This window comes from Coregonus lavaretus (genome assembly GCF_964263955.1).
Source record: "Coregonus lavaretus genome assembly, chromosome: 31".
In the NCBI taxonomy this organism is placed as follows: Eukaryota; Metazoa; Chordata; class Actinopteri; order Salmoniformes; family Salmonidae; genus Coregonus; species Coregonus lavaretus.
In genome coordinates this window covers 35,713,109-35,785,197 of record NC_140018.1, presented here as the reverse complement: position 1 = coordinate 35,785,197, position 72,089 = coordinate 35,713,109, and the positions used below count along the sequence as shown (strand labels likewise).

At 44.9% G+C, this 72,089-nt stretch overlaps 2 protein-coding genes across 2 annotated transcripts; one reads left to right on the top strand and one right to left on the bottom strand.

The window, feature by feature from the left end:
* The first annotated feature begins 26,426 nt into the window (after positions 1-26,426).
* On the top strand, positions 26,427-33,719 carry LOC311107067 (protein disulfide-isomerase A6-like). Its single transcript, XM_084149527.1, has 12 exons — positions 26,427-26,539; positions 27,191-27,332; positions 27,889-27,946; positions 28,342-28,468; positions 28,791-28,897; positions 29,112-29,363; positions 29,586-29,726; positions 30,995-31,079; positions 31,307-31,379; positions 31,626-31,784; positions 31,985-32,081; positions 32,503-33,719. Exons 1-12 carry the CDS (start codon positions 26,524-26,526, stop codon positions 32,572-32,574), a joined length of 1,329 nt encoding a protein of 442 aa, XP_084005653.1. The 5' UTR covers positions 26,427-26,523; the 3' UTR covers positions 32,575-33,719.
* On the bottom strand, positions 33,537-65,667 carry LOC311107069 (hippocalcin-like protein 1). The gene is made up of 4 exons (XM_084149528.1): positions 65,516-65,667; positions 50,864-51,465; positions 49,957-50,062; positions 33,537-35,010 (listed from the first exon to the last, which is right to left on the bottom strand). The coding sequence occupies exons 2-4, from the start codon at positions 51,239-51,241 to the stop codon at positions 34,913-34,915; spliced, it is 582 nt and encodes a 193-aa protein (XP_084005654.1). The 5' UTR covers positions 51,242-51,465; positions 65,516-65,667; the 3' UTR covers positions 33,537-34,912.
* Positions 65,668-72,089: the final 6,422 nt, after the last annotated feature.

The following is a 72,089-nucleotide window of genomic DNA, read 5'->3' as shown; positions in this document are numbered from 1 at the left end:
GTAGCTACCCGCTAGCTAGTACAGGTAGTGGGTTAGCTAGCCTCGTGCTTCACCGGGCTCAGTCGAATACAATACTTACCTACAATAACCTACGATAACTACCTAGATAAACTACCTACAATACCTAACTACAATCTAAATACCTGGTTTAAGCTTTACTAGACACCATATAAGCCAAGCTTACCTCCCACCAGAGAGAGACACAACACAACTGCACCCGACATTCCTTAGTCTTAAAACACCAACATACCAACATAGCAACTTTAGTAGGTCAAAGCTGTGTGCTGGAAAACCTTGGTAGAGCATGGGTGGAGTAGGCATTGTGGTGCTCCTGAATTTCCTATATTTTTAGGCTTCAGACCAATGCCTAGCCACAGGAGGCTGCTGAGGGGAGCCCAGCTCGTAATAATAGCTGGAACAGAGCGAATGGAATGGCATCAAACAGATGGAAGCCATGTGTTTTGATGTATTTGATACCATTCCACTCATTCCACTCCAACCATTACCAGGAGCCAGTGCTCCCCAATTAAGGTGCCACCAACCTCCTGTGCAGTAGGAACATACAGATAAGGAACTGTCAGATGCGTCATAATACTGCTTAACTTGCCACACTGGGAGCCAATTTTGAAATGGAATACATTGAATACAAGGAGCAGGGTAGAAAAAATCGCATTAAAACACGATTTAAATGTATTTTCGGAAGGGCTGTGGTTACCATTGGTGTAATATATCAAATATATACATCAGATGGTATTGGGGATCTATTACATTATTTTCCCATTTCAATGTTATAGCAACGCAATGCTTGGTGTGACTGTTATGGGCAGAGCAGACCCTCCAATATGCACTTAAATATTGTGATATACGACCTGGAATTTAAATAGCAAGAGGACCAGCTAAATAAATCTCACATTTGTTAGGCTACATTGTATCGTTGTTTCCTATTCAGAACCACTGGTGAGCAACAACATCATTTTACTTCACTGAGACAACCACGAGTTCTTCAAGTTTAGTACTAGGCCTATATCCTCACATGTTTGAATGATCAGAATGATGATGATGATGATGAGGGTGATTGAATTTACATTATAAACTAGGTGGTTTCAGCCCTGAATGCTGATTGTTTGAAAGCCATGGGTATGACAAAACATTTTGACTGCTCTGATTACGTTGGTAACCAGTTTATAATAGCAATATGGCAACTCGGGGGTTTGTGGTATATGGCCAGTATACCACGGCTAAGGGCTGTATATGCATCGTGACTAAGAACAGCCCTTAGCCATGGTATATTGGCCACCACATCCCATCGGCCCTTATTGCTTTAATATACAAGGGGGGTTGGCAACTAGGTTTGACCTCCAGCCAATTAGTTCTTGAGCTTGTAGCTAGTCGGCTGACTGAACATAATTAGCCTATTATCAAATAGCCTACTAGCTGCCCAATTCATAGCCCTAGTCCCCTGTAGCTCAGTTGGTAGAGCATGGCGCTTGCAACGCCAGGGTTGTGGGTTCGTTTCCCATGGGGGGCCAGTATGAAAATGTATGCACTCACTAACTGTAAGTCGCTCTGGATAAGAGCGTCTGCTAAATGACTAAAATGTACACAGTGTAGGCTACACTACATTTTTACATTTTTAGTCATTTAGCAGACGCTCTTATCCAGAGCGACTTACATGAGCAATTAGGGTTAAGTGCCTTGCTTAAGGGCACATCGACAGATTTTTCACCTAGTCGGCTCGGGGATTAGAACCAGCGACCTTTCGGTTACTGGCACAACGCTCTTACCCACTAAGCTACCTGCCGCCCTAGCACACTACACATTTAACACGTGGTTAGTGGGCTAATCAATTCAATGCCAATATAATAATTTAGCTCTGATTACAGTGGTAAAATCACCAATATCTATGTTAACAGGCCTCTACCTACTCGATTATATTCATCGTACTGTATTTTTCCAATGCCAAACCAGTGTGTCTTGATTGCAACAAAACTGTCGCTGTTTGCAAATAATTCAATATGAGATGTCATTATGAATCTAAGCATGGTACTTTCAGAAGTAGATTTTCCACCCCAGACATGAGGCCCGAGCCCGCCGCAGAAATGAGGTAGACCTATTTAAGGAGTACATGGTGACAGTATTGGAGGAAATAGCTATAGGCTTACCGGCAAATATATGGATAACATAATTGCTTCTGTCAACCTGGTAAACCTACCTCTTAATTCTTAAATAGTGCTCCAACAAAGCCCTCTTTAGTAAATTTTCCTATTCAACTTTCAGCACCGGGCGCTGTCCATATTGATTTTAGAAATTGCGATCCACACGCGAGTGGTGGCTGCATCATTCTCTAGTTATATTCCATTCTCTTGTTTTTATCATGGACATATTCCCACTAATATTGGAATTAAGCTTTCACGTGTGTTTTACACTTTTATGAAGATGTTGGTGCTTGCTTCTATTTATGCCAAATCATTTTACCGCTGTAAGTTGAGATTCGTGTTTTCTGTATTCCTTTACAATTTTCTGTAGCGAATAGAGAAGACCATACGGTATACCCATCCAACCACCCATCACATTCCACATTATGATAATGAGGTCCCCATTTAGGGTCTGGATTGGGAAGGTGTGAAGCGTATCAACGTGTCACGTTCGTTGAAGGACGGGTCAGACCAAGGCGCAGCGTGATATGCATACATGTTTATTTTAACTTAATAAACACTCGACAAAACAATAAACGAAACGAAACGTGAAGTCCAAGGTAGCACACACAACACGCCTTACACGGAACAAGATCCCACAACTAGACTGTGCCAATAGGCTGCTTAAGTATGGTCCCCAATCAGAGACAACGAGCGACAGCTACCTCTGATTGGGAACCACACCGGCCAACATAGATCCACACATACTAGAATATACAACATAGAAAACGCACAACAAAGAATATACACACCCTGACTCAACATTTAAACGTCCCCTGAGTCAGGGCGTGACAGTACCCCCCCCCAAAGGTGCGGACTCCGACCACACAACATAAACATAACAGGGTAGGGGCCGGGTGGGCGTGACGACCACTCACTCTCCGCCTCCCTGTTGCGCCCCTGGTCTGGTCTGGACCTCGGCGCGCTACTTCCCCTCTCCTTCCTCCCACGATACACCAGGCCCTGTCTGGACCCTGGTGTGGGACACCCCAAACCTGGAGAGGGGCTGACGTCATGGTCTGGACTGGAGCCGCTGACCGGACCTGGACTGGGCACCGGTGGAGCGGACTGCTCTGGCTCCGGAGTGGAGCCGCTGACCGGAGCTGGATCAGGCACCGGTGGAGCAGACCGCTCCGGCTCCGGAGTGGAGCAGCTGAACGGAGCTGGACTGGACCCCGGTGGAGCGGACTGCTCTGGCTCCGGAGTGGCGCAGCTGACCGGAGCTGGATCAGGCACCGGTGGAGCGGACTGCTATGGCTCCGGAGTGGAGCAGCTGACCGGAGTTGGATCAGGCACCGGTGGAGCGGACTGCTCTGGCTCCGGAGTGGAATAGCTGACCGGCACCGGACCAGGCACCGGTGGAACGGGCACGGGCCGTGCCAGACTGGACAAATGCACCATTGGCTTGGTGGGAGGAGCAGGAGAGGACGGGCCGGGCTGGCGACGCGCACCACTGGCTTGTTGCAAGGAGCAGGAACAGGCCGGGCCGGGCTGGCGACGCGCACCACTGGCTTAGTGCGAGGAGCAGGAACAGGCCGGGCCGGACTGGCGACGCGCACCACTGGCTTGGTGCGAGGAGCAGGAACAGGCCGGGCCGGGCTGGCGACGCGCACCACTGGCTTGGTGCGAGGAGCAGGAACAGGCCGGACCGGGCTGGCGACGCGCACCACTGGCTTGGTGCGAGGAGCAGGAACAGGCCGGGCCGGGCTGGCGACGCGCACCACTGGCTTGGTGCGAGGAGCAGGAACAGGCCGGGCCGGGCTGGCGACGCGCACCACAGGCTTGGTGCGGGGAGCAGGAACGGGCCGGGCCGTACTGGGAACACGCACCACTGGCTTGGTGCGGGGAGCAGGAATGGGCCGGACAGGACCAGACTGGCGACACGCACCACTTGGTTGGTGCGAGGAGCAGGACTGGGTTCCTTTACTAACCCCCGCTCCTTCTGCTGCCTAATCAGCTCCTCTCGCCGTGCCTCTACTCCTTCCTTCTCCCTTCTAGCCTCCTGTAGCGCCTCCCTCTGACCGAATACCTCCTGCTCCCTCTGAACCAATAGCCCCCGTAATCTGGTGGCCTCCTCTCCTAACCTGCAGATCCGCCCTGTCGCGGCCTCCTGCTGCCTCGTCGTCCACACCGTGTGCCCCCCCAATTTTTTTTATTGGGGTTGCCTCTCGGGTCTCCGTCGTCGGCACTGTTGGCGCCGTTTCTCCTCTCTATACCGGGCCTCCACTCTCCTCCCAAGGACGGCGATCCATCCCAGCCTGAATCTCCTCCCAAGTCCAGGATCCCTTACCGTCCAGGATCTCCTCCCAAGTCCAGGCTGTCTGCTCCTGAACACGCTGCTTGGTCCTCGTTTGGTGGGATCTTCTGTCACGTTCGTTTAATGACGGGTCAGACCAAGGCGCAGCGTGATATGCATACATGTTTATTTTAAGTTAATAATCACTTGACAAAACAATAAATGAAACGTGAAGTCCAAGGTAGCACACACAACAAACCTTACACGGAACAAGATCCCACAAATAGACTGTGCCAATAGGCTGCTTAAGTATGGTCCCCAATCAGAGACAACGAGCGACAGCTGCCTCTGATTGGGAACCACACCGGCCAACATAGATCCACACATACTAGAATATACAACATAGAAAACGCACAACAAAGAATATACACACCCTGACCCAACATTTAAGCATCCCCTGAGTCAGGGCGTGACACAACGAGAGAAAGAAGCCAATCAATCTTATCGTAGAAGTTCTCTCTAGTTTATGAGCTATTTCAATCCTCATGCCATGAAGGAGAAAAAAACACAGCAAGAAACAAACAATAGGAACAGTAAGACAAATACCTTTCATACCCTTGCCTCCCACCCCACCCAACTCAACACCTGCCCAAATGAGGAGTTGTTCATAATAGTAATAGCCCCTGGGGTGAAACTCCTCCCGAAGCGCATGTCATTTATACTGAACAAAAATATAAAGGTAACATGCAACAATATCAACGATTTAACAGAGTTCCAGTTCATATAAGGAAATCAGTCAATTTAAATAAATTCATTAGGCCCTAATCTATGGATTTCACATGACTGGGCAGAGGCGCAGCCATGGGTGGGCCGGAAGGGCATAAGCCCACCCACTGGGGAGCCAGGCCCAGCCAGTCAGAATTAGTTTTTCCCCACAAAAGGCTTTATTACAGACATAAATACTCCTGTTTCATCAGCTGTCTGGGTGGCTGGTCTCAGACAATCCTGCATGTGAAGAAGCCGGATGTGGAGGTCCTGGGCTGCCATGGTAGAGAAATCAACATTAAATTCTCTGGCAACAGCTCTGGTGGACAGTCCTGCAGTCAGCATGCCAACTGCACGCTCCCTCAAAACTTGAGACATCTGTGGCATTGTGTTGTGTGACAAAACTGCACATTATAGAGTGGCCTTTTATTGTCCCCAGCACAAGGTGCACCTGTGTAATGATCATGCTGTTTAATAAACTTCTTGATATGCCACACCTGTCAGGTGGATGGATTATCTTGGCAAAGGAGAAATGCTCACTAACAGTGCACAAAATTTGAGAGAAATAAGCTTTTTGTGCGTATGAAACATTTCTGTGATCTTTTATTTCAGCTCATGAAACATGGGACCAACACTTTACGTTGTGTTTATATTTTTGTTCAGTATAATTGTCTGATTTCTCCGACCTGATGGGAGATCAAAGCAGTGGGGGAGTGGGTGGTCTGGGCTGGAGATTATGTTGCGGGCTTTGCGCTGTAGCACATTCGTTCTGTAGGTGAGGGGGATCCAATCAGTTTAGATTCCATGAAAAAAAATGTTTTGGCCTATAGCCTAGCCTAGCCTACTCCACTGACATGTAATAGCCTATACACTTTATATTTATACAAACCTTCAGAACATGCAGCGCAAAACTCAAAAACACTTGTGGTTCTCACAGTCAAGCTAAAATTGACAATTTATCACTTGTGCAGCAGTGCGACCTGAAAAAGACAACAATACAATGTAGCCTAACAACATCGCTCGCAAACAGCACAGATGTAAGATATTTATATTAGTATTCAGACCCTTTACTCAGTACAGTTTGTTGCCAAAAGATAGCTAGCTAGCTGTATGATTTAGCTTATGTATTTTAGAGTTAAATACAGGACTGTAATGTTAGTTAGTTAGCTAGCTAACTTACCTAGTCGAGCTAGGCTAGCAAGCAAGCTAGCTAACGTTACGTTACCTCTAATCGAGAATCTTCCGTTTTGTTGTGAAAGAAAAAAACGATGGTATAGCATCACTTCTCAGCTGTCGTCGAAATGGATTCCCCATCCATGTCACGCCCTGACTCTGGGGACTCTTATTTGTTGAGTCAGGGTGTGTATTTTCTATGTGGTCTAGATCTATGTTGGCCGGTGTGGTTCCCAATCAGAGGCAGCTGTCGCTCATTGTCTCTGATTGGGGAGAATACTTAGGCAGCCTTTTGGCACTAGTGGGTGGTGGGATCTTGTTCCGTGTGAGGTTTGTTGTGTGTACCTTAGGACGTCACGTATCGTTGGTTTATTGTTTTGTCGTTGTGTTTATTCGTTAAATAAACATGTTTGCATATCACGCTGCGCCTTGGTCCATCCCGTTTATGAACGATAGTGACAGAAGATCCCACCAGACCTGGACCAAGCAGTGTGCCGAGGAGGAGCAGAGAGGATGGACTTGGCAGGAGAAGAGAGAGGATCTGGCAAGAAAGATGGAGGCCCTGATCAGGGTGGAGAGGCAACCCCAATAAAAAAATTTTGGGGGGCACACGGTGTGGACGACGAGGCAGCAGGAGGCCGCGACAGGGCGGATCTGCTGGTTAGGAGAGGAGGCCACCAGATTACGGGGGCTATTGGTTCAGAGGGAGCAGAAGGAAGGTGTAGAGGCACGGCGAGAGGAGCTGGTTAGGCAGCAGAAGGAGCGGGGGTTAATAAAGGAACCCAGTCCCGCTCCTCGCACCAAGTAAGTGGTGCGTGTCGCCAGTCCGGTCCGGCCCGTTCCTGCTCCTCGCACCAAGCCAGTGGTGCGCGTCGCCAGCCCGGCCCGGCTTGTTCCTGCTCCTCGCACCAAGCCAGTGGTGCGCGTCGCCAGCCCGGCCCGGCCCGTGCCTGCTCCTCGCACCAGACCAGTGGTGCGTTTGTCCAGTCCGGCACGGCCCGTGACCGGTCCACCGGTGCCTGGTCCGGCACCGGACAGCTGCTCCACTCCGGAGCCAGAGCAGTCCGCTCCACCGTTGCCTGATCTAGTTCCGGTCAGCTGTTCTACTCCGGAGCCAGAGCAGGCCGCTCCACCGGTGCCTGATCCAGTTCCGGTCAGCTGTTCCACTCCGGAGCCAGAGCAGTCCACTCCGCCGGTGCCTGATCCAGCTCCGGTCAGCTGCGCAACTCCGGAGCCAGAGCAGTCCGCTCCACCGGGGTCTAGTCCTGCTCCGGTCAGCGGCTCCACTCCGGAGCCAGAGGAGTCCGCTCCACTGGTGCCCAGTCCAGCTCCGGTCAGCGGCTCCAGTCCAGACCATGACGTCAGCCCCTCTCCAGGTTCGGGGTCTCCCACACCAAGGTCCAGACAGGGCCGTGTGTATCGTGGGAGGAAGGAGAGGGGAAGTAGCGCGCCGAGGTCCAGACCAGACCCTGTTATGTTTATGTTGTGCGGTCGGAGTCCGCACCTTTGGGGGGGGGGGGGGTACTGTCACGCCCTGACTCTGGGGACTCTTATTTGTTGAGTCAGGGTGTGAATTTTCTATGTGGTCTAGATCTATGTTGGCCGGTGTGGTTCCCAATCAGAGGCAGCTGTCGCTCGTTGTCTCTGATTGGGGAGAATACTTAGGCAGCCTTTTGGCACTAGTGAGTTGTGGGATCTTGTTCCGTGTGAGGTTTGTTGTGTGTACCTTAGGACGTCACGTATCGTTGGTTTATTGTTTTGTCGTTGTGTTTATTCGTTAAATAAACATGTTTGCATATCACACTGCGCCTTGGTCCGTCCCGTTTATGAACGATCGTGACAATCCATTCAGACTGAAAATCTCTCTGATCGTTGGTCACAGTAAGCTTCATTCTTAATAGCCGCAAGTCACTAGCAGCATCGGGGTAAATCTCTGGTAGGTAGAATGGTGAAAGAGAACACATTTTTGCGATTGTTTGTAATTAGCACAGCCATACACAGAACACCACACAGGCATGATGACAAACGTTAATGAAAAACAAATGTTTCAACAACAAAAAAGTGTGCCGAGAAAAGTTCTAATATTACTGTGTGTTGATTGTTCGAAGTTATACAACAGGTGGGTCTAACCCCGAATGCTGGTTAAAAGTGCATTCCAGCTGGTGTCTATTCCACAAATTACCACCGGCTAAATCTATGACGTTCCTATTTATTCTGTTCCAACTGACTGCGTAATCCACTGTCTCATCACCCCAGCCAGGCAAGTTATAAACTTGATCTCCACAATAAAAAGCATCTAGACATTATCTCACATTTAGTTTTCAACAGCAGAGATTTGTAAAAATCTTGCTGTCTGTCTCTCCAACATTTGCAACATTGTTTCAATATTCAAATTCAATCTCCAGCTGTTCCAAAATGAAAGAGTTGGGATGAGACAGACAGGCAGACAGCGTTTCTCAACCAGTCGAAATCATGAATCAGCTGGCATCATTTTTATGGATATATACAAAGAAATGTCAATTGAAAAAAAGGTAAAACGAAACAAAGTGCAGCTACTGTAGTTTGCAGTCTTTCCAGCTTCAATTTGAAGTGATTGTGTTAGCTATGGTGTTGGCTAGCTCCTCTGAACAAGTGTCCTGACGAGTGAGCACATTTTCTATGCCAGGCGAAATCGCGCCTCATTAGCTCATTGTTATGGATGTATCAAAATAAATGTCACTAGAAAACAGCTTAAACAAATGCAAACTAAGCTACTTTGCTGTTATTCTGGCTGAACTTTTTGACGTGACTAAGTTGCCGTAGTTGGCTAGCTAGCAAGCAAGGGATAAGAACGTTGCCAGCCAGTATGGCAATGGAACGTTTTTGAACGAACGGCTGGGTTGCATCCATAGATACAGAACAAAAAGACTGAACGACTGGGTCGCGTCACTGGCAACCGAACCAATAGAACGAACGACCAGACGGCTTGGGTAGCAACCCTAGATATGTGTCGGGACTATATCTTGTGGAAGGATGAAATAGTATTAAAATAACGTTTTTAATGAATATATATATGTCAATCATTATTTGAATAAATTGGTAACCCCTTGTATATCAGACCGTATACCACAGGTATGACAAAACATTTATTTTTACTGCTCTGGTAACCTGTTTATAATAGCAATAAGGCACCTCGGGGGTTTGTGGTATATGGCCAATATTCCACGGCTAAGGGCATGTATCCAGGCACTACGCTTTGCATCGTGCAGAAGAACAGCCCTTAGCCATATTGGCCATATACCACACCCCCTCCGGCCTTTTTGCTTAAATAAACAACGCCATCAACCAATTCTTCTTCTTCTGTGGATTTTATATGGCGGTTGGCAACCAACTTTAAGGTGCATTTCCGCCACCAACTGGATTGGAGTGTGGACCAGAGACAGTGAAGGTCTAAATCCTACCCAATAATCTCGTCTCCTAAGGAAACTAAATACATAATGAAATACTACATCCCCTGAAGATTTCCCCAGCAGTTCACTTAATCCTGGCTCTTTAACCCCATTACTCATCAAATCTAATAACAATCGCTCCCTTTCTCTCACATATTTCTGGCACTGAAATAGGACATGTTCCACTGTCTACATCTCCTCCTGACAATGATCACACCTCCCAGTCGGATGTTTCCCCACCAATTTCAATGTACTATTTAGCCTTGTGACTACACTTTCCTCCCTTCTCTGTCAGCCTGAGGACCTCCCTGCCCCCACCCTTTCCCGGATCTCAGGTGTCTTCCCTTTCTCTCCCTGTTCCACAACTCTTGCCACTTATTTTTAACCACTGTTCTTATTAACCCCTTGGCTTCTGCTTTACTGATTGACAATTCCATCACAACATTAGGATGTTTAACAGTCTGCTTGGCAATAATATCCACTTCCTCATTCCCTTCTACTCCCACATGAGCTGGTACCCAGAGGAACATCACAAATACCCCCATCTGTTTCACCCTATACAAGCACTGCAAAACCTCATACAATACATCCTGTCTGCCCTGAGACACACACAAATGTAAACTCATCAGTGCTGCATAGGAGTCAGAGCAGATGACTACCCTGTCTGGCCTCACCTCCTCCACCCACTCTGCAGCCAATAGTATGGCCAACAACTCCATTGTGTAAACAGATAAATGATCCACAACTCTTTTCGTCACTGCCACCTTAAACTCAGGAACACTAAAAGCCACTTCTGTCCTTCCTGTTTTAGGGTCCTTAGATCCATCTGTAAATATATTCAAAATGCATAGTATTGTGTTCTTAAATGTTCACTTACAACTGAATCTACTCCTTCTTCAATATCTCTTACCCTCTCAAGCAACCCTAGATCTATCACTGGCTGAGGGGGAAACCAAGGTGGGATAGCAGGAAAAACCACAGAGGGGCTAAACTCCCTCCCAAACAACCCCATCTCGCTCGCCATGCAATTGCCTATCCACCCAAAGCTTGTATTCAGATTTTGTTCATGTTCCCAGCACTCTAGGAGCACCTTTTTTTAGGATGTGTATCCTTATGTCGTTGCAGATTTACCCAATATGTCATCGCTAGCTGTTGTCTTCTTAACTTTAATGGCATCTCTCCCAACTCTACCTGCATCGCTCCCACTGGGGAGGTCCTGAGTGCTCCACAACATATTCTTAGGGCTTGGGCCTGGATTACATCTAGCTTTTTAAAAGATGTCTGAGCTGCTGATCCATATGCTATACTTCCATAATCCATTGATGACCTTAACAGCGCTATATATATGCCATTCTATCTGCCCCCCACTCCATTCCTGACAAGCAACGCATCACATTCAATATTTTCTTTCCTTTGACAACTACTCTGTTAATATGCTCCGCCCATGTCATTCGAGTGTCAAACCAAACCCTCCCACCCTCTCCAGATTCCTTCCATACAACTTTAAGTATATTTCCTCCCCAACCTTCCTTCTAGAAAAAAACACTGTCTGTGTTTTCTCAACTGAAAACTTGAAGCCCCACCTAAGGGACCACTGCTCTACTTCACTAATCGCTTCTTGAACTCCCTCTCTTCCACATCGCTCCATCATCCGCAAACAATGACCTCCCAATAGCAGGTCTCACCTGAGAGAATACAACATCAATCATAATGGAGAACAACAAAGGACTAATGACACTTCCCTGGGGGGGTACCATTATCTACCTCATAGCTTTCTGACATAGCGCTCTGCACCCTCACTTGTATTGATCGCCCAAAAAGAAAATCCTTTATCCAGTTAAAAACCCTTCCTCCAACCCCCATGTTATCCAGCTTGATAAGTAGGCCTTCCTTCCACATCATAAGCCTTCTCTACATCAAGGAAAACAGCTACCACCACCTCCTTATTTGCCTGTGCCTTCCATATGACTGACTCAAGGCACAGTACAGGATCCATCGTTCCCCTGCCTTTCCTGAACCCACTTTGATCTGGTGACATTTGTCCTCTACTCTCCAGAAAGTACGTCAGTCTTTCCGTTATCATCCTTTCCATAAGTTTACATACGTGAGATGTCAACGCTATCGGGCTATTGCTTGAAGGACTAGTAGGGTCTTTCCCTGGTTTCCGTATTGGCACCACTACCGTCTGCTTCCAACTTCCAGGCAATTTCCCTTCCTGCCACACCTTATTGTAAAGGCCCAATACTTTCCCTGTCACGTTCGCTTATAGACGGGTCAGACCAAGGCGCAGCGTGATATGCGGACATGTTTATTAACAGAATAACCAACGACAAACAAAACGAAACGAAACGTGAAGTCCAAGGCAGCACAACACAACATACCTTAACTGGAACAAGATCCCACAACCCACTAGTGCCAATAGGCTGCCTAAGTATGGTCCCCAATCAGAGACAATGAGCGACAGCTGCCTCTGATTGGGAACCACACCGGCCAACATAGATCTAGACATACTAGAACTACAACATAGAAATACACAACATAGAACATACCACACAGAAAATACACACCCTGACTCAACAAATACGAGTCCCCAGAGTCAGGGCGTGACATTCTGTTACGAGAATTTCTATCTCTAATTCAACCTAAGCTTGAATCATTACCAGAGGTTGTAAGGCTCTGGTTTTAATCATCAATGATTCAAGGTCCACAACCCACAAGGATTATCTGTATGTTTATTCATGGAGAGCTCTGCCGCCCAAAACCCATACCCTCCTGTTCTATACCTTGACACCCCAAGGCACCCTGCTCCGCCCACCTCTAGGAGGCCCCCTGTAACCCGTTTTCTCAGTCCCCTTCACCCTGGAATGTTTAGTCCCGCCCCCCTCTGTTAGTAGGTTGACAATACATTATAATTCTAACACAGTTCACACATTTATACTGTATTTGGGGTGAAATCCTTTAGTCATTCTTCTTAAAATACAAATTAATCTAACACATTCCCCATTGCAGTGTCTCTGAGATAACAAAGACAAGCAAGCAAAAAAAGTTTGAGCGTGATACTGCGGACTACAAGGAACAGAAGGTATATTTCTGGAGGGATGGCTGGAGATGAGCAAGCTGGAAGGGTAAATGCCAGCCCAGCGGTAATCCTAGAGGGCCTCTAATGTGGCGATCAACCAACTCCCTCACATCTGACTCCAGTGACTAATCCAGAGCCGGAGCATCTTCTTTTTTGGGGAATCCCGATGGATGACGTCATCGAATAGGCCGTCATCACGACCACCGCCCACCCTGCTTCCCCACAAAAAGAATGCAGGAGAGGACTACGTAGGAAGAGGGCAACACCTGAAGTCCCCACCACATACATGGAGCAAGACATGGTAATTAACTTGTCCAACAGGTCTATATCTGATACATGTTCATCTGCCCTAGGTAAGGGACTATCATTTGTCCCAACATCACAGGCCAATGACTTTGATACAGTTATAGACTTTCAAAGGTTTTTCTGCAGTTTGAGATTGACTGAGTTTTTTGGTAATGGGGTTGTTCCCTATGCACCTGCCAATGTTAATCCATTGAAGAATATTAGTAACCAGACAGGAAATAGTCCTAGTGTTTTTCCCCATTGATAACCTGAATGACAATGAACCTGACTCTCTCCCTGAGGACATGACAAGGGAAAATACATATTTTAAGAGGAAAAGCACATTTTTACCATCCAAAAGAAATCCCTCTCTTGAAATATATTGCCGCCTAGTTGAGAAAGATGTACATAATCTCCTGGCTAAGAAAAAAGAATACAAGGTATTCCACAATATGTCCAAAGCAGAGAAAGAATCTCTTATGGAACTCAAAAATGACTCAAGTATCATCATAAAACCTGCCGATAGAGGTGCAATAGTGATACTAAATGCAGCAGACTATGAAAAGGAAATTCTGAGACAACTTAGTGATGATGAATTTTACAAAAGACTCCCTAAGGACCGTACTAATCAATTCAAGTCTCTGATCCATGATAAATTGTCAAAAATGTTGAATGAAGGGGAAATTACAAAGACAGAATATGAGTATATGAAAGTTGACTGTCCAACCACACCTGTCATATACGCTCTCCCCAAAATACAGTGAGGGAAAAAAGTATTTGATCCCCTGCTGATTTTGTACGTTTGCCCACTGACAAAGAAATGATCATTCTATAGTTTTAATGGTAGGTTTATTTGAACAGTGAGAGACAGAATAACAACAAAAAAATCCAGAAAAACGCATGTCAAAAATGTTATAAATTGGATTGCATTTTAATGAGGGAAATAAGTATTTGACCCCTCTCAATCAGAAAGATTTCTGGCTCCCAGGTGTCTTTTATACAGGTAACGAGCTGAGATTAGGAGCACACTCTTAAAGGGAGTGCTCCTAATCTCAGCTTGTTACCTGTATAAAAGACACCTGTCCACAGAAGCAATCAATCAATCAGATTCCAAACTCTCCACCATGGCCAAGACCAAAGAGCTCTCCAAGGATGTCAGGGACAAGATTGTAGACCTACACAAGGCTGGAATGGGCTACAAGACCATCGCCAAGCAGCTTGGGGAGAAGGTGACAACAGTTGGTGCGATTATTTGCAAATGGAAGAAACACAAAATAACTGTCAATCTCCCTCGGCCTGGGGCTCCATGCATGATCTCACCTCGTGGAGTTGCAATGATCATGAGAACGGTAAGGAATCAGCCCAGAACTACACGGGAGGATCTTGTCAATGATCTCAAGGCAGCTGGGACTATAGTCACCAAGAAAACAATTGGTAACACACTACGCCATAAAGGACTGAAATCCTGCAGCTCCCGCAAGGTCCCCCTGCTCAAGAAAGCACATATACAGGCCCGTCTGAAGTTTGCCAATGAACATCTGAATGATTCAGAGGAGAACTGGGTGAAAGTGTTGTGATCAGATGAGACCAAAATGGAGCTCTTTGGCATCAACTCAACTCGCCGTGTTTGGAGGAGGAGGAATGCTGCCTATGACCCCAAGAGCACCATCCCCACCGTCAAACATGGAGGTGGAAACATTATGCTTTGGGGGTGTTTTTCTGCTAAGGGGACAGAACAACTTCACCGCATTAAAGGGACGATGGACGGGGCCATGTACCATCAAATCTTGCGTGAGAACCTCCTTCCCTCAGCCAGGGCATTGAAAATGGGTCGTGGATGGGTATTCCAGCATGACAATGACCCAAAACACATGGCCAAGGCAACAAAGGAGTGGCTCAAGAAGAAGCACATTAAGGTCCTGGAGTGGCCTAGCCAGTCTCCAGACCTTAATCCCATAGAAAATCTGTGGAGGGAGCTGAAGGTTCGAGTTGCCAAACGGCAGCCTCGAAACCTTAATGACTTGGAGAAGATCTGCAAAGAGGAGTGGGACAAAATCCCTCCTGAGGTGTGTGCAAACCTGGTGGCCAACTACAAGAAACGTCTGACCTCTGTGATTGCCAACAAGGGTTTTGCCACCAAGTACTAAGTCATGTTTTGCAGAGGGGTCAAATACTTATTTCCCTTATTAAAATGCAAATCAATTTATAACATTTTTGACATGCGTTTTTCTGGATTTTTTTGTTGTTATTCTGTCTCTCACTGTTCAAATAAACCTACCATTAAAATTATAGACTGATCATTTCTTTGTCAGTGGGCAAACGTACAAAATCAGCAGGGGATCAGATACTTTTTTCCCTCACTGTATAAATAAATATCACCTGGGAGCATGAGCAGCAGTGTGCGCCGTTTTCCATCATGATGTAACACATCTCATCCTTCCCAGGAGATGTTACCCCAGCTTTAGCTAAAGCTCTCTTCATCTCAGCCAATGTAAAAGGGCCAGTCAATGTATCCCCCTCCATCTCTCTCTGATCCAGGACCCCAGGATGTTCTCCTCTGACCCTCTGTCTCCCACGCTGCCCCTCTTCTGTCAGATTATTTGAGCTGTGCACCTTCACAAATGCCTGGGCTAACATCTCTGCCTTCTCCATATCTCTCACTGCAACAATCTCCCCACTTTTCACCACAGGGAGAGCTCAATCTCTTCTGACCGCACTCATCCTCTTAATCATCCCCCATACCTCTCCCACAGGAGTGGTCCTGCCTATGTTTCCACAGAACCGGCGCCAATACTCCCTTGTAGCTGTCCTAATGATCGTCCTTACTCCTGCTTGTGCTTGTTTATACTGAATCAGGCGCTGGTAATTATGGGACCTTTTCAACATTCTGAAAGCCCTGTTCCTACTCTTCACTGCTTCTCTACACTTCACTCCACTAGGGGACTGCGTTACTCTTTCCCTCCCCTGTACCCATAGGAATCACCTGCCTTGCGGCCTCTACTATTGCTCCTCTCATTCCATCATTGAATGTTTCTATATCTGAATTAAGATCTACGTGAGACTGCTCCTGTTCACTCAACTCCTGAAACTGACCCCACTCCGCTTTCCCAAATATCCATCTCCTCAAACCATTTCCTACTGATTCTTCCTCCCTCAATCCTACAGTACACATGATAGGATAGTGATCACTACCCATTGTAGATTCCTCCAAAACCTCCCAACTACATCTACCTGCCATTGAACTTGAGATCAAAGTAAGATCCAGAGCAGATTCATTTCCAGTTACTGGGTCAATCCTGGTTCCCCGGCCATCATTAAGACTCACAAGCCCTTTCTCTTCCAGTAGTTCCTCCAACACTTGTCAATTTACATCAGTCCATTACCCTCCCCAGAGTGTACTATGAGCATTAAATTCCGCACACCACATTACCTGTCTCCTATCTTAAACCTTCTACATTCCCAAGGGCCAGCAACTCACTATTACCATATTCCCCCCTACCAACCACACCTCTACCACTACATACTGCTGTTCCACTCCCTCTCCCACACACCTATATGGGATCCCCCGCTTTTAAAGGTAGCACACCCTCCTCCTCCCCCTGCCGCCCTATCTCTACAGACTGCAACATAACCTTGTAATACTAAATCTAGAGTAGGTTTTAGCCATTGGCGGGTAACTCCTCAAGAAACTGTTTGAACTCTTGCCCATTAGCCATCAAACTTCTGGCATTCCATTGAAGGATTAACACTGTCATGCAAATTAACCAATACATGATTCCTGGCTGGACTGATTCTCAATCTTATTGAGGTGATCCTGTAAATGTTTCCATGTCAGTCCTGTGATCCCAAGATACCTCACTGCCTGCTCCACTATGATCTTTATCTTCTTAGTCCTCCATTGTAATTTTTCTGTGTAATTGATTGCTGCTGTCACAAATGTATCAACCTTCCTCATGTCTCCTACCAGTCTTGTGTTCTCCCCATTTTCCTCCCTCCATCACGCCCAACCTGCATCTCAATCTGCCCTGGAATACCTGCTCTTCTAGGTGCCCTGATTGTTTCTGGGTGAACTACCTTCACTGCTTCTGCATACAAGATGTTATGCTCACTCCTCACCTGCTGTACTTCCACCTGTCGTTTCATCACTGAACAACCCCCATATGCTACACTATAATAATAATAATAAGCCATTTAGCAGAAGCTTTTATCCAAAGCGACTTACAGTCATACTATGGGCGCCCCCACAGTTACAGCACTTTAACTGGACCCCATCTCTACATTCCCCATATGCATGTTCTCCCCCACATCTCCTTTTGCCTTTACACACCGCCGCCACATACCCAAACCTTTGACAGTTATAACAACGCAATGGTTTCGGAACATATGCTCGCACATAGTAACTCATATACCCAATCCTAACTTTTCCTGGCAATACCAGATCCTCAACGTTTAGTAGCACTGACAAGCTATCCACCTTCTTCCCATCTCGTGTCATCTGGAGGCGCTTTGCTTCAATAAGAGAGCCTCCCTTCAAGTGGTCCTTAATTTCTTTCATGTTAACAATTTCTGGAACTCCTGTAATACCTCCCTTCACCCACTTCCGTCCAGTTTGATCCAGCATGCTACTATTTTATTTTAATTTTTTTATTTCACCTTTATTTAACCAGGTAAACCAGTTGAGAACAAGTTCTCATTTACAACTGCGACCTGGCCAAGATAAAGCAAAGCACTATCAACCACACGTTTACATACCTGTTTGAGTTTGAGCGCCTTCTCATACCAGGATTGAAACACACCACCACCAAACTTCTATCACGAAGAACTTTAGCAGACTCACCTTCTCCTACTTTACTCTCCAAATCCCTAGTCAACATGATCGGACTCACCACCGTGACTCCACCTTGATCCTTAAGTTTCACCAACACCTTGAACACTGCGAACCGAACCTCCCTCATCACTACTCTCCTCTGACAAGACCTGCAAAGGCTCCTCAGGCTTCCTCTTCTTCTTAACTTTTACTTTTACTATACCTCCACCTTTTCCCACTCCACCACTGCACTCCATCCTGTCCTCCTCAACTCCAAACGTCCCTACCTTTCCATCCATCTCTGTTCCAGTCACAGCCCAGTGTTGCTCAACCACCTCCACCAAATTTCTGTGTCAACCGAGGAAAAACTCCTCATCAATCGCCACCTCCCGTAATAGAGGCTGACCGCCATCAATCAAGTTTGTGGGCACGCCCCATCTACGTGGCGGGGTGGTGTCTGCATTCGCTATGAAAGCCTTCTTCTTCTTCGATGAGGTTTAACGGCAGTTGGCATCCAATAAATGTTGCAATACCATGAATGCCAGACTTTGTGGTTCACTATAAGCAGACAAATACACAGGAAGTCGAAACGTCCCAATTCTACCAGTGAAATGAAAATGCGCTCCTTCTAGCTTGTGGTTTGGATAATGTTGATGTTTATGTCAAAAACGTAATGTTGTTAATATAGTAATGACTATATGCCCTGACAGGCCAGGGTGAAATTTCCATTTAATGTTTTGGCTGTAGCCAATGGCTACAATAAGGAACTGGCAGTTCTATATCGTGGAGCTCCGCCCCATAGGGGAACAGCCTGAGACAAAATTATGCACACACCTGCAGCCAATAGGAGTACAGGTGTCCCTATAAGAGGGGACGCTTCCCCTCAATCAGCCTCCCGAGAAGTTATCTTCAGCGACTGGACTAGACTGAAGAGCCTACGAAGAGACGAAGACTCAGGACGAAGATAACGCTGTCGATTTCCAGCTCTCGACGCCGTCCTAGAATAAGCACACCGGGAAGTTTTCCACCCCCAAAAGCTATTTTCAGAGCTCAATGCCGCTGCTCCTCCATGGCGGTTGCGGACCCCCACGACCTATGCTTTGTGTGTTTGGGTTCACAGCACGCCAAGGACGGCATCAGCAATCCCCCTATTTGCGCCAGCTGCGCCCTCCTTCCATTGAAGGAGAGGAAGCAGCGCTGGGTGTTTTTTAGGGAGGATATCCCTTTAGAGGACGTGCTATCGGTGTTAGCCTCAGCTTCTGAGGCGTCATCCGAAGGCGCCGACTCTGGAGAAGACAGGGATGACGGGGATGAGATGGACATTCCTATGGAACAGTCCGTCCCTCTGACCCAAACCTTCAAGACCCCCTTTCCTTTGGAGAGTGAGAGGTCCTGTACTTCCCTTAACGATGACGACACGAGCTCTGAGAGATCAGTAGCCCTGTCCTTCGCTGCAGCCTCTCTGCGCTCAGACTTTCCTGGGCTCATTGAGAGGGCTGCTAGACGTTTGGAGATAGCGCTGCCCCCCATTCCCTCCGGACCGGATGTGGACATGATGGAGGGCGGCCCCTATTCTCGGCCAAGGAGGGAAGCGGAGCCTCTGGCTCCAGCAATGCCCTCGCTTGCAAAATACGTCGAGGGCTCATCGGAGGCGCCTCTGGCGGCGCGTTTGCCGGCCAAGGCGTACCTCCCATTCAGTGGAGAGAAGGCAACAGGGCTTCACAAATGGAATCTCCAGGCTAGAGAGCACCCTGGCTGCGTATCTCGTGCCGGGTTCGAGTCCCTGGCACGCTTCCAAAAAGGCCACTTTGCCGACGCAGAAGGACCGTTTCACAGCACAGCTGGTAGAAAAGTATTTTACGTTGGGGGCCCAAGCTGTAGCAGCAGCAAATAACTTTGCCCTCCTAGCGGCCTCTCTGTCCCGTCTAACCACTGGTAAGACTGAGCTCGGCAGGGAGGAGGTGGAAGAGGCGTCCAGGATTTCTGCCGCTATTCTCCACCTGACACAGGCATCGGCTGTCTGCGCGGGGAGGTCCATGGCCACTTCGGTGGTTGCGGAGCGACACCTGTGGCTGTCATTGACAACCATGAAGGAAGCCGATAGAGCGTTGCTCTTGAACGCCCCCTTCTCTGACGATAGACTCTTCGGAGTCGCCGTCAAAGAGGCGACGGAGCGCTTCACGAAGCTCAACGAGGAGAGGAAGCAGCTGGCCAGACAGGGAGAGCAGGCCACGTGACTCCAAAACCGTCCACCTCCACCGCCTCTAGTAGAGCAGGCTCTACTGCAAGGCGTCGTGCCCGGCGCCAGACGGCGGCTTCGAGCAGCAGGAGAGAGGGCTCCGCCCCCCCTCCAGCAGCACCTGAGGCCCCGATGATGCCGCCGGCGAGGGAAGTCATTAAAGCGTTGACCTGGCAGCCTAAGGGCAACCAGAAGAGACGACGCACGTGACGGGACGTGGGGGAGAGAATGGAGGACGGCACAGCGACGAGATCGACTGTGCCCGCTATTCCCCCCCACCCTTCTGTTGAGGGTACGGAGGAGAATGTTTTTGTGGATGTGTGTAATAAAGAGTTGCTTCCACCTGACTTTGTCACAAAAGAGCCCCTTTTCCATAATACATCCGAGAGCGTTGGACTTTTCTCACCCTCTCTCTCTCTCTCTCACCACTGTGAGTGCAGCTCAGCCCACCTAGAGTGCGTAGCTGAGCGCACACATGAGGCAGGTGTAAAAAAGGTATCAAGGCGCCGCCTTGTGTTACCTCATAAAGACCTCACTTTACAGACTCCTAGGAGTGCTGTAGTGAGTGTCTCACATAGCAGGCTGCAGTCTCAGCCAGATAATGGCATGATGACGCGACCACTATTCGGGAACGGCGCTCTGTTTCAGGCTAATGCCTCAGTCAGTGCAGTTCAGACCCGTGCTCCGTTCACGGAGGGCCGGAATACTACGGTTATGAGTTTAACCAATGTATCGGTGCCCCCGTTTCTCTCAGAACGCGCTGACAGTTCCTCTCCCTTTCTGGGGAGGCCTGCCTTGGGCCGTTCCACCACTTCAGCGTTGGAGAACAGCGGCGGTGAGGGCCATAGAGGAATACAGGTCCTTCCTACTGAAAGTACCACAGCTTCGCGCTCTTCCGCTTTCTCTGCATTGCTGGGAGTGGTGGTGAAGCTGCACTCTCTCCCAATGGCTAGACCAGGTGCTGGAGAAGGGTTATGCCATCCAATTCCATCGGACCATTCAGGGGGGTGGTGGAGACGGTGATGAAAACGCCTGAAAAAGTGGCCGCTCTGGTTTCAGAGATTACGGAACTTTTGGTGAAGGAGGCGGTCACAGTAGTTCCCCGGGAGCAAAGGAACAAAGGGCTATATTCGCCCTATTTCCTGGTGCCCAGAAATAAGGAGAATGAGGCCGATATTGGAGTTACGCATTCTCAACGAGAGTGTAGCCAAACGGCCCTTCCGAATGCTAACGACAAAACGTCTACTGGAATGTGTCCAGAAGGGAGACTTTTGTACGAGCATAGACCTAAAGGACGCGTACTTTCATGTGCCGGTGCAGCCGCGTCACAGAAAGTTTCTGCGATTCGCCTTTCAAGGGGTGGCGTACGAGATCACGAGGATGCCATTCGGGTACGCCCTGGCACCTCGCACATTTTCCAAGTGTGTGGAGGTGGCATTGGAACCATTGTGTCGTCAGGGAATAAGGCTACTAGCCTACCTAGACGACCTACTGGTTCTCACACCGTCACCAGAGCTGGCGTTCACTCACACAACACAGACAGTGATTCATCTCACGCGTCTGGGGTTCGCTGTGAATTGGAAAAAGAGCGCGCCCTGGCCCAGTCATCAGATTGTCTACCTGGAGATACAGCTAGACACTGTAATGATGAGGGCTCGAATTTTAGACCCTCAAAGGGTAGCCCTGTTGCTAGCCCTGAGAAGGTTTTGTCCGAATCACACGGTAACGGCGCTGTCAGTCATGTCACTCTTGGGTCTCATGTCGTCAGCCCATTTCGTGGTCCCGCTGGGACTCCTGCGCATGTGCAGGATGTAGCGATGGTTCGCCCAACTAAGACTAGACCCAGTGCGTCAACGTCGTCGGTTGGTGGTGGTTTCTCTCTCGCTCAGTGCAGATCTGAACTATTGGAGAGACCCGAGCGTTCTCACGCATGGAGTCCCAATAGGCAAAGTGTCCTCCTACATTCCAGTGTTTACAGATGCCTCTCTGACTGGATGGGGAGGGACATGTCAGACCCAAGCGATAGGAGGTGTGTGGCCTCTTTCGAGTCGCCACATCAACCTCTTAGAGTTGGAAACGGTTCTACTGGTTCTGACCCACTTCGCGTCTACCCTTCAGGGTCGCGACGTGTTGGTCTGGTCAGACAACCAAACCACATTAGCACACATCAATCACCAGGGAGGAGTCAGGTCTCCTGCACTCCACGGGGCGGCGGAGGAATTGTGGCTGTGGGCTCACGAGCACCTTCGCTCATTGAGAGCAGCACACATTCCAGGCTACTTGAACGTAGGGGAAGACATCATGTCTTGAGGGGGTCCTTGGGACGACGAGTGGCGTCTGCACCCGAACATCGTTCCCCAGATTTGGGAACGGTTCGGGAGAGCCGAGGTGGATCTATTCACGCGTGAACATGCATTGCCCTCTGTGGTTCTCTTTTCGAGCCCAGGACGAACTGCCACTGGGGAGGGCCGCATTTGCGCACCGACCGTGGCCGAGAGTTCTCCTGTATGCTTTCCCACCGCTGTCCTGCATTCTCCCACTGTTAGCCAGGGTGAGATCAGGCGAGCTGTCAATCATATTGGTGGCGCCCGATCGCCCAGGGGCTCCATGGTTCGCGGAGATGATTCAGATGTTGATTGCGCCACTTTGGCCGCGTTGACTCAGGCGGGAGGTGCTATAGGGCAATTGCCCATAATCGGCCAACCACTGAAGACTTGGCTCCTGAGAGGGACAGGCTAGAGCGCCGTGGGTTATCTGATTCTGTAATCAGGACCATACAGGGTTCACGTGCCAGTTCCACTTCCAGGGTGTATGCCAGCAAATAGAACGTGTTTTCACAGTGGTGTGCCACAGAAAATGTGGACCCCGTGTGCTGTCAGGTTGAGAGTGTTCTCTCGTTCCTACAGTTTCTATTTGATAAGCAACGTTCGCCCGCCACCATTAAGGTGTTTGCAGCTGCAATTTCGGCTTGTCATGAGGGGTTTGACAGAGACACTGTCTTCAGCCACCCTCTGGTGAAACATTTCCTTTTGGGAACATGGCGGCTTAGGCCAATGCCTAGAGCCACGGTTCCTCAGTGGGATTTGGCTCTGTACTCAAAGCGCTTTGTGAGTCGCCGTTCGAACCATTGAATAAAATTCCCCTCAAGATGCTGTCTGTGAAGACGGCACTGTTGCTCGCTTTGACTACTGCTATGCGTGTCAGTGATTTGTGTGCTCTTTCGACAAGACCCGACTGCCTTGCCATTAATGCCGATTTGAGCAGAGCGTTGTTACGTCCTAACCCGTCATTTATGCCGAAGGTTATTAAGAGCTCATATAGATCACAGACCGTGGAGCTGTGGGCTTTTTCTCCCCCTCCCCATGGGGAGAGGAGAGAGGAAATGCTCCATCGCCTGTGCCCAGTGCGCGCTTTGATGTGTTACGTTGAGCGCAGAGCAGCGATTAGGTCATCGCCTCAGCTGTTTGTGTGTCACGGTGCGGCTGCACTAGGTAGACCACTTTCGAAACAGCGTCTGTCTCATTGGCTTTGCGAAGGCATTGAGACAGCTTATGAGGCAGCGGGGCGACAATTGCCTCAGGGTATAAGAGCCCACTTCACTCGTGGAGTAGCGGCTTCTACTGCCCTTTTCAGAGGAACAGGGGTAAAGGATATCTGTGCAGCGGCGTCGTGGTCATCACCGTCTCCATTTATCAATTTCTATCTCTTGGATATGTCTTCTAATTCTTTGGCTCGGTCTGTACTCAGCGTAGCTGATGGGAGGCCTTGAGCTAGGGGAAAGGAATGCAGGACAAAAGAGGTAGGTCTCTTTCAGGTCCGCTCCTGTTAGAGGGAGACATATACGACATGACTCCTGACTGACATGTTCAGTACAGTAGAGGGAATGTTATTTATCTGCCCACCAGTATTACTGGGTTGGGGCAGAATGATGAGGGAAATAGTTTTTGTAACTTTGGAATTGTGACATCATCTATCTGCTGGTTCAGATTAGTATGACTCATATTCTGGTTATCTGCCCACTAGACATTGGCAGTGCCATTGGACTAGGTGGGGTGGATTTGTACCGAGGACACAGTATATTGTGACACAGTGTGTTACAGTACTGTGGGACTTGGTCGCAGCCATTGCTAGGCCCGACCTTTTCATTTAGGTGGGAAGTGTTGGGCTTGGCAGGGAGTACATTTTGGAGCGTTGCGCTCCACCTTAAATCCATAGGAGCAGAGCTCCCCTATGGGGCGTAGCTCCACGATATAGAACGATAGTTACCGGAGTTGTAACTCCAGTTCTATGAGTGGAGCGGAGTCCCATAGGACTTAAGGCCCTGCCAACCCTCCAGTCTCGCTGAAGATAACTTCTCGGGAGGCTGATTGAGGGGAAGCGTCCCCTCTTATAGGGACACCTGTACTCCTATTGGCTGCAGGTGTGTGCATAATTTTGTCTCAGGCTGTTCGCTGCCTAGGCAGCGGGGTAAACCAATAGGAACAGAGCTCCCCTAAGGGGCTCCGCTCCACTCATAGAACTGGAGTTACAACTCCGGTAACTATCATCTCTCCCCCTCTCTCTCTGTTTTCTTGTATTGAATTCAGCCCAGCAAGTCAGTTTATGAGCTGTAGTAACAAGTGACTCTGGTGTCGGATTACATTACATAGCCACCACATTGAAGGCGGGCAAGTCCCGCTTATCTTCAGTTTATTTAATTCACTGAAAGGCCTGTCACTTCTTGGTAAAAAGATGAGCATACGCGCACGGCACTGTCAAATGAAGCATAACGTTGGAAATCTATCCACATAAACTAGTCCCGGCATCGTTCTTTGACAACACAGAAGGTTGTATATTGAATTACATATTACCTCAATTACCTCAACTAACCTGTGCCCCCATACATTGATTCTGTACCGGTACCCCCTGTATATAGCCTCGCTACTGTTATTTTATTTTACTGCTGCTCTTTAATTATTTGTTATTTGTTATTTTTTAATTATCTATTTTTTACTTAACACTTATTTTTCTTAAAACTGCATTGTTGGTTAAGGGCTTTTAAGCAAGCATTTCACTGTTCGGCGCATGTGGCAAATATTTTTTGTTGTTGTTGATAATATTGAGTTGCTCTTTGCCCTCAGAAGAGCCTAAATTTGTTGGGGCATGGACTCTACAAGGTGTCGAAAGCGCTCCACAGGGATGCTGGCCCATGTTGACTCCAATGCTTCCCACAGTTGTGTCAAGTTGGCTGGATGTCCTTTGGGTGGTGGACCATTCTTGATACACACGGGAAACTGTTGAGCGTGATAAACCCAGCAGTTGACACAAACCGGTGCGCCTGGCACCTACTACCATACCCCTTTCAAAGGCACTTAAATATTTTGTCTTGCCCATTCACCCTCTGAATGGCACACATATACAATCCATGTCTCAATTGTCTCAAGGCTTACAAAATCATTTTTTAACCTGTCTCCTCCCCTTCATCTTTGCTGACTGAAGTGGATTTAACAAGTGACATCAATAAGGGATCATAGCTTTCACCTGGATTCACCTGGTCAGTCTGTCATGGAAAGAGCAGGTGTTCTTAATGTTTTGTACACTCAGTGTATATTTCATACAATATACAGCCCAAATAACTAGTAGTAGTAGGCTACATGATCTGTGTCATTGTGCATGAGTGTGTCTTTCTCTGTTGTTTTCTTCCTACCGCGACTGCACCACAACAGATGACCTGTCATTTCTCACTGACACAGAAACAGCACTCGGACCAGCAGAACCAGAAGTTTTAGCAAATAAGTCAGTTAATTTCACACATTTAGCAGCATCAGCATCAAGAGCCCTTTTTTAGTCGACATTGCCTTTCCATTTGTCGGTTTTGACTGAGTGACTGGCAGAGTCAGAGCGGGCTCATTCTCTTTGATGATGGGCGTTTGACTTTTAATGTGAATTAGTTTTTTATATTTTGTGTTTTTTTTTGACCAGCCTACCCTAATAAATGATGGTCCGGCCCTCCTTGCCCCTCACAGCAAATTCGAACTCTCTGCACGGTATTGTGACGTTTTATTGATAACGGCCTATGCAACAAACTTGATTTTAATCTACGGTTTGGTCACTAGACATAGAAAAAACCTTGCACTGATAGCATCTTGGCTCTTCAAGCGTCTTCCTTTCGTCCCCATGCTGGTATAACTACACGGCGAGTTCTGATTGGACGTGGAGCGGCACAGCCGGTAGGGAACCAATCAGCGTGGGCCACGGTAAGATTTTGTCGCCCTCTCTTCTAGTACTGTAGCAGTGGTGCTCAGGACAAGAAATTGAAGTGGTGCACAGAGAAAACATGAGACTTTTACTTGGTAAGAAAGTCTAAACCGCTTGTGTTGAGATGTTTTTGTATTATAGCTAGCTGTTTAAGTTAATATCATGGTGGCCATAATAAGATGTGTGCAAGATTGCTAACGTTAGCTAGCTACTGAATCAGATTGCATTTTGCTTCACTGTAGCTAGCCATATGAATGTTCGTGTCCTGGCTAACTAACAGTAATGACAGCGACAGGATGGCTTAAAAGACGACCAGCTAAATTAATACCTGATGACGGCTCAAACAGGTCCTGCATTGTAAGCTAACTAACTAGCTAAATGGTTATCTACTTCAATTGGTAGAGCATGGCGCTTGTAACGCCAGGGTAGTGGGTTCGATCCCCGGGACCACCCATACGTAAAAATGTATGCACACATGACTGTAAGTCGCTTTGGATAAAAGCGTCTGCTAAATGGCATATTATTATTATTATTATTATTATTATTATTTGCAATTTGGCTTGATGTGCCAACGTTTGTAGTGGTAGTTAGTTACCTATGCTAACTAACTAGCTAGCTAGATATATACTTATTTTTTCTGCTGAACTGTAGCCAATGGAACTGTGGTGTTGTGTTAATTTGCAATATGACAATGTTGAACACACACATCTCCCTCACACTCAGCTCCTCCTTTCCTCTCCCACCAGGTCTGTTGGGGTGTTCCCTGGTATATATGGTCCAAGGATTCTACTCTGCTAGCGATGATGTGGTTGAACTCAACCCCTCCAACTTCAACCGGGAGGTTCTTCAGAGCGACAGCCTGTGGCTCATCGAATTTTACGCACCTTGGTGAGTGGTTGAATCTGCTCGGGCCCAATGAGATACTGAGAACTTGCTCGAGAGTGAAATTGCCACCAAGCAGTAGTTAGTGTTGTATGAAATCTCTTATCCCAATAACCTGTGAAAGAGGGACACCCAAAACTGTTTGTAGACCTGGGGCGCATTCAGGAGGGTGTAACATTATAACACGTATAGATAGAAATGTATAGTGTAGAACAGATAACATTGTCTGTCAGGCAGAATAAGGAATTGTGTCAATTACCTTTCTGCAGCTTTCTGATCACATCACCTCACTGAATACACCCCAGTTTAGAGGGGCCAATTGTGACAATGATATAGAAGTTGATGTAGTAAGAAACCCATATTCCCTTTGACATGATCTTGAAGCCACTGCACGCATCTTGTCTGAAAAACATCTGTTGCAGGTCTATGCAAAACCAGAATTGCTCACTATCCCTCAGATTGTTATGATAGTCTTTGCCAGGGATTTGTGTAGACTCCACTTTGCCGATATGAGGCTGTGGGTAGTCTGGTGCCTCAAAGACTTAACTGTTTGTCACCACAGGTGTGGCCACTGCCAGAGTCTGACTGCAGACTGGAAGAAAACAGCTACAGCCTTGAAGGTAAACTGCACATCTTTTATTGCAGTGTTATGACACTGTCTTTTGGTTCAATTACACTCAATTTGTTCAACTTAAGATGTTTTAATTCAACTTTAGATGTTTTATTACAGCGCTATGTCACTAGCTACATTGACTGCACATTACTACATTGCACTCCACATACAGCGATCACATCAGTGCAGGACAATCTGATCGCTATAAGTAGTTGAGCACTATAACGGAGTTTACAATAAGCGGAGTGCACCTTTTCATGACAACTTTGTCCGATTGCTATGGCCTGGGTGTATATCTTTCTAGTTTTGAGTACAAAACAAATAGAAGTCACTAACATTCTATGAGCTATACTAATGCGTTATGCAATGACAGTAACCTCTCCCTGTTTTCTCTTCCCTCAGGGCATCGTTAAGGTCGGTGCGGTGGACGCCGACCAGCACAAATCCCTGGGCGGTCAGTACGGTGTCAGAGGCTTCCCCACCATCAAGATCTTCGGTGCCAATAAGAACAAGCCTGACGATTTCCAGGGTACGTCTAGTAGCTTTTCAATTGAAAACAAAAATCAGCATTTCTTATTGGTTCAGGTAGTCCCTCCCTGTTTCAGTCCATTTTCCTCTGTTTTGTGCCTAATGAACACAACCCTGGGTCGTAATTCATTAGTGCAAACCCATAGCAAAATGTTTTGCAACGGAAAACAAAAACAAGCGTTTCATATTTGACAAGTTCAGTTTATCCCTCCCTATTTTGGTCAGTTTTCTTTATTTTGGTGTCTAGTGCAGTGCTTCCCAAACTGTGGGGCGTTTAGGAAACAATGGTGTTAATAATCTTTCTCTCTCCCTCCCTCCCGCAGGTGGGCGCAGTAGCCAGGCCATTGTGGACGGGGCCCTGAATGCTCTTCACACTCTGGTGAAGGACAGGATGAGTGGCAGGTCGGGTGGCTCTGACTACAGCAGACAGGTAACTACTACTACTACTACCATCAAATTAAAGCTGACAGTCTGCACTTTAACCACAGTCATTGTATCAGTTCAAATCCAAAGTGCTGGAGTACAGAGCCAAAACAACAAAAAATGTGTTACTGTCCCAATAATTACGGAAGGCATTGTATATTTTGAGCAGCGTGTAAGTGGCAAGTCTAAGTAAACATATCTTCGTGGTTTTCTTTCTCTAGAGTGGAGGTGGTGGTGGCGGCGGCAGTAAGAAAGACGTTGTGGAGCTGACCGACGACAACTTTGACCGGCTGGTTCTGAACAGTGGTGAGGTTTGGTTGGTGGAGTTCTTTGCCCCCTGGTGTGGCCACTGCAAGAGCCTGGAGCCTGAGTGGGCGGCTGCAGCATCGGCCGTCAAGGAGCAGACCAAGGACAAGGTCCACCTTGGAGCAGTGGATGCCACCGTGCACCAGGGTCTGGCCAGCCGCTACGGGGTGAGCAGGAAACACCCACCAAACACCACACCAGTCAGATTCTATCAGTGTAACTTCACCACTGATGTTTGTCTGTACACAACAGCAGAACATTTAGATCTAGAAATTAAGGAATCACGTCCGCCTAGTCATGACATTTCTATCAGCAATGTTCCACCAAGTTTTCCAACTGAACGTGGCCCAGGACTGAGGTTTGTCCTGTTTCTCTCTCCGTATCTGCAGATCCGTGGATTTCCCACCATTAAGATATTCAAGAAGGGGGAGGAGCCTGAGGACTATCAGGGGGGGAGGACCCGAGGTGACATCATCGCCCAGGCTCTGGACCTGTTCTCCGACAACGTAGCTCCTCCGGAGCTGCTCGAGGTGTGTGTTTGCGTGTCTGTGTGTCCATGTCTGTGTGTACAATAAGATAATTTACTCTCAGCTGGAGAGCATAAGAAGTATTTATTTGTCATTTTCTCCCCAATTTCGTGATTATGATCTTGTCTCAACTCCCTAACGGGCTCGGGAGAGGCGAAGGTCGAGTCATGCGTTCTCCGGGAACATGACCCGCCAAACCGCGCTTCTTAACACCCGCTCGCTTGACCCGGAAGCCAGCCGCACCAATGTGTGGTAGGAAACACCGTCCAGCTGACGACCGAAGTCAGCCTGCAGGCGCCCGGTATGCCACAAGGAGTCGCTAGAGCGTGATGAGCCAAGCGAGGCCCACCCACTGGAATTAGGTTTTGCCCACAAAAGGGCTTTATTACAGACCGAAATACTCCTCAGTTTCATCAGCTGTCCGGGTGGCTGATCTCAGACGATCCCGCAGGTGAAGAAGCCGGATGTGGAGGTCCTGGGCTGGCGTGGTTACACGTGGTCTGCGGTTGTGAGGCCGGTTGGACGTACTGCCAAATTCTCTAAAACGACGTTGGCTTATGGTAGAGAAATTAACATTCAATTCTCTGGCAACAGCTCTTGTGGACATTCCTGCAGTCAGCATGCCAATTGCACGCTCCCTCAAACCTTGAGACATCTGTGGCATTGTATTGTGTGACAAAACTGCACAATTTAGAGTGGCTTTTTATTGTCCCCAGCACAAGGTGCACCTGTGTAATGATCATGTTTTTTTAATCAGCTTCTTGATATATCACACCTGTCAGGTGGATGGATTATCTTGGCAAAGGAGAAATGCTCACTAACAGGGATGTAAACCAATTTGTGTACAACATTTGAGAGCGAAGCTTTTTGTGAGTATGGAACACTTCTGGGATCTTTTATTTCAGCTCATGAAACATGGGACCAACACTTTACATGTTGTGTTTATATTTTTGTTAAGTATTTTTTTTTAAACATCAAAACACTAGGCCTATAGGCTATGCCTACGCTGCGTTGAATGCCATTGCAAAACAAACTGTTTTGAATTTCATTTTCCCGCTGTACCATAAACGAACCGTGACCCCAAAACCACAATAAGTACTGAACCATATTGGTATTGGTGAACTGTTACACCCCTATTGTTTTATGCTCTCCAGCTGAAAGTTAATTATAACAAAAATATATATTTTAACTAGAAGACATCATCTAACTTTGACGTTTAGTGTGTTTTTCTTCTGACAGACTTAGATTCTGAATGTGTGTGACTCTCTCAGATCGTTAACGCAGATGTCCTGAAGAAGACCTGCGATGATTACCAGCTCTGTGTCATCGCTGTGCTGCCCCACATCCTGGACACAGGTTAGATGGAACTACTCTTCACCAGTTTGAACCAGTTCTGACCAGTTTACTCTGCTAACTTGAGTTATATCATATTGACACACCAGATAGTCCCCTGATCATGTTCATGCTTATATTCTCAGGCTATTTGATATGGCACGTGGAGTTGTTGTACCTCATGACGGTGCATTGATCTGCCATTTTTGATCTGTACAAGACTGACCTGTCCCTTTCTTTCCTCGTTGCAGGTGCAGCAGGCAGGAATGGCTACCTGGAAGTGATGAAGAAGATGGCAGAGAAGTACAAGAAGAAGATGTGGGGGTCAGTATATAGAAAGAGGCCGCATTTGAACGCATCACCGACTGAGCAGACCGACTGATAAACAACTTATTTTATCCTATATATAGTACTCAATAGGATTTGTGCATTAGTCAATGCAGTTGATCTCAAACACACACAACTGTCTGTGTGAATGATTTTGATCTCGGACTGTGGATGGATTAATTTAACCCAATAGAATTGAATCCGTTTAGTTTGATTAGCAATGCAAGTAATCTCTCTCTCTAGCTGGCTGTGGACTGAGGCTGGTGCTCAGATGGAGCTGGAGGCGTCACTGGGCATCGGAGGGTTCGGCTACCCTGCCATGGCGGCCATCAACGCCCGCAAGATGAAGTTCGCCCTGCTCAAGGGCTCGTTCAGCGAGACTGGCATTCACGAGTTCCTCAGGTAGGGGCGGCCCTCTCATTTAGTGTTTTACACAGTATAGTGTAGACAATGGATGCCCTCTTCCTGGAGAGCTAATGGGTCTGAAGGCTTTCGCTCCAACCTGATTTAGCTAATTAAGGTCCTGGTGAGCAGCTAATCAGTAGAATCAGGTGTGGTACAGTATCATTCTGAGGTATCTTTTCTCTCTCTCTTTTTTTTAGGGACCTGTCTGTAGGCCGTGGCTCCACGGCTACCGTCGGGGGCGGGGCTTTGCCTAATATCAACTCGGTCGAGGCCTGGGACGGCAAAGACGGAGAGGTGAGTGGGAGGGGTCAAAGGTAACGGGGTGGATGAGATGCGGAGGTCCTCCTACCATAATACAGTTTTGGCTGAGCGAGGTGATTTGAGCTTTTCTTTTTAAATAGTGAAGAATGGCTTTACCCAGGTCTTGCCTAGGGCCACTTCAGGAGGATGTAACGTTACAGAACATTCAGATAGAAATATAGTATAAAACAGATATGATGGTATGTCCGGGTGAATAGTTTCACCTCACTGAATACACCACAGGTTGTATTCATTTGTGCACATTATTGGGAAACATTTTGCAACAGAAATAGTTTTGCAAATAGTTCACCCCTATATATTTTGGTTAGCTTTCTTCCATTTGGTTTCTAATGAATGTGTTGTATTGTTTGTCTGCCCAGTCCTCAATCCTCTCTCTCTCCTCTTTCATCCCCAGCTTCCCGTGGAGGATGACTACGACCTGAGCGACGTGGACCTAGACGACGACTTTGGCAAGGACGAGTTGTGAGCCCAGCATTCCGGTTGGACGACATCTTGTCTGGTCTACCTCGCCATGGCCAGTCTCTCCTCTCCCGTGGAGCAAGTTGGAGACTGGGTCGCCCTGTTACTGAAATACCCCAGAAGAGAAAATAAATTAAGAGAGCGTTGCCCTGTTTGAATACTTGAGAAATGCATTCTTCCCTCTGTTTCCTTCAGGTAAACACATATCTATAAGCGATTAGATAGGTGTAAGGAAGCTTACCCCCTGATTACTTTCATCAATTCAAAAAATTCTGATCTGTGAGTACTTCAACGAAGGTTGGAAAGACAGAAGGATGCATTGCTGAAGTAATTGAACCACAGGAGGCTGCTGAGGGGAGGATGGCTCATAATAATAGCTGGAATGGAGTTAATGGAATGGACAGCCATACATGGAAACCATGTGGTTGAGTTCGATACCATTCCATTGATTCCGTTCCAACCATTACTGTGAGCCCGTCCTCCCCAATTAAGATACCACGAACTTGCTGTGAATTGAACAGGGTCAGAGAGACACCTGTAGCTTCTCACATCAGTCGAGTTCCACAGCTTAGACATTGCCAGATCTTACAAGCCTGGATAGGTAAAATACCTATCAGCTAACGACATCATGTGTTTATAGCAATCTGTCAGTCGATGATGTGATACACAACCATTGGTTGATGCATGCAAAGTCTAAGCAGTGGAACGCGACCATAATCGGTCTGCCTGTCATGTAAAGTGGGGAGGCGTGGCCTGCAGTAGACTGCCTTACAGACCTACTGAATATTAGTCACTGCATTAATTATACTGGCCTTGCCAGGTGGTTTCTGAATATGGCTGTCCAGTTGGAACATTGCTTTCTGCAACCGTCCCCTCTTCCTTGTTTCGCCACTCTGACGTCAAGCTAATCAGACATGGTTGTATCCAATTTCACTTTCATGCCCGGCCTGATGTGACTATATATTTTGGGGATTTAGTTGTATTTTTATTGTATTGTCAGTGAGAACGTTGGTTTTACATTGTGTCTGTGCAGGACAAAGGGGAATACCGTGGGACTTCTTGCGTAGATCTTTCTTACACAACTTTATTTAGATTGTGTGAAAACAAAATTACATTTTTGTTAAAAAAAAATAAAAAGAGAAAACAAAGTCACTTTGTTTCATCATTATTCATGTGTATTCTGTGTTGGGAAACGACAAGCAGATAGAGCTCATGCACAGCTATGACCGTAGTGAACCTCTAACCCTCAAACTAGGCTGCTGTTCTTCGAACGTTAGTGGTCAGTAATTGGAACCAACGCACTGTACTCAATGACATGCTAGCTACACAAACCGTAGAAGCAGCATACCAGTGAAGCGAGGCTTGCGTTGCATAATCTCTTTACATTTCATGTCTACTTCTAGCACAAAGACGTGTGTCTGTGAAGTGAACACAACTGATAGTTGCTTACTTTTTTTTTTGTCTGATATACTTCTGGTGTACGCAAGCTAAAAACAATGCTGAGGGAATGCACACATTTGCAGTGTAGTCTTCGGGGTGCGTATCCCAAGTGTTTCCTTATTGGGAACTGAGTTTATCCACTCTTGATTTAATCATACCCTGTGGAGTTAAACAAACCAGTGACTGCAAAAAATGACAAAATACTGGTTTTAATACACTGGAACTGCCTGTACAGTTGGGGGCAATACAAAGTTCCTTTTGAAAAAATACCTGTGCTGCAGCAATGGTACATTGTTAAAGTGAAAAACTCTAGAATTATTTTGTGTTTCTAGCTAATATTACATTTACAGTAAAGGTCGCAATGAGACTAACCATGGTTAATATACAAAATATTAGTTTTGGTTGATTTCTTACCGTAACACATCCATAATACTTGCAAGTGTAATAATATATTCAGTACAAATATTAAGATATGGCACTTCACTTTGACTGAAGTAAGGCAATTAAAAAGAAAACATTAAGCAGTAAACATTTGCAAGGAAATGTCGTAAGAGTCTATCAGTGGTACTGTGGGTGTAGAATGTGATGTTCCATGACGGAAAACATTATTCGCTGTAGAAAGCATTTTTCAGACCGCTGCATTGGGTTATGGGAAACTGCTAGCCTGGTCCCAGATCTGTTTGTGCTGTCTTGCCAACTCCATGCTAACATATCTGTGATCAGGCTAGGGAACTACTGATGATGTAAACAATAATACATGGAATGAGGTATGGGTGTTGTAACGACAACTGAGCCTCTTCCACCTCTTTCTCGTGTGAATTGTGTGTGTGGTGGATGAGGGATGATACAGCGTCCATCTGTCCACTTTTCTGTGTTCAGAACTGTGTGTGATTGACCATTTGTCTTCAGAACTGGCGAGAGGTTCCCTGGTCAGATTGCAGGAGCCGGACGATGGAAGGGTCACTCTTGGCACCTTTGATGAACTCCTCCAGAGAGAGTTTGCCTGTAGTCCAGAAGAGATCCCAGGTTAGCAACACACAATAGACTATAAACACAATCAATCTCATTTTGCATAGCAGCAGGCAACAACTTTTGAACGAGGACACCAGAAATCCATACTGTTTCAAAACAGACATGTCAAATAAGAGCACATGTGAAATATATAAAATAGGCTTGGGGTTTTGACAGTGGACTCAAGTTTACACTGTAAATTTGGTGCCACTTTACATTCCATCTCGGTAATAACCGGGTAATAACTTTGTATTTACTAGGTAATTAGCTAGAACAAATTGAATGTTCCTGAGTGGCCTAGTTACAGGATGCACCTGAGCTCAATTTCGAGTCTCATAGCAAAGGGTCTGAATACTTATGTAAATATGGTATTTCTGTTTTTGTATTTTTAATACATTTCTAAACATTTCTAAAAACCTGTTTTCACTTTGTTATTATGGGGTATTGTGTGTAGGTTGATGAGGAAATAGTTTTTTAAAAATCCATTTTTGAAAAAGGCTGTAACGTAACACAATGTGGAAAACGTGAAGGTGTCTGAATACTTTCCGAATGCACTGTATGTCCTTGTAAAATGACACAAAATTGCTACGGCGTGACAAACAAAGCCCAGTTGACAATCAGGTTCTTTATTGACACAAAATACACTCAGTATACCAAACATTAGGAACATCGTCCTAATATTAAGTTGCACCCACCCCTTTTGCCCTAAGAACATCCTCAATTCGACAGAGCATGAACTCTACAAGATGTCGAAAGTGTTCCACAGGGTTGCTGGCCACAATTCACAATTCCAGTGGGTCAGAAGTTTACATACACTAAGTTAACTGTGCCTTTAAACAGCTTGGAAAATTTCAGAAAATGATGTCATGGCTTTAGAAGCTTCTGATAGGCTAATTGACATCAATTGAGTCAATTGGAGGTGTACCTGTGGATGTATTTCAAGGCCTACCTTCAAACTCAGTGCCTCTTTGCTTGACATCATGGGAAAATCAAAAGAAATCAGTCAAGACCTCAGAAAAAAATGGTAGACCTTTCTCCCAAGGATCAACCAGAAATGTCCAAATGCCTGAAGGTACCACGTTCATCTGTACAAACACTAGAACGCAAGTATAAACACCATCATACCGCTCAGGAAGGAGACGCATTCTGTCTCGTAGAGATGAACGTACTTTGGTGCGAAAAGTGCAAATCAATCCCAGAACAACAGCAAAGGACCTTGTGAAGATGCTGGAGGAATCAGGTACAAAAGTATCTATATCCACAGTAAAACGAGTCCTATATCGACATGACCTGAAAGGCTGCTCAGCAAGGAAGAAGCCACTGCTCCAAAACCGCCATAAAAAAGCCAGACTACGGTTTGCAACTGCACATGGGGACAAAGATCGTACTTTTTGGAGAAATGACCTCTGGTCTGATGAAACAAAAATAGAACTGTTTGGCCATAATGACCATCGTTATGTTTGGAGGAAAAAGGGGGTTACTTGCAAGCCGAAGAACACCATCCCAACCGTGAAGCACGGGGGTGGCAGCATCATGCTTTGGGGGTACTTTGCTGCAGGAGGGACTGGTGCACTTCACAAAATAGATGGCATCATGAGGAAGGAAAATTATGTGGATATATTGAAGCAACATCTCAAGACATCAGTCAGGAAGTTAAAGCTTGGTCGCAAATGGGTCTTCCAAATGGACAATGACCCCAAGCATACTTCCAAAGTTGTGGCAAAATGGCTTAAGGACAACAAAGTCAAGGTATTGGAGTGGCCATCACAAAGCCCTGACCTCAATCCTATAGAAAATGTGTGGGCAGAACTGAAAAAGCATGTGCGAGCAAGGAGGCCTACAAACCTGACAGAGTTGGGACACCAACTCTGTCAGGAGGAATGGGCCAAAATTCACCCAACTTATTGTGGGAAGCTTGTGGAAGGCTACCCGAAATGTTTGACCCAAGTTAAACAATTTAAAGGCAATGCTACCAAATACTAATTGAGTGTATGTAAACTTCTGACCCACTGGGAATGTGATGAAATAAATGAAAGCTGAAATAAATAATTCTCTCTACTATTATTCTGACCACTTAAAAGAAAGTGGTGATCCTATCTGACCTAATTCATTTTTACTAGGATTGAATGTCAGGAATTGTGAAAAACTGAGTTTAAATGTATTTGGCTAAGGTGTATGTAAACCTCTGACTTCAACTGTATCTAATTAAGATATATTAAGTGTTTTACTTTTCAATCATCTTAAAAGAATGTTAGAATTTTTCATCCACTTTGACATTTAAAGTATTTTGTGTAGATCGTAAAAAAAAAGACAATTACATACATTTTTATCCCAATTTGTAACACAACAAAATGTGGAAAAAGTCAAGGGGTGAAGGCACCACCCACTTTGTAAGAATATTTGGGAAAGACCCCTGAAAAAAGGTAGCTACTAGCTAGTTAGCTAACAGGTAATATAATGGGCGCGTTCCACACAATGATTTACACGGCGAGGCGACGCAACAACCAATGTGCTTGTTCGACATTGCAGCCGACATTGCAGCCGACAGTGCAGGCGGCTGCCGACCATAAATACCTTGATCATAAATAACTACTCATTATTTGTAGATCAGTCAGTCACCATTTACTCACAATGCATCATGGATTTGATGCTCTCGAACAAGGCCAATGATTGTGTTCCACATCATCGACTGTGTCATCAACTGACAAATTGCTATAACATATGATATGGTTAGCTGATACATACTTAAAATACCTATCCAGGCGTTGTAAGATCTGTCAGGCGTCAGCAATGTCTAAGCCGGTGGAGGCTCCTCAGAGGAGGAAGGGGAGGGCCATCCTCAGTGAATTTCAGAAAGATGTAATAGTGAAACATAAAAAAAGTTATCCTTTTTAAATAAAACTATACTAAATATATTAAAGTCACCAAATCATTGATTAAAACACACTGTTTTGCAATGAAGGGCTACAGTAGCCTCAACAGCACTCTGTAAAGTAGCGCTATTGTGTAGCCGGAGGACAGCTAGTTTCCGTCCTCCTCTGTGTACATTGACTTCAATACAAAACCTAGGAGGCTCGTTGTTCTCACCCCCTTCCATAGACTTACACAGTTATTATGACAACTTCCGTAGGACGCCCTTCAACCTATAAGAGCTCTTGCAGCACTGAACACATGACACACCTCACAGCTGATAGCGTGGTCGCCATCAGAGACCTACCATATCTGCAGCGCAGGGGACTTAAAATAAATGAGGGTCAAATAGGGGACAACACATTTGACATTAGTTATAACAGCGTATGTAGACAAATAGAAGAGGGGTTAAACGAAGAACACAATGAAGCTGAAATCATCAGAGCCGTCTTCCGCATCATCAAACCAGGACACTTTAAAGACATGCTAATAAGTAAGGATGAAATGGGTGTTGCAGTGCTGAAAAGTTTCCTCCAGTCTCACTTAGGAGAAAAGAGCAGCACTGAACTCTTCCAGGAACTGATGTGCATGAAGCAACACAAACACGAGACACCTCAGCAGTTCCTATACAGAATGGTAGGACTGAAGCAATAGGTTCTGTTTATGTCTAAACAGGTTCACTCAGACGTCAAGTATGACAATCATACGGTCCAAAACGGGTACCTACACACAGTGTATCAGGGCTTAGGTACAAAACACAGCGACATCAGAAGGGAGTTGAGACCCCTCCTCTCTGATAACACTGTATCTGATGAAGCATTGCTGAGGCATGTAATCAAAATAACAAGCAATGAAAGTGAGAGACAGCGTAGATTGGGCCAAATTTCCCGCCACAAGACGACACGCCCACAGCGCCCAGCTCGAAGCTGATGAAGTCAAAGTTGAGCAAAATACTGAGCTAAAGAGCAAAAACAAAACTATCCAGCAACTGAGTGCTCAAGTCGAGGCCCTAACAAATGTTATTGAATCCGTAAAGCGGCCCAAAACATCAGAACACTCTTGTCAATGTACTTCCAGTAAGCCAGCGTTCCAAAGAAGAGAGAGACCATATGGCTGTTCAAGATGTGTAGAGAGAGGCGCAACGGACTGCCACCATTGCTTTTATGTGGAGAAGAGGGAGACACCTAGCCGTGGGTTGTCTGAAAAAACTGAAGCGTTTGGGAAACAGGGTCTGGTCATTGCAGGGGGACAGCCAGTGACCAGCCTAAACCAACAGTCCCAGCCTGATGCGGTTCACACGCCCAATCAAGATCAAGTCAACTGCGCAGTTTCATCACATACCAGTCAGCCAACACAAGATAAAGTAGCCCAGCAAGTTGGAAAAAAATGCATACTCAAGTGTTACATGAATGGCTATTCTGTAATCGTTCTACTAGACACGGGTGCGCAAGTGAGTATTGTGGACCACAAATGGAAGGACAAATACTTACCTGATCAAAGAGTCAGACCGCTGACCGAACTCATGGGAACAAAGCCCCTAGCGAACAGTTTTTTAAATTATATGAGAAAAAAATATTCTATTTAATTTGGAAAGACAAGCCAGACAAAATTAAATGGGCCTATTTATATATTGAATATGCATTCGGAGGAAATTATTAAATATTAAAGCATTAGACCTATCACTAAAAGCTGGTTCTCTAGCAAATTAGTAAGATTATCTCACCCCATGTTCAAGAATGGCCTTTTTCCCTTTATTCAGATTACAACCTCTCACTTTCAGTTATTTGAAAAGGAAATAATCTCCCAAATAGCACTATTTCTAAAACAAGCCATAGAAAGTTGGTTACAATTTCAATGTAATCCTCCAGAAACGACAGAACAAATAATGCAACAAATATTGTAGTTAAACTCAAATATACTAATAGATTTTTTTTTTAAAGGTATAATCTTCGTAAATTATATCATAGGTAGGACTGGTGGAGTTATGTCGCACATGCAGCTAACAAAAACATATGGACATTTCTGCTCTACCCAAAATTACAACCAAATAATTGCAGCATTACCGCAAATATGGAAGAGGAAAGTGGAAGGGGGAAAAAGTAAGGAACTTGTCTGTCGGCCCTGCATTAAAGAACATAATTGGTTAAAGAAAAAGGTGATAAATAAAAAGGATTGGCAAAATAGTTGGGAAGAGATTTTTGACGTACCGATGCCATGGCATAGTGTTTATGAACTGATATGCAAAATGACGCCGGATTCAAAACTTATTATACAAATTCTTGCTACCAATAGAATGTTATTTACAGTGGGGAAAAAAAGTATTTAGTCAGCCACCAATTGTGCAAGTTCTCCCACTTAAAAAGATGAGAGAGGCCTGTAATTTTCATCATAGGTACACGTCAACTATGATAGACAAATTGAGAATTTTTTTTCCAGAAAATCACGTAGGATTTTTTATGAATTTATTTGCAAATTATGGTGGAAAATAAGTATTTGGTCACCTACAAACAAGCAAGATTTCTGGCTCTCACAGACCTGTAACTTCTTCTTTAAGAGGCTCCTCTGTCCTCCACTCGTTACCTGTATTAATGGCACCTGTTTGAACTTGTTATCAGTATAAAAGACACCTGTCCACAACCTCAAACAGTCACACTCCAAACTCCACTATGGCCAAGACCAAAGAGCTGTCAAAGGACACCAGAAACAAAATTGTAGACCTGCACCAGGCTGGGAAGACTGAATCTGCAATAGGTAAGCAGCTTGGTTTGAAGAAATCAACTGTGGGAGCAATTATTAGGAAATGGAAGACAAACAAGACCACTGATAATCTCCCTCGATCTGGGGCTCCACGCAAGATCTCACCCCGTGGGGTCAAAATGATCACAAGAACGGTGAGCAAAAATCCCAGAACCACACGGGGGGACCTAGTGAATGACCTGCAGAGAGCTGGGACCAAAGAAACAAAGCTTACCATCAGTAACACACTACGCCGCCAGGGACTCAAATCCTGCAGTGCCAGACGTGTCCCCCTGCTTAAGCCAGTACATGTCCAGGCCCGTCTGAAGTTTGCTAGAGTGCATTTGGATGATCCAGAAGAGGATTGGGAGAATGTCATATGGTCAGATGAAACCAAAATATAACTTTTTGGTAAAAACTCAACTCGTCGTGTTTGGAGGACAAAGAATGCTGAGTTGCATCCAAAGAACACCATACCTACTGTGAAGCATGGGGGTGGAAACATCATGCTTTGGGGCTGTTTTTCTGTAAAGGGACCAGGACGACTGATCCGTGTAAAGGAAAGAATGAATGGGGCCATGTATCGTGAGATTTTGAGTGAAAACCTCCTTCCATCAGCAAGGGCATTGAAGATGAAACGTGGCTGGGTCTTTCAGCATGACAATGATCCCAAACACACCGCCCTGGCGACGAAGGAGTGGCTTCGTAAGAAGCATTTCAAGGTCCTGGAGTGGCCTAGCCAGTCTCCAGATCTCAACCCCATAGAAAATCTTTGGAGGGAGTTGAAAGTCTGTGTTGCCCAGCGACAGCCCCAAAACATCACTGCTCTAGAGGAGATCTGCATAGAGGAATGGGCCAAAATACCAGCAACAGTGTGTGAAAACCCTGTGAAGACTTACAGAAAACGTTTGACCTGTGTCATTGCCAACAAAGGGTATATAACAAAGTATTGAGAAACTTTTGTTATTGACCAAATACTTATTTTCCACCATAATTTGCAAAGAAATTCATTAAAAATCCTACAATGTGATTTTCTGGATTTTTTTTCCTCATTTTGTCTGTCATAGTTGACGTGTACCTATGATGAAAATTACAGGCCTCTCTCATCTTTTTAAGTGGGAGAACTTGCACAATTGGTGGCTGACTAAATACTTTTTTTCCCCACTGTATATGGGGGATACAATCTTCCCAGCTCTGCAGATTTTGCTGCAAAGAGACAGAATCATTAGATCATTTGTTTTGGTACTGTCCATTTGTAGCTTGTTTTTGGTCACAGGTCCAGGAATGGCTGAAGAATTGCAATATTTACCTGGAGCTAACCCTGCAGATAGCACTGCTGGGTGATCTGAAAAGTCATAGTCAATCGATCAATAATATAATAATACTTTTAGAAAAAAATTTTTTTTTCAATTTACAATCTGTAGAAACAATGAGAATAGAAGGGTTCAGAAAATTTGTGAAACATCACAGTAGAGTTTAAAAATATATGGCAAATAGAAATCCAATATGGATGGTGTTAAGAGATAGATGGGAGGTGTTGAATGGAGCTGAAGGATGGGACTAATAACAACTAACAACAACTAATAACAACAAGATAACTAATGTAAAGCATACTGTGTCCATAATAAGTATATAGGTTACAGGTTGAGAGCTTTTGTGAAAGAGCACAGTTAGAAAGATATGGCATATAGAAGCAAACCGGATGGACATCATGAAAATGATCGGAGAGGTTGAGGGTAGAGGAAGTTCAGGAGTAAAAACAAACAAAATAGAATTATTGTAAAATTGACTATGTCCATAAAATGTATATAATATGTATAAGCTGTAAGTAGAGGCCTAAGCGTTGTTGTTCACTAGTTTACTCCAATTAGGGAAGGGGTGGTGGGGTTGCGAAGGGAAATATATATTTTTAAAGGATATATAGATAGATATTTGCGAGAAAAAAAAACATATGGGGGATTGGAAGTGATGCAGACAATTACATTGATGGAAGATACAATATATCTACAATATTAAAGCTGATCTACCCCCCCCAAAAAACGGTGATCCAGATCTGTCAATACAGGTACCGTTTCTGGTTAGTCACATGACACTAGAGAGACCACTGCTAGGGTTCAATGTCATCCAAGAGCTGATAAAGGGACAACGTTGTGGAACACAGGTGCTACTTACAATAGCCAGCCTGCTCGGTGCAGCTCTGGAGATCCAGGGAGAACAAGCTAATGCAATAGTACGTTTCATACAGACCCAAAACACTGACGATGAACATGCTGAGGTGAAAGTAGGGTTCCAGGATGTTGTCATCCGCCCAGGCCAAGTCGCTCATGTCAAGTGTAAGGTGCCAGTCAGTTTTGGTTCATCCAACCAAGTGGTTCTGTTTGAACCAAACGAAGTGAGCGCACAGCTGGAGCAGACGGATGTTGGTGAGGGACTGATTGAGATCTACAAAACCAAGAACCCTTACGTTGAAATTCCTATCGGAAACAACACCAAGCATGACGTTACCCTGCCTCGGAAAACAGCCATCGGCATCATCCATCCCATAGCAAAAATAGTTGAAACAGACCAACCAGACCATCAGAGGAAACCAGGCCTGGGAGTCAACAGTGTGGACTCTGCAGGAAACCAAAAAGTGATGGAGGTGACGCAGCAGCTTTATGCCACCCCCCAGTTGACGTCAGCCACCTCGAGGAGGAACAACAGAAGATGGTGAGACAGATGCTCTATGAGGAATGTGCTGCATTCGCCCGTGATGATGACGACATTGGATGTATCCCGAGCTTACAGATGACCATCAACCTTAAGGGTGACATCCCTGTCCAGAGAACATACACCTCTGTCCCGAAGCCGCTCTACAAGGAGGTGAAAGAATACTTCCAAGCCCTGCTGGCTAAACGGTGGATCGTCAAGTCCAAGTCGCCTTACCCTACACTGGTCATATGCATCCGCAAGAAAGATGGGACACTCAGACTATGCATCGATTACAGGTTGCTGAACCAGAAGACTGTACCAGATAGGCACCCACTGCCTCGGATTCAGGACCTCATGGACACTCTAGGCGGTTATAGCTGGTTCTCAATCCTGGACCAAGGCAAAGCTTACCACCAAGGGTTCAAGGCTGAAGGATCACAACACTTGACCGTGTTCATCACCCCTTGGGGTCTGTATGAATGGCTGAGAATCCTGTTTGGTTTATCAAATGCCCCTGCAGTGTTCCAGAGGAGCATGGAGGAGATGCTAGATACCCTGCGAGACTAATGTTGCATTACCTGGATGATGTCCTCTGCTACGTAAAGTCATTCAAAAAGCACATAGAAGGACTCCGAAGAGTACTGAAAGCCCTTCAATGCCACGGAGTGAAGCTGAGACTAACTAAGTGTGAACTGTTCCGGAGAGAAGTCAGGTATGTGGGACGTCTGGTCTCTGCAGATGGAGTTCAGATCGACCCTAAGGACCTGGACGCCGTCTTTGCCTTGAGAGACAAAAAGCCCGGTACTGTTGGGGATTTTCGCAAACTACTCTGATTCTTAATTTACTACCGCACTTACATACAGGACTTCTCAAGAATCGCGCAGCCAATCTACGAACTACTCCAAGTGAAAAATGGTACAGCCGTAGTGCCATCAGGGAAACTGCGGAAAGAGAAAGGAAAAGGTGCTCAGTTGTCATCCAGGACACCAGTGGAATGGACCGAGGCACACCACAGCACCCCTGGGAGACTGATCGACACGTTAGCCAGTCCGCCTGTCTTAGCCTACCCCGACTTTGACTTGCCCTTCACGCTCCACGCTGATGCCTCAGAACAGGGGCTTGGAGCTGTCCTTTACCAATGTCAAAACGGGAAGCTGAGGGTCGTTGGGTATGGATCAAGAACCCTCTCACCAGCCGAGAAGAATTACAACCTTCACTCTGGCAAACTCGAGTTTCATGCCTTGAAGTGGCTGTGTGTGAAAAGTTTATCTTTCAAGGGTTTTTCTTTATTTGTACAATTTTTTACATTGTATAATTATAGTGAAGACATCAAAACTATGAAATAACACATATGGAATCATGTAGTAACCAAAAAAGTGTTAAACAAATCAAAATATATATATATTTTGAGATTCTTCAAATAGCCACCCTTTGCCTTCATGACAGCTTTGCACACTCTTGGCATTCTCGCAACCAGCTTCAGGAGGTAGTCACCTGGAATGCATTTCAATTAACAGGTGTGCCTTATTAAAAGTTACTTTGTGGAATTTCTTTCCTTCTTAATGCGTTTGAGTCAATCAGTTGTGTTGTGAAAAGGTAGGGGGGGTATACAGAAGATAGCCCTATTTGGTAAAAGACCAAGTCCATATATTACGGCAAGAACAGCTCAAATAAGCAAAGACAAACGACAGTCCATCATTACTTTAAGACATGAAGATCAGTCAATCCGGAACATTTCAAGAACTTTGAAAGTTTCTTAAAGTGCAGTCGCAAAAAACATCATGCGCTATGATGAAACTGGCTGTCATGAGGACCGCCACAGGAATGGAAGACCCAGAGTTACCTCTGCTGCAGAGGATAAGTTCATTAGAGTTACCAGCCTCAGAAATTGCAGCCCAAATAAATGCTTCACAGAGTTCAAGTAACAGACACATCTCAACATCAACTGTTCAGAGGGGCCTGTGTGAATCAGGCCTTCATGGTCGAATTGCTGCAAAGAAACCACTACTAAAGGACACCAATAAGAAGAAGAGACCTGCTTGGGCCAAGAAACACGAGCAATGGACATTAGACTGGTGGAAATTTGTCCTTTGGTCTGGAGTCCAAATTGGAGATTTTTGGTTCAAACCGCCGTGCCTTTGTGAAATGCGTGTGGGTGAACGGATGATCTCCGCATGTGTAGTTCCAACTGTAAAGCACGGAGGAATAGGTGTTATGGTGTGGGGGTGCTTTGCTGGTGACACTGTCTGTGATTTATTTAGAATTCAAGGCACACTTAACCAGCATGGCTACCACAGCATTCTGCAGCAATATGCCATCCCATCTGGTTTGGGCTTAGTGGGACTATCATTTGTTTTTCAACAGGACAATGACCCAACACACCTCCAGGCTGTGTAAGGGCTATTTGACCAAGAAGGAGAGTGATGGAATGCTGCATCAGATGACCTGGCCTCCACAGTCCCCCGACCTCAACCCAATTGAGATGGTTTGGGATGAGTCGGATGGCAGAGTGAAGGAAAAGCAGCCAACAAGTGCTCAGCATATGTGGGAACTCCTTCAAAACTGTTGGAAAAGTATTCCAGGTGAAGCTGGTTGAGAGAATGCCAAGAGTGTGCAAAGCTGTCATCAAGGCAAATGGTGGCTATTTGAAGAATCTCAAATATAAAATATATTTTGATTTGTTTAACACTTTTTTGGTTACTACAATATGTGTTATTTCATAGTTTTGATGTCTTCACTATTATTCTACAATGTAAAAATTCAGAAAAACTCCTGAATGAGTAGGTGTGTCCAGACTTTTGCTGGTACTGTACGTCATCAGCACAGCCAAGCTAAATGCAGTAGGCCACAGATGGGTTGGGCAACTGTCAGACTTTAGGTTCGACATCAAGTACAGACCAGGCAAAGTCAATATAGACGCAGACACGCTATCCCGTTTTCCCCTTGACATAGACCAGTATGTAGCTCATTGTACAGAAGAGTTGTCAGGTGAAGCTGTTCGTGCAACATGGCAAGGGAGTCAGGCAGCACAGGGAAAAGATGTAGCATGGGTCGCAGCCTTGCACCTGTCACAAGACCATGTAGAGGAACAGTACACTCATGGACCCCTGCCAACTATCGACCATGGTGAGCTAGAAAAATCCCAAAGAGACGATCAAGCTATTGGAGAACTAATGAGACTAAAAGAAACAAACAGGATACTTACCAGTGAGGCAAGACGAGGAGTAAGTGCCGCTACCAAGAAACTGATGCATGAATGGGGAAAATGACACATTGACAATGGACTCCTGTACCGGAAAACCAGTCAAAGACGCCAGCTAGTCTTACCAGTCCAGTACAAGCAGATGGCGTTGAAACATCTTCATGATGACATGGGTCATGTTGGAGCAGAGAGAGTCCTCAGTCTGGCATGAGAAAGGTTCTACTGGCCATTTATGAAGAGAGCCAATGAGGAATATGTAACCAGACGCTGCTGTTGTATCAAGCAAAAGAAGCCAGTCACACATGTAAGAGCACCGATAGGCAGCATCACCACAAGTTCACCCTTAGAGCTAGTCTCTATCAACTACATGCATCTGGAGGCCAGCAGAGGAGGCTTCGAGTACATACTGGTCCTAATAGACCATTTCACAAGATTTGCACAAGCATATCCGACCAAGAACAAGTCCGGAAGAACAGCAGCCGAAAATATATTCAATAACTTCATCCCAAGGTTTGGATACCCCTCCAAGTTACACCACGATCAAAGTTGATAGTTTAAGAACAAACTCTTCAAAACACTGCTGCAAATGACAGGAGTGGGTCACTCAAGGACATCTCCCTATCACCCTCAGGGTAACCCGGGCGAAAGATTCAATAGGACTCTACTTCAGATACTGAGAACACTTGAGGAAAAGCAGAAGGACAGGTGGAAAGAGCATCTTCCACAAGTCATCCATGCCTACAACTGCACCAGACATGAAGCGACTGGATACTCACCTTTCTACTTACTATATGGTCGCCACCCACGCCTAACTGTAGACTTTCTGTTTGGCCTGGCAACAGGAGAGGAGTCACGCACACCTAGATGTTATGCTGAAAAGTGGGCTGAAAGAATGCCCGAAGCATACAGAATTGCGTCCGAGAACAGCAAACAGGCAAGTGCAAGAGGCAAAAAGTACTACGACCGTCACTTGAGGTGAGTGGTTCTGCAACCCGGTGACAGAGTCCTCATACGAAATTTGAGCGAGAGAGGTGGTCCTTGAAAGTTAAGGTCATACTGGGAAAGGACATTATACAGTTGAAGTCGGGAAGTTTACATAGTCTTGGCTGATGACAGTGAATTATAAGTGAAATAATCTGTCTGTAAACAATTGTTGGAAAAATTACTTGTGCCATGCACATAGTGAACCCCCCACTAGTTAACAATCTGGTTGAACAGGCTAGGAGGCCCACACGTGAAAGAAAGCCTGCACAGATATTCACTTATCGGACGCTAGGTCAGCCATCCTACCAGCCACACACCACAATCAACACTGTAGAGGTTTATGGGGTACCACTTACTACAGTCTGGGTAATTACACCTTACCACATTGCACAGCCCTACCAAACCCTACCTTACTCCACACTAGTGCCTTACCATATTCCCACTTACGTGTATTAGGAAAGCAAGAAATAATCTAAAGTGATGCACTTATACTTGAAATGTAAATAAGGCTTAAATGTCACAAGCCATTTTCTTTTTGTCAGGGAGCGTGTGACACACACAAATATGTATGGTCATATTTGTTAATGTTTTATTTTGTTGCTTATTTTATTGGGCCATCCCCTGTATCATTTTCTAGGCCTCCTAGATATTTGTATTTAAATTAATGTATATGATTACTCCCACTAGGGGGAGCTGTGACATCAAATGGGAGCGTTAGTGAGATCTTCAATCTTGGAGAAGGCCTACTACTGAACACCACTAACGTTTCTCCGTCTCATCATTTTATCCTGTTAATTCAGGTTTATTATCTGCTGACCACGTGTCAGTCCGAGGCGTGTAACACTTGCTGACTGTACACTTTACTGCATGATTGTAGCGGGTTTACTAACGCGTTAGCTCTAGTAGCTATGTTGACTATGACGTTAGCTAATATGGCTGTGTGTAGCGATTAGCGGTTATGATATGAAGGTTTGGCTTGGAACTTATTTTTTCGCCTGGTCAAAGACAGCTGATGTGTTGTGCACTGAAGTCCACAAGCGAAGGGAAAAGGTGAGAGGAGCAGAGCGCATAGATGCGAGAAGGAATTATAGAATGAGCAAAGTGATCATGCTGTTTGTATGTGGCTTCTATGAAAGTGTTTTTGTGTATGATCAGGGGTGTATTCATTCTGCCGATTCTGTTGAAAAGCGTTTCTTAAATGGAAGCAAACAGAGTGTGCAAGGTGGTATTGAATGTGTCACTGTCTGTCACCTTGATTACTCAAATTTGTCAATGGCTATAGTTCTTACATGTTTTATGTTTAAGCTGCTTTTGAAACCAAAAGTCGAATTGAAAACATTATTGGCATAGCTGAATTCAATTTTCATATTAGCAAGCTAGGACTGATGGTTTAATTAGATAAACTATCAAGTCTGTTTGTTTGGTTACCATGGCAACTAGCTACTGTTGCTATCAAGTAAACTTGCTAGCTACTTCAGTGGATGTTGAACACATTTATACCTACAAATGAACACATTTCTAGCGATAAATGTGTTAAATTATAGCCTATTATAAAAGGGATAATCAACTCCAGGCTCTATGCATTCTCTGGAAAATAATGCAACTCTGTGGAACACAATTTCCACGTTGTTCATTATTTTCCAGAGAATGCATAGCCCCTTGTTGATTATCCCTTACATTACCTCTAATTCGCTAATATCACAACAACATTTTTGAAATGTACATAAACGTGTTCTAGCGACACTGTTTAAACAAAAATACATTAGAGCACTCGTCGCGTAAATAGGTAATGCCACATTCAAAACAACTAGGAGCTCGGAACTCGGAAATCTATTACTTCTGACTTCAGTGCATTCACCACAACTGGGAACTTGGAAAAACAATGAGCTCCGACTTGGAAAAATAGTTTTGAACGGTCATCCAACTCAGAATTCCAAGGGCCCGGTTTCCCAAAAGCATCTTATGGCTAAGTTCATCGTTAGAACCATAGGATGCTATGGTTCTAAGATGAACTTAGCCTTAAGATGCTTTTGGGAAACCAGGCCCTGATTGTAAACTGTGCTTTGTTTGTCATCTCATAGCAATTTTGTGTCACTTTACAAGGACATATATCACTGTTATGTTATGTTTGTTCTGGGGAAGGGATATAACGGTTTAACTAAAGAGAAACAGGTAATGATACATTTTCCAGCACTGATTCAGCGTTATTACATAGAAACTACAGTCTCTATTTCCAGATAACAACCATGGGCAGGTTGGGATGTCAGGAAAGGATTGGTTGAAACAACATGGTAACTACTAATGGTAATTACATAGTTCTTACCCGGTTATTACCGAGCTGGAATGTAAAGTACCGTAAATACTTATGTCACTATAATAAGTAGAATGAGAGGTTTAAAAACAAACAAGACTCACCATCATTGTCTACATCCATCTGTCTGAAGATCTTATCGGTCCGTTTCTCTGGCGTCGACTCATCTTCTGGCATCTTCATCACTGAAGACACCATTTTGTAAATCGCCTGCAGAAGGAAGAAGAATTGACCTTGGGTAAGAGGGTTGCACTAAGCTCATAAGGCATTTAGAAGTAACATTCTTCAATGTGTATACAGTCTACCATTAATGACCATTAAGCAAAAAGGTAACTTCCAAATAGTGCCTTTAACAAATAATACAATATTCTCTGTCAGAATGGAACTATTCTCCTGGTGACCTATGCAGTCAGATTACCACCTGGAAAAATCATCACGGGGTCTCTGGCTTTATAAAAAAAACAAGGCATTTGAGCCAAACACCAATGAGACGGGAACATGGTCTGAGGACTTTAACAAGATCATTTGTTTATTCAGGTACGCTTGTATCACCACCACACACAATCGCCTGAGCCAACACTGATACGGGACATGCTGCTCAGGCCACGGTTGTGGGGAGAGCAAATATGACCATGTTGATTAAGGGAAATAAAAATAGAACGAGCAGCAGCCAATGTCCATGGTGAAAATATGTTTACGATATCATGGACGTGAGTAATAAAGAACATATCATTCATTAGATAAAACACAAAGTCAAGTAATAAATAGGACGCTGAAGTGAGCAGATAACATATTGGAGGGTGTTCTGACTAAATCCACCTGTAAAATCCACCACAGGAAGTTAGCAGACACTTTTATCCCAAGAAACTTACAGAACTGTGAACTATCCACAGTGATACATATTCTTAGTATGTGGTCCATGCAGGAATCGAACCCCTGATGATGCCTGAACCATGCTCTGAGTCTAATCCATTGAACCACCAGAACCAACTCATTCTCATCTCAACTCACCTGTACGATCTCCAGCATCTCAGCCCGGCTGATGTAGCCATTCCCATCCAGGTCATACATGCTGAAGGCCCAGCGCAGCTTCTGCTCCAGGCCGCCGCGCGATGTGACACTCAGCGCGATGATGAATTCCCGGAAGTCGATGGTGGTGTCGCCGTTGGTGTCGAACGTCCGGAAGACATGCTCAGCAAACTTGGAAGCGTCGCCATACGGGAAGAAGTTGGCGTAGATCTTCTTGAACTCTTCGACTGTCAGGTGGCCCGTTGGGCAGTCTTTGAGGAAGCCTCGGTACCACTCCTGGAGCTCGTGGTCGGAAAACTCTGTGTTCTCGCGCAGGTCGTTCAGCACTTCAGGCCGCAGTTTGCTGTTCTGTTTCCCCATGATGGACCTCTGGAACGGGGTTTTGAACCTCAAAGGGCTTTTCTGGTTAAATGAAGGTGAAAATAAATGTGGAGTCTCTTTCACAGTCAGCTCTGCTGCTAGTCTTGGGACGTTATCTCCACCACGCAGGACTGTAGGTCCCCTTCTGCCCTCCTTGCGATGTCTGTCTGCTGGCTGGCTTGCTGATTGGCTGGCTGCTCAATCTGCGTCCTCTTCCTCTGTTCCTACGGGAGATTGAACACTCTCATTAGGAACATGAAGTGAAACACTCAAGTGATAAATTGGTTTAATCAAAACCGCATCTGGATGTTGCGTTATACTGTAACTCGAGAGGTAGAAGAACCACCTCAAACAGCCCAATGCTGATTCATACTGAATTATGGTTATTATAACATTCGACTGTAGAGGCTTTAAACAGCCTATGAGCAGCAGCAGAGTAATACTGATAAGATGACAACTGAGATGTTCTGAGTGCTACTCGGGAGGGCGAGGCCTGGTCTCCGTGGACACCATTTTAATCCCCTCACACTGTGAGGATTTATTGACCGTTTGCCAAGTGGTGGAGAGAGAGTGTCCGGGACCATTCTAGGCTTCAATAAGTCAGTCTCTTGTCTCAAAAGGTCAGCACGGCACAAGAAGCTAAGGTTGTTACCTCAGGTAGCCATAAAAAAATCCAGGCAACTAGGTTAGGATGCCACATGGGAGACAGTCACGTACACATGCATGGGTTTTCAGCTGTACAGTGCCTTGCAAAAGTATTCATCCCCCTTGGCCTTTTTCCTATTTTGTTGCATTACAACCTGTAATTTAAATGGATTTTTATTTGGATTTCATGTAATGGACATACACAAAATAGTCCAAATTGGTGAACTGAAATTAAAAAAATAACTTGTTTCAAAAAATTCTAAAAAATAAATAACAGAAAAGTGGTGCATGCAAATGTATTCACCCCATTTGCTATGAAACCCCTAAATATGATCAGGTGCAACCAATTACCTTCAGAAGTCACATAATTAGATAAATAAAGTCCACCGTGTGCAATCTAAGTGTCACATGATCTGTCACATGATCTCAGTATATATACACCTGTTCTGAAAGGCCCCAGAGTCTGCAACACCACTAAGCAAGGGGCCCCACCAAGCAAGCGGCACCATGAAGACCAAGGAGCTCTCCAAACAGGTCAGGGACAAAGTTGTGGAGAAGTACAGATCAGGGTTGGGTTATAAAAAAATATCAGAAATGTTGAACATCCCATGGAGTACCATTAAATCCATTATTTAAAAATGCAAAGAATATGGCACCACAACATACCTGCCAAGAGAGGGCCGCCCACCAAAACTCACGGACCAGGCAAGGAGGGCATTAATCAGAGAGGCAACAAAGAGACCAAAGATAACCCTGAAGGAGCTGCAAAGCTCCACAGCGGAGATTGGAGTATCTGTCCATAGGACCACTTTAAGCCGTACACTCCACAGAGCTGGGCTTTATGGAAGTGTGGCCAGAAAAAAGCCATTGTTTAAAGAAGAAAATAAGCAAACGTTTGGTGTTCACCAAAAGGCATGTGGGAGACTCCCCAAACATATGGAAGAAGGTACTCTGGTCAGATGAGACTAAAACTGAGCTTTTTGGCCATCAAGGATAAAAAAAATATATATATATTTCACCTTTATTTAACCAGGTAAGCCAGTTGAGAACAAGTTCTCATTTACAACTGCGACCTGGCCAAGGTAAAGCAAAGCAGTGCGATAAAAACAACAACACAGAATTACATATGGGGTAAACAAAACATAAAGTCAAAAATACAACATAAAATATATATACAGTGTGTGCGAATGTAGTAAGTTATGGAGGTAAGGCAATAAATAGGCCATAGTGCAAAATAGTTACAATTTCGTATTAACACTGGAATGATAGATGTGCAAAAGATGATGTGCAAATAGAGATACTGGGGTGCAAATTACCAAAATAGATAACAATATGGGGATGAGGTAGTTGGGTGGGCTAATTTCAGAAAGGCTGTGTACAGGTGCAGTGATCGGTAAGCTGCTCTGACAACTGACGCTTAAAGTTAGTGAGGGAGATAAGACTCTCCAGCTTCAGAGATTTTTGCAGTTCGTTCCAGTCATTGGCAGCAGAGAACTGGAAGGAATGGCGGCCAAAGGAGGTGTTGGCTTTGGGGATGACCAGTGAGATATACCTGCTGGAGCGCAGACTACGGATGGGTGTTGCTATGGTGACCAGTGAGCTAAGATAAGACGGGGATTTGCATAGCAATGATTTATAGATGACCTAGAGCCAGTGGGTTTGGCGACGAATATGTAGTGAGGGCCAGCCAACAAGAGCGTACAGGTCACAATGGTGGGTAGTATATGGGGCTTTGGTGACAAAACGGATGGCACTGTGATAGACTACATCCAATTTGCTGAGTAGAGTGTTGGAGGCTATTTTGTAAATGACATCGCCGAAGTCAAGGATCGGTAGGATAGTCAGTTTTACGAGGGCATGTTTGGCAGCATGAGTGAAGGAGGCTTTGTTGTGAAATAGGAAGCCGATTCTAGATCTAACTTTTGATTGGAGATGCTTAATGTGAGTCTGGAAGGAGAGTTTACAGTCTAACCAGACACCTAGGTATTTGAAGTTGTCCACATACTCTAGGTCAGACCCGCCGAGAGTAGTGATTCTAGTCGGGTGGGCGGGTGCAAGCAGCGTTCGGTTGAAGAGCATGCATTTAGTTTTACTAGTGTTTAAGAGCAGTTGGAGGCTATGGAAGGAGTGTTGTATGGCGTTGAAGCTAGTTTGGTTTGTTAACACAGTGTCCAATGAAGGGCCAGATGTATCCAAAATGGTGTCGTCCGCATAGAGGTGGATCCGAGCGTCACCAGCAGCAAGAGCGACATCATTGATATACACAGAGAATAGAGTCGGCCCGAGAATTGAACCCTTTGGCACCCCCATAGAGACGGCCAGAGGTCCAGACAACAGGCCCTCCGATTTGACACATTGAACTCTATCTGAGAAGTAGTTGGTGAACCAGGCGAGGCAGTCATTAGAGAAACCAAGGCTATTTAGTCTGCCAATAAGAATGCGGTGGTTGACAGAGTCGAAAGCCTTGGCCAGGTCGATGAAGACGGCTGCGCAGTACGGTCTTTTATCAATCGCGTTTATAATATAGTTTAGGATCTTGAGCGTGGCTGAGCTGCACCCATGACCAGCTCGGAAACCGTATTGCATAGCGGAGAAGGTACGGTCGGATTCAAAATGGTCAGTGATCTGTTTGTTAACTTGGCTTTCAAATACTTTCAAAAAGGCAGGGCAGGATGGATATAGGTCTATAACAGTTTGGATCTAGAGTGTCACCCCCTTTGAAGAGGGGGATGACCGCGGCTGCTTTCCAATCTCTGGGGATCTCAGACGTTACGAAAGAGAGTTTGAACAGGCTAGTAATAGGGGTTGCGACAATTTCGGCGGCTAATTTTAGAAAGAAAGGGTCCAGATTGTCTAGCCCAGCTGATTTGTAGGGGTCCAGATTTGTCAGCTCTTTCAGAACATCAGCTGTCTGAATTTGTGTGAAGGAGAAGCAGGGGGGGCATGGGCAAGTTGCAGCGGAGGGTGCAGAGCTGGTGGCCGGGGTAGTGGTAGCCAGGTGGAAAGCATGGCCAGCCGTAGCAAAATGCTTGTTGAAATTCTCGATTATTGTAGATTTATCGGTGGTGACAGTGTTTCCTAGCCTCAGTGCAGTGGGGAGTTGGGAGGAGGTGCTCTTATTTTCCATGGACTTTACAGTGTCCCAAATCTTTTTGGAGTTAGTGCTACAGGATGCAAATTTCTGTTTGAAAAAGCTAGCCTTTGCTTTCCTAACTGATTGTGTTTATTGGTTCCTGACTTCCCTAAAAAGTTGCATATCGCGGGGGCTGTTCGATGCTAATGCAGTACGCCACAGGATGTTTTTGTGCTGGTCAAGGGCCGTCAAGTCTGAGGAGAACCAGGGGCTATATCTGTTCTTAGTTCTGAATTTTTTGAATGGGGCATGCTTATTTAAGATTGAGAGGAAAGCACTTTTAAAGAACAACCAGGCATCCTCTACTGACGGAATGAGGTCAATATCCATCCAGGATACCCGGGCCAGGTCAATTAGAAAGGCCTGCTCGCTAAAGTGTTTTAGGGAGCGTTTGACAGTGATAAGGGGTGGACCCATTACGGACGCAGGCAATAAGGCAGTGATCGCTGAGATCCTGGTTGAAGACAGCGGAGGTGTATTTAGAGGGTACATTTGTCAGGATGATATCTATGAGGGTGCCCATGTTTGCAGATTTAGGGTTGTACCTGGTAGGTTCGTTGATAATTTGTGTGAGATTGAGGGCATCTAGTTTAGATTGTAGGTTGGCCGGGGTGTTAAGCATATCCCAGTTTAGGTCACCAAGCAGTACGAACTCTGAGGATAGATGGGGGGCAATCAGTTCACATATGGTGTCCAGGGCACAGCTTGGGGCTGAGGGGGTCTGTACCAAGCGGCAACAGTGAGAGACTTATTTCTGGAAAGGTGGATTTTTAGAAGTAGAAGCTCAAACTGTTTGGGCACAGACCTGGATAGTACGATAGAGCTCTGCAGGCTATCTCTACAGTAGATTACAACCCCACCCCCTTTGGCAGTTCTATCGAGACGGAAAATGTTCTAGTTGGGGATGGACATTTCTGAATTTTTGGTGGCCTTCCTAAGCCAGGATTGAGACACTGCTAGAACATCAGGGTTGGCGGAGTGTGCTAACGCAGTGAATAACTCAAATTTAGGGAGGAGGCTTCGGATGTTAACGTGCAAGAAACCAAGGCTTTTACGATTACAGAAGTCAACAAATGATAACGCCTGGGGAGTAGGAGTGATACTGGGGGCTACAGGGCCTGGGTTAACCTCTACATCACCAGAGGAACAGAGGAGGAGTAGAATAATGATTTGGCTAAAGGCTTTAAGTACTGGTCTTCTAGTGCGTTGGGTACAGAGAAAAAAAGGGTCAGGTTTCCGGGCGTTGTAGAATAGATTCAGGGCATTATGTACAGAAAAGGATATGGAAGGATATGAGTACAGTGGAGGTAAACCTAAGCGTTGGGTAACGATGAAAGAGATAGCATCACTGGAGGCACCGATTGAGTCGGTCTCCGCGTGTATGGGGGGTGGGACAAAGGAGCTATCTAAGGCAGGTTTAGCTGGGCTGGGGGATCTACAGTGAAATAGTACAATAAGAAATAACCGAAACAGCAATAAGCAAGGCATATTGACATGGGAGAGAGGCATAAAGCAATCACAGGTGTAATTCGAGAGAGCTAAGACAACAGCTGGTAATGGCGACAATGTTTAGGCTGAGGCTAAACATAAACAGGATGCGGTACCGTAAAAAGGAACAGTCCAGCAGGCATCAGCTGTATAGCTGAGTTATCATAAGGTCCGGTGAACAGCAATAGGATAGTTCGGAGGTATTTCGGGGGCTGCTATAGCACTAGCGAGCAAGAGGCCACGGCTAGCGTGTGCTAGCGGGCCGGGGCTAGCAGATGGGATCTTTGTGGTCGACGTCGTAACGGGAAGACTGTTGTAACCACATCAGACGATTTCGTCGGCAGACCAGTCGTGTTGGATCGGCGGGGCTCCTTGTCAACACTAGGAGGTCCCGTCCGGTTGACAGAGAGGTAGATAGCCGGGAGATGGGCCTGGCTCAAGGCTAACTCAGGGCTGATTAGCCAACCACAAAACGTCCATTTGGTTGCAGCTAGCTAGTAGCGATGAATCCGGTGTTAAAGGTTCAGTGATTCCGGCAGAAAAAACAATATGTTCAGGGTCGATAACGCGCTGTGCAAACAGTGTAGACTGGCCGAATAATAGTCCAGGCTAGAGCTGGCTGGCTGGTAGGTAGTGCAGGCCACGGCCACGGACAATGGTGAAGACCGCTAACGGTGGCTAATAGCAAGTAGCTAGTTAGCTGGCTAGCGATGATCCGGTGTTAAGGTCCAGTGATTCAGTGGTTCCGGCAGAAAATACGATATGCTCTGGCTCGATAGCGCGATGTGTAGACTGGCCGACAATTGTCCAGGCTAGGGCTGGCTGGTAGGTAGTGCAGGCCACGGCCACGGACAATGGTGAAGACCGCTAACGGTGGCTAATAGCAAGTAGCTAGTTAGCTGGCTAGCTGGCTAGTTTCAGCCAGAGGTTCTGGATAAAAATGTATGAAGAAACAACAGAATCCGTTCCACATTGAGTGAGGCGGGTTGCAGGAAAGTATATTTAGTTAAAGGATGGAAAGTGAGATTGAGAAATATATACGAAAAAGACAAAAAAACAAAAAAACAGGCTATTTACATAAGGACACTACAGAAAACACGACCGCACTGCTATGCCATCTTGGATTACTAATCGCTATGGAAAACGCTATGTCTGGCGCAAACCCAACACCTCTCATCCCCCCGAGAACACCATCCCCACAGTGAAGCATGGTGGTGGCAGCATGCTGTGGGGATGTTTTTCATTGGCAGGGACTGGGAAACTGGTCAAAATTGAAGGAATGATGGATGGCGCTAAATACAGGGAAATTCTTGAGGGAAACCTGTTTCAGTCTTCCAGAGATTTGAGACTGGGACGGAGGTTCACCTTCCAGCAGGACAATAACCCTAAGCATACTGCTAAAGCAACACTCGAGTGGTTTAAGGGGAAACATTTAAATGTCTTGGAATGGCCTAGTCAAAGCCCAGACCTCAATCCAATTGAGAATCTGTGGTATGACTTAAAGATTGCTGTACACCAGCGGAACCCATCCAATTTGAAGGAGCTGGAGCAGTTTTGCCTTGAAGAATGGGCAAAAATCCCAGTGGCTAGATGTGCCAAGCTTATAGAGACATACCCCAAGAGACTTGCAGCTGTAATTGCTGCAAAAGGTGGCTCTACAAAGTATTGACTTTGGGGGGGTGAATGGTTATGCACGCTCAAGTTTTCTGTTTCTTTGAAGAAAAAATATTTTGCATCTTCAAAGTGGTAGGCATGTTGTGTAAATCAAATGATACAAACCCCCAAAAAATCAATTTTAATTCCAGGTTGTAAGGAAACAAAATAGAAGAAATGCCAAGGGGGGTGAATACTTTTGCAAGCCACTGTATGTGTTTGTGTGTGTCAGAGAGAGCACGGGAGAGGGAAAAAAAATGACAGCATGAAAAAGAGAGGAAATAACAGGGTAACCAACTGTCTTCACAGCATATTGGTCCTGTTTTTCATTATTTAACAACGATTCACAGCGGGGAAATGGATATAATTTAGGCTCTGCAGGGGGCTTCTTGGGCCTTTTTGAGGGCATCATTGTAAAAGTGTGTGTCTGTGTGCGTGCATGCGTTGTTGTGTGAGAGAGAGAAAAAAAATATGAAATTGAGAAATTGCACTGGAAAAGTAACATATCAGTGGAAAACCATCATGCATGCATGCACATGGCACACATTTAATGGCACGTTATATAACACTTCCACTCCCTCCGCTTTACACATAAAGCTTTTATTGGCCAGAGAGAGAAACAGTCACGTGACGCTGTTCTTGCTTTACCTCTCTCTCTCCCTTTATCTCTCTCTCTGTTTGCCTCTCTTTCGCTCTCTCCTCTCCGAGATTATTGGCTCAGGACAGATTATATCAGAGACCAGAGCAGAGGACAAAGGAGGACAGCAACTAATTGTTGGCTTGTATCTGCGACTGTGCTCTAAGAGGCTTCTATAAAGTTATCTCGTCTTGGAAAGAGTCATGTGTCCACACTCCACAGTTCTTAATGTAATTTCCTGCAGTTTCCTCGATCTGAGTTGCAATACGATGCAAGATGAGCGCTCTAGCGGGAAGAGCGTACTGGGAGTAGCCTACACTCCCTCTGACACACCACCACCCCTAGCTTAGTTAGCCAGGCTTACAGCAGTACACAGCTGGAAATGAGACATCACACACACACACACACACACACAGCCACAAACGCACACACACACGAGCACACGACCATCCAGAGCCCGACCACACCCCCTGGCCCAGAGTGTAACAGGACCAGGATGCAACAGGCAGTGCCTCCCCTGGACTGGGTTTTCCACGACAGCTCACTGTGGTGGCAGGGCTAGGACAGACATAAACATGGGCGTTTCTATTTATTCCCTCCAAGCACACAAACCCACAGAACATCCCAAAAAGTGGGGGATATCCCCGGTGGGATAGAAATGGCTGGTTTGTCGTTCTAATTTTAAACATCTGTAGAAGGACACTTAGTAGCCTACACTCCAAAAGATGCCCATGGAGTAACCACTTATTATGCAGGTGTATGATAATGCATTACATTTCGATAGCAAAAATATAATGTAGTATTTTCAAAGATGGAGATTTTCTTGATAACAATGCAGGTTCACACACAGTGCAGGACAAAAGATAACCCCAAGGTTGATAGGCATATGTTTGTAAAAAGCAATGTCTTCCTTTGTGGATTTACTACTGAAAAGGAGCTACATAGGGAAGAACTGTAAGCTGTGCGGTTCTCCTCACAGCAGACCTACTAGCACAATAAAGAAAATTACTGTGTCAGTGGCTGATATCTACCCAGTCTGGTGCTTGGCAAGTCACAAAGCATTTCATTTTACAGGTGTTTTCATAGCTGGAGCCTTAGCCTAATATTGGCAATTCCAATTAACTATTCAGTGCAGTGAACAGCAGTTGGGATGACAATCTATCCCTGTTTTCTTGTGTATAGAAAGTATTTGGTCAGGATTCAAACATGCCGTAATGCGCATAAAAATGCCACTGCACTTAACAAGTAATTCATGCTTGAGCCGACATCCACAGCGTTTACCACGAGAAATTGCCTTAAGTCGTGCGACGTCAGTCCAATGCGGTTTGTTTGCATCCCAGTCTTTGTTAGAGAGCTTGGGACTATAAGGTTCTATCTGTATTTTGGTCAAAATTCTGTTAGACATAGCCTTGGTCTGTTCAATGTTCTCTACCTATGTACAGTAGTACTCTAAATACCCCAATTCATGTTCTTAAGTTCAAAAGAATACAACATAAAAATGTCTGACACCACTCAAACCAATAAGGGATCGAAACTTTAAAGCCAATTATTTCAGAATCATCTTTTTGCAGATAGAACCCTTTAGTCCCAAGCTCTCAGTATGTTTTTATGGCATGAAGGTGGCGGTCTCGTGGAACTTCCCTTCCTCCCTGTATAGACGTATCATGGTGGAAATGTTACTGACTGGTCCTAAGCATGAATTGCTGTCATACCTTGTCCATAGACTGCTTACAGGGTTAGCAAGCCAATGTAATTTGGATGAACTATCCCTTGAAATCTCTTAAATTGTGTTATTTTTTCTATTGTCTTCTGGCAGGTGGCGTCACTCCTACGTGAAGCTCGGTCCTTAGTGCAGACTGTTTGTCGCGCTATCTGATGTAAGATTATGTTTTTCCCCTCAATTCAATGTTTTGTTTGGTTAGTGTGTGTTTTCATTTGCGGATGGAACCACACTTTTTATATGTTAGGGGGAAAAGAACAGGCCTTACTAAATTCACATATGACCTCCACTGAAATCCATTAGGCCTATGTTTTGAGATTGTGAAACAGGTTATCCCTAATGAGCCTAGATTCCTTCCTCAGCCCTATGGGCCATGGTCAAAAGTAGTGCACTATATAGAGAATAGGGTGCCATTTGTGACACAGTCAACGTCTGCTTATCCCCTCAGTTACACGGCAACAGTCTTTCCCTTGTCGGTCTGGCTCTGCCACTTACTGTAGTCTGTAGAAGCCGCCCTGCACCCATCCCTCTCAACCCTTCCCCAATAACCATGGCTGCCATGGTTCTACTTTTTCCACTGGCTAATGAGAATGTTTCACACAGCTTCCAGATTCCACACACTCACATGACATGTGTTTCCCCTAAGGCCAACTGGGAGTCCTGTCCCAACTCTGACCCCCCGAAAGTTCCACTCTCAAGCATACAAACATAGTTTTTCCCTTAGATGCCACCAACAATAGGATCACACAAGGCAATCATTAGCCTTAATGTGTCCACGCAGCCAGAGCTAATTTATCCATGCATCCAGGAAAAGTATCACATAAACCTAATTTTAGTTCAAAAGTGTGCATGTGTGCGTGCATGCATGCGTGTGTACCCGCATCCTCCCATGCTCTCCCAAAATATTTGGGCCGTCTGTATTTATGGTAGCATCTTGATAGGAATGCAAATGACGTAGTTTCATGTGATGTGCTTTGGGGAGAGAACCCTGCTTGACATAGTCTGAGTAACAGTCTCTAACTAACATTCCAAAGAGACTGGTCTTTCGGCAATCTCAACATTCAATATGCACTGGATTTACGGTGGAATTGCTCATTGGTTGTTGGAAATAACATTCATATTTTCCATGAAAACATGTGGAGCCTCGAAAATAGAATTAGAATTTATAACAAAGTCAAACACAAACATTTCGGCAAATTGTTGTATTTTGAGGCCTAAAAAGGTTAGAATTGCAGTATGTATTTACTTTGAGAATTTAGACATGAGCTATCAACTTTGGACAGACTGGTTTCATCTGGACAAACCAAAAAACGGTTGCTTAACATACAGATACCAATGTGTTCTGTGGAGAAAAAATATTTGCATAATCGTAGTGATTGGAGGATAGCTGTAAAGGTGATCGAATCAGAATCAAATCCTCTGTTCCCCTCGAGCTCATTAATGATATAATGTTCATATTTGAAGATGGCAGAAAGGGCAGTCTCTTTGGCACATGACATGGAGTAAAGGGAGTGGATTAGCTAAGGAGACTAGTACACAGGCTAAACTTGACAGCCTTCTGGCATTGAAAAGCTCATTACCCTAGCGTGCTGTGAAGCCGACTGGGCTTCACTGATGTAGGACTAGGCTTTTATTGGAAATGTGTAGGATACTAGGGCCCAATTCCGATTTAGGAAATTATGGCTTTCTTACACCAGCCTTTCCTACGCACTTCTCAGTAGTTGGTATTCAGACTTACCTCATGAAGGTGCGTAACGGGCTTTGCAGGCGTGAATACCTTGCGCGCGCTGAATAAATGTTATTCAATAGCTGAAAACCCTCCCACTTGCTGGCCAACAGATTTCCTCGTGGAGTTTTCATTCAATTCAGTACATTTATCGGCAACCCTTTAAATACGGTGTACCTTTTAATACAATTTTGTTGACAGACTAGAATACATTGAGAGAACGGGTTCAGAAAATAGGGATCAATGAAAGAATGCCATCTATGCATCTTCGTCTCCATTTCAGCACCAACTGGTAGATTTAAAAAAAAAAATACTCTGATTTTGTAGATTATTTAGGCATGTTTTAGGGTTAGGAAAGTATGTATGAATCATTAAAGATGCAGAAATCACTCCTGCCATTTCCTGGTTGCTAAAATTCTAATAGTTCGCCTAATTTCAGTTTATGTGACAAAACAAGCAAGTATAATGTAGAGAATCATTGTACCATCTAAACAGCTGTGAAATATATTTTCCATAACCAAAAATATTGTATTTTCAGCTGTTTGAAGCTGGTGTACAAAACTGAAAGTAAAAGACGCAAGAACGACACTTAAGAACGGGAAGCATAGAAATAGTGCACATAGAACAGATCTACCACTTCTTACACTTGCTTTCGATGAGCATGACAGATCTATAACTCACATTTCTATGTGAATTTGGTCAGGTCACCCAAAAAGTTACACATTGCATATAAAACATGTTAAAAAAGGTTTGGAGAGCATTTACACACAAAATATATTGATGAATAAAAAAATGTGATTTGATTCATCCTGAAATTTGTCATATTCAAGTTCAAGCCATGAAATATTGGAAGGTGGAAAAAAGTGTACAATAGGGGTTAAACAATTGTCCTATAAATCTACCCTAATTCTCACTAATAATGGAACTGTCGTCGTGAACCGTGCACCAGGCTCCAGGTTTAACCTGCTACGTGTGGTCTGAGTTCCATAATGATTCAAATAGGCTACATATCCCGAATGTTTGCACAACATTAGCCTAATATGATCTACTAATGCTAGCGACCCTCAGGAACAACTTGCACGGACGTGACAGAGGAAAGAAAGGTAAACGGAATGGAGGGATGCAAAATGTAAGCTACAAATTGAAGAAAACTAATACTAAAGTGACAGTTATAAATGTATGTGGGTATTACTGGCAGTGGCTCCCGATAGTGGCTATTAATATTTAACATGATACGAATTGTAAAATAAAACGGAGAAAAGTCCGGGCATAGGCTATAATTAAAACATTCTAAAGCGCATACATCAACTCAGCAGGTTCAGCCAAACAGAAACCTATAGCTTGGGTGTTCAAATTTCATCCATGCAAATTATGAGGGCACACAATTAAAATGTTTAATAATGGCACTGCTATTTAGAGCCTATTTCACTGTGGAGAAGGGGCCGCAATACATGTCATGTTGATATGATTTTCAGTTTGCTTTCATATGGCTGGTTTCACATTCGTCTCCAGTGATCATAAGGAAAAATAATATAAAACAATTGCTATGTGTTTTTACAATCCCCTTCTCCAAAGGATTACATATTTACCTAGCTCTTATCCATTTATAAATTACACTGCATGGAGAATGCTGCTATTTCTATCAGAAAAAAATAAAGTAGATGCTTTTTCCACTTTTCGAACGTATTTATGGTTTGTTCGCACATAAAGGTGGTGGAATTATGAGGGAATTAAGTCAGGGTCAGAATAGACACACCTCCACCACACCTTCATTTCTTAGATCTCCATCCTAAATGAATAGCGGGGTGAATAGCATGCTATTCTAATGCTTGTTGTAGGTAAGAATATGCATAGAGAGAAAAGTGCATAAAAAGGGAATAATGTTCCATTTACATGCGCTTAACCCGGTCGGAATCAGGGCCTAGTGAACTGCTATATGGAGCATAGGAGGCTGGTGGCACCTTAATTGGGGAGGACGGGCTCATGGTAATGGCTGGAGTGGAATTTGTGGAATGGTATCAAATACATCAAACACATGGTTTATATTAGCTCCATTCCAGCCATTATTATGAGCTGTTCTATGGAGGATTGCCTTCAAAGTGACTTGGTCACACCTCTCCATCAAAGTTGACTGTGAAGAGACTTTTGAGAAAAGCTAGGGAAGGAGGTGACACAGTATTTGGTTGAGAAGGAGAAAATACATTTCCAAATCATTCTCACTTCCATCCGTGAGTGTGAGGTTTACTGAGGCTGTTTCAGAGAAAACCATAAACTGTATCCCAGTAGCTAATAGTCCCTTGACACACCCGTCTCCAAGGCAACACCAGCGGTGCTAAGGCATGGTTTATGCAACTGTAAGAGGCAGTAACTAGGCACAGGCACATCTTCAACAGGGCACAGTGTTCAAATCATTGATGACAGAAATTTAGCGTATAGAACCGCATACACACTTCCATTTTCCACTTGTTAGTTAACAGTGTTATTTATATTAGTTCTACCTGTTGTCTCCAAATAAATTATAGTGACTTGAAAAAAAGTATACTGTCGAATATGACACACTGTGACAATATCTGCTAGAATACGACACAAATCTTCATCAGTGAAGTGGTAAAAAAAAATAGGTGGTTAAACTCTGATCGCCGGTCGCGGTGAAAAAAGTTACGCTCCCTATAGGCCTACTTTCAATGCATTTTTCCACAAAAGGTGGGTAAACGGTTGGTCAAAAAAGTGTTTAAACTGCGTTAACCCTCCACTACACCACTGACTTCATTCATAATCTTCCCACATTTTGGGATTATAAATCAGTTTATAATTCCTGAAAAAGCTATAACATCAATTTTGACTATTGCCACACCTTATAAAACAGATAATATGCCATTCTATTTTCCTAGTCCATAACCCGATATGAGATTCTCTCTGCTCCAGGCAAAAACACCACTTGCCAAGATAGGCTACATACGCATATCAGATACTGTATCTAACCATGGCAAGAAAGTTTCCATTTTTAAACTAGTCTGAAGGACGCGTAATTATTCATCCGATTGAACCAACATCGAGTACATACATCGATAAAATAAATATCGAACTGTCAACAAACTCAAAATGTTATACTTGGTCCTGGCTTACGATGTCGTGTTGTCCTTTGAAGGGGTAGGGCTATCCAGTCCTGTAGTGTCCAAGTTGCTGCTCACTACCGTTAACGTTTATTTCTAACGCTTCAATAGAAAACTCAATTTAGGCTATTGGAAAAAGTAAAGTAAGGTTATAATTACCTTGAGATGGTATAAGCAACCTTATACAGTCTGAAAATGTAACTATTGAAAAGACTACACAACTTCGAACTATCTTTGAAGGAAGTTTTCAAATATATTCAGAGATCGGCATAAAGTACATCTTTCTTCATGCAGCGCAGTTTCGTCATTTTACTCGAGATGCGACATACACGGCTGCTCCGCTTTCACCGGACTCGCCCAATTCTCTCGTGGGGGATGGCCGTTCCAACGAATTGCAGTCGTTTTTAGTTTAGCTACCTTCGAGTGGCATTTGATAGGCTATAATAAACGAGCATTTTCCCTCAATACAATCTGTGTATTTATGTACAGGCGTACGGTAATAAATACTCGAATAAAGATGTATGTCCAATAGGCCACTCCTGCTTGGATATAGAACAATCCACACTCGCTATATACAGATACAGTAGTGGGAACGTAATTGTAACTGCTGGGTCAAATACAATATGTGGTCAAATGGCAGGTTAGCTGATAGGTGTGGGTATTTAATTGCACATTCTGGATTTGTTTAAACTTTTTGTTTTAGTCCTGCAACCGTAGCCTATTAAACTCATTATTAATGTTATAAGATGTTCGGACTACTTTACTATAGTAAATAGTTAAAGACATGCTCTGGGACTTTGGCAACTTGTGCTAAACTATGTCAGTGTTTTCTAAACGTCCCGCTTTGGGCTGTGTATTTCATGCATGCATACTCTATGAGGAGAATTACTGCCCAGGCCCTGACACCTGCCAGATCTTACAACACATGTATAGGTACCGTGCATTTGAAAAAGTATTCAGACCCCTTGACTTCTTCCACATTTTGTTACATTACAGCCTTATTTTAAAATTGATTAAATTGTTTCTTTTCTTCTTCTTATCAATCTACACACAATCGATACAGTATGAAAATGTATGCACTCACTAACTGTAAGTCGCTCTGGATAAGAGCGTCTGCTAAATGACTAAAATGTAAATGTAAATGTAATACCCCATAATGACAAAGCAAAAACAGGTTTTTTGCAAATGTATTAAAAATGAAAAAATGAAATATCACATTTACATAAGTATTCAGACCTGTTACTCAGTACTTTGTTGAAGCACCTTTGGCAGCGATTACAGCCTTGACTCTTCTTGGGTATGACGCTACAAGCTTGGCACACCTGTATTTGGGGAGTTTCTCCCATTCTTCTCTGCAGAGCCTCTCAAGCTCTGTCAGGTTGGATGGGGAGCGTCGCTGAACAGCTATTTTCAGGTCTAATCAGAGATGTTAGATTCGGTTCTGGCTGGACCACTCAAAGACTTGTCCCAAAGCCACTCCTGCGTTGTCTTGGCTATGTGCTTAGGGTTGTTGTCCTGTTGGAAGGTGAACCTTTGCCCCAGTCTGAGTTCCTAAGTGCAAGGTTTCCTCCAGATGTGACGCTTGTCATTCAGGCCAAAGAGTTCAATCTTGGTTTCATCAGACCAGAGAATCTTGTTTCTCATGGTCTGAGAGTCCTTTAGGTGCCTTTGGGAAAACTCCAAGCCGGCTGTTATGTGCCTTTTACTGAGGAGTGGCTTACGTCTGGCCACTCTACCATAAAGGCCTGATTGGTGGAGTGCTGCAGAGATGGTTGTCCTTCTCCCATCTCCACAGAGGAACTCTGGATCTCTGTCAGTGACCATCGGGTTCTTGGTCACCTCCCTGACCAAGGCCCTTCTCCCCCGATTGCTCCGTTCGGCCGGGCGGACAGCTCTATTCAACCCTAACCCCCCACCACCATGCTTCACTGTGGGGATGGTGTTCTCAGGGTGATGAGAGGTGTTGGGTTTGCGCCAGACATAACGGTTTCCTTGATGGCCAGAAAGCTTAATTTTAGTCTCATCTGACCAGAGTACCTTCTTCCATATGTTTGGGGAGTCTCCCACATGCCTTTTGGCGAACACCAAATGTATTTGCTTCTTTTTGTCTTTAAGCAATGGCTTTTTTCTGGCCACTCTTCCGTAAAGCCCAGCTCTGTGGAGTGTACGGCTTAAAGTGGTCCTATGGACAGATACTCCAATCTCCGCTGTGGAGCTTTGCAACTCCTTCAGGGTTATCTTTGGTCTCTTTGTTGCCTCTCTGATTAATGCCCTCCTTGCCTGGTCCGTGGGTTTTGGTGGGCGGCCCTCTCTTGGCAGGTTTTTGGTGGTGCCATATTCTTTCCATTTTTTTATTATGGATTTAATGGTGCTCCGTGGGATGTTCAAAGTTTCTGATATTTACTTATAACCCAACCCTGATCTGTACTTCTCCACAACTTTGTCCCTGACCTGTTTGGAGAGCTCCTTGGTCTTCATGGTGCCGCTTGCTTGGTGGTGCCCCTTGCTTAGTGGTGTTGCGAACACTGGGGCCTTTCAGAACAGGTGTATATATACTGAGATCATGTGACAGATCATGTGACACTTAGATTGCACACAGGTGGACTTTATTTAACTAATGATGTGAATTGGTTGCACCAGATCTTATTTAGGGCTTCATAGCAAAGGGGGTGAATACATATGTACACAGCACTTTTCCGTTATATATATTTTTATTTAAACAAGTTATTTTTTTCATTTCACTTCACCAATTTGGACTATTTTGTGTATGTCCATTACATGAAATCCAAAATAAAAATTAATTGAAGGAGGACCAAGCACGCCCCCATTGATCATCCTTGAGATGTTTCTACAACTTGATTGGAATCGACCTGTGGTAAATTCAATTGATTGGACATGATTTGGAAAGGCACACACCTGTCTATATATAGTGCCTTGCAAAAGTATTCATCCCCCTTGGCGTTTTTCCTATTTTGGACTAATTAGTTGTAATGTAACAAAATAGGAAAAACGCCAAGGGGGATGAATACTTTTGCAAGGCACTATATATAGACAGGTGTGTGCCTTTCCAAATCATGTCCAATCAATTGAATTTACCACAGGTCGATTCCAATCAAGTTGTAGAAACATCTCAAGGATGATCAATGGAAACAGGATGCACCGGAGTTCAATTTCGAGTCTCATAGCAAAGGTTCTGAATACTTATGTAAATAAGGTATTTCTGCTTTTTATTTTTAATACATTTGCAAAAATATCAAAAAAACTGTTTTTGCTTCGTCATTATGGGGTATTGTGTGTAGTTTGATGAGGACATGTTTTAATTTAATCCATTTTAGAATAAGGCTGTAACGTAAAAATGTGGAAAAAGTCAAGGGGTCTGAATACTTTCCGAATGCACTGTATATTGTCGTGTGAGAAACAGGAATTGTATAATAATCGTGTGTCTATATTTACATTTTAGTCATTTAGCAGACGCTCTTATCCAGAGTGACTTAAAGTTAGTGCATTCATCTTAAGATAACTAGGTGGGAAAAGCACATATCACAGTCATAGTAAGTACATTTTTCCTCAATAAAGTAGTTATCAGCAAGGTCAGAGCTAGTAAAGGATAAAAAGCCAAGTGCAACTGTTAGTTCACAAAAATAAAAAAGAAGAATGTTATTATTTAAGATACTTTTGGAATAGGTAGGGTTTCAGATGTTTTTGGAAGATGGGCAAGAACTCTGCTGTCCTAACTTCAGGGGGAAGCTGGTTCCACCATTGAGGGGCCAGGACAGAGAAGAGCTTGGACTGGGCTATGACTAGAGTGGCTGGAGTCTTTGACAATTTCTAGGGCCTTCCTCTGACACCGCCTGGTATAGAGGTCCTGGATGGCAGGAAGCTTGGCCCCAGTGATGTACTGGGCCGTACGCACTACCCTCTGTAGTGCCTTGCGGTCAGTAGTGCCTTGCGGTCAGTTGCCATACCAGGCAGTGATGCAACCAGTCAGGATGCTCTCAATGGTGCAGCTGTAGAACCTTTTGAGGATCTGAGGATCCATTCCAAATGTTTTCAGTCTCCTGAGGGGGAATAAGCTTTGTTGTGCTCTTTTCATGACTGTCTTGGTGTGTTTGGACCATGATAGTTTGTTGGTGATGTGGACACCAAGGAACTTGAAGCTCTCAACCTGCTCCACTACAGCCCCGTCGATGAGAATGGGGGCGTGCTTGGTCCTCCTTTTTTCTGTAGTCCACAATCATTTCCTTTGTCTTTATCAAGTTGAGGGAGAGGTTGTTATCCTGGCACCACACGGCCAGGTCTCTGACCTCCTCCCTATAGGCTGTCTCATCGTTGTCGGTGATCAGGCCTACCACTGTTGTGTCGTCGGCAAACTTAATGATGGTGTTGGAGTCTTTTGCTATCTTATGAAAATCCCATGTTGACATTATTGTTTGTGTGAATTTATATGTTAGATATAAAGTTATAAAATCCACTGGTTGTTTTTAGAAAATAAAGTTCCAAGAACATAACATTGTCTGTGTGAATAGTATTTACATTTAAAGATATTTTACATGTTCTTCTTGTACAGGTATCGCGGAGGCCACAGGAAGGAAGGCCACAGGAAGATCAGGGTGTGGTGATATGGGACTGGAGGGTCATGACTGCTGTCCATCTCTTGGGGATGAAGACCATATACAAAATGTCTTTAGCATACAGAAACAAAACAAGAAATGCAGAGCTTTTAAAAACGTTATGACAATAAGAGTGGTAATTTGCACACAGTGACAGTCATGAACAGAAAGCTGTGCACCGGATTTACCAATATGTAAACATGTAGATATTCTGGATCGATATCGGATTCTGTTCTCATACCTTGTCCTTTGCTCGCGTTTTTTTTTTTTTGTGACCTTTATTTAACCAGGTAAGCCAGTTGAGAACAAGTTCTCATTTACAACTGCGACCTGGCCAAGATAAAGCAAAGCAGTGTGATAAAAACAACAACACAGAGTTACATATGGGGTAAAACAAAACATAAAGTCAAAAATACCAGAGAAAACATATATACAGTGTGTGCAAATTTAGCAAGTTATGGAGGTAAGGCAATAAATAGGCCATAGTGTAAAATAATTACAATTGGCATTAACACTGGAATGATAGATGTGCAAGAGATGATGTGCAAATAGAGATACTGGGGTGCAAATGAGCAAAATAAATAACAATATGGGGATGAGGTAGTTGAGTGGGCTAATTTCAGAAGGGCTGTGTACAGGTGCAGTGATCGGTAAGGTGCTCTGACAACTGAGGCTTAAAGTTAGTGAGGGAGATAAGAGTCTCCAGCTTCAGAGATTTGTGCAGTTTGTTCCAGTCATTGGCAGCAGAGAACTGGAAGGAATGGAGGCCAAAGGAGGTGTTGGCTTTGGGGATGACCAGTGAGATATACCTGCTGGAGCGCATACTACGGGTGGGTGTTGCTATGGTGACCAATGAGCTAAGATAAGGCGGATATTTGCCAAGGAGTGATTTATAGATGGCCTGGAGCCAGTGGGTTTGGCGACAAATATGTAGTGAGGACCAGCCAACAAGAGCGTACAGGTCACAGTGGTGGGTAGTATATGGGGCTTTGGTGACAAAACAGATGGCACTGTGATAGACTACATCCAATTTGCTGAGTAGAGTGTTGGAGGCTATTTTGTAAATGACATCGCCGAAGTCAAGGATCGGTAGGATAGTCAGTTTTACGAGGGCATGTTTGTCCGCATGAGTGAAGGAGGCTTTGTTGCGAAATAGGAAGCCGATTCTAGATTTAACTTTGGATTGGAGATGCTTAATGTGAGTTCGATTGAAGAGCATGCATTTAGTTTTACTAGTTTTTAAGAGCAGTTGGAGGCTACGGAAGGAGTGTTGTATGGCATTGAAGCTCATTTGGAGGTTTGTTAACACAGTGTCCAATGAAGGGCCAGATGTATACAAAATGGTGTCGTCTGCGTAGAGGTGGATCTGAGAGTCACCAGCAGCAAGAGCGACATCATTGATAGACACGGAGAAAAGAGTCGGCCCAAGAATTGAACCCTGTGGCACCCCCATAGAGACTGCCATTTGTCCAGACAACAGGCCCTCCGATTTGACACATTGAACTCTATCTAAGAAGTAGTTGGTGAACCAGGCGAGGCAGTCATTTGAGAAACCAAGGCTATTTAGTCTGCAATAAGATAAGAATGCGGTGGTTGACAGAGTCGAAAGCCTTGGCCAGGTCGATGAAGACGGCTGCACAGTACTGTCTATTATCGATCGCGGTTATAATATCGTTTAGGACCTTGAGCGTGGCTGAGGTACACCCATGACCAGCTCGGAAACTGGATTGCATAGCGGAGAAGGTATGGTGGGATTCGAAATGGTCGGTGATCTGTTTGTTAACTTGGCTTTCAAAAACTTTCGAAAGGCAGGGCAGGATGGATATAGGTCTGTAACAGTTTGGATCTAGAGTGTTACCCCCTTTGAAGAGGGGGATGACCGCGGCAGCTTTCCAATCTCTGGGGATCTCAGATGTTACGAAAGAGAGGATGAACAGGTTAGTAATAGGGGTTGCGACAATTTCGGCTGCTTTTTTTAGAAAGCCTATGTGAACCCTACAGTAGATTTGGCTATGATTGTGTTAGTGGATTTGACATTCGTGGGATATGATTAATCACTTTAAAACCACTAGCAAGCTGTCACGATCGTCTTGAAAAGAAGCGGGCCAAGGCGCAGCGTGAGA

What these genes read in the sequence shown, in the direction of transcription:
- LOC311107069 (XM_084149528.1), bottom strand. Translation starts at nt 51,241, where the DNA reads ATGGGGAAACAGAACAGCAAACTGCGGCCTGAAGTGCTGAACGACCTG. An exon ending in AGATGCTGGAGATCGTACAG is followed by an intron (nt 50,063 to 50,863) that starts GTGAGTTGAGAT and finishes TTCCTTCTGCAG; the next exon opens with GCGATTTACAAAATGGTGTC. An exon ending in GATGGATGTAGACAATGATG is followed by an intron (nt 35,011 to 49,956) that starts GTGAGTCTTGTT and finishes TCTGGACTACAG; the next exon opens with GCAAACTCTCTCTGGAGGAG.
- LOC311107067 (XM_084149527.1), top strand. An exon ending in AAACAGCTACAGCCTTGAAG is followed by an intron (nt 27,947 to 28,341) that starts GTAAACTGCACA and finishes CTCTTCCCTCAG; the next exon opens with GGCATCGTTAAGGTCGGTGC. An exon ending in GCCCCACATCCTGGACACAG is followed by an intron (nt 31,080 to 31,306) that starts GTTAGATGGAAC and finishes TCCTCGTTGCAG; the next exon opens with GTGCAGCAGGCAGGAATGGC.